The 72,089-nt window shown below is 38.7% G+C and overlaps 2 protein-coding genes across 2 annotated transcripts; both read left to right on the forward strand.

The window, feature by feature from the left end:
• The first annotated feature begins 4,456 nt into the window (after positions 1-4,456).
• LOC114915627 (protein PAT1 homolog) lies at positions 4,457-30,339 on the forward strand. The gene is made up of 3 exons (XM_029270502.2): positions 4,457-4,707; positions 6,901-6,989; positions 30,129-30,339. Exons 1-3 carry the CDS (start codon positions 4,641-4,643, stop codon positions 30,261-30,263), a joined length of 291 nt encoding a protein of 96 aa, XP_029126335.1. The 5' UTR covers positions 4,457-4,640; the 3' UTR covers positions 30,264-30,339.
• Positions 30,340-39,645: 9,306 nt separating this feature from the next.
• Positions 39,646-44,908, forward strand: LOC109794072 (protein PAT1 homolog). Its single transcript, XM_083062859.1, has 4 exons — positions 39,646-39,739; positions 40,307-40,370; positions 41,783-44,219; positions 44,643-44,908. The coding sequence occupies exon 3, from the start codon at positions 42,424-42,426 to the stop codon at positions 44,014-44,016; it is 1,593 nt and encodes a 530-aa protein (XP_082918985.1). The 5' UTR covers positions 39,646-39,739; positions 40,307-40,370; positions 41,783-42,423; the 3' UTR covers positions 44,017-44,219; positions 44,643-44,908.
• The last annotated feature ends 27,181 nt before the right edge of the window (positions 44,909-72,089 follow it).

The raw sequence follows: 72,089 nt of genomic DNA on the forward strand, positions 1-72,089 counted from the left end.
ACCTTCTTACATTCTTCTTTGTAAAGGTATGCTTCAGTGTCATAATTTAAGTATTGAACTTAGTTCTTTATCTCCTCAAGTTTCTCATTTATTAAAAGAATTTGATGATATATTCCCTAGTGAAGGTCCACAAGGCCTTCCTCCTTTTAGGGGTATAGAACATCAAATTGATTTTGTGCCTGGGGTTAGTCTACCCAATAGACCAGCCTATAGGACAAATCCTCAAGAAACTAAGGAGATCGAGAATCAAGTCCATGAATTATTGAATAAGGGTTGGGTACAAAAGAGTTTGAGTCCCTGTGTTGTGCCTGTATTGTTAGTGCCCAAAAAAGATGGAAAATGGAGAATGTGTTGTGATTGTAGGGCCATTAACAATATCACAATCAAGTACAGGCACCCAATCCCTAGACTTGATGATATGCTTGATGAGTTACATGGTGCTTCTATATTTTCTAAAATTGATCTTAAAAGTGGTTATCACCAAATAAGAATTAAAAAGGGTGATGAGTGGAAAACTGCTTTTAAAACCAAATTTGGATTATATGAGTGGTTAGTTATGCCTTTTGGTTTAACTAATGCACCAAGTACATTCATGAGGCTTATGAATCATGTCTTGAGAGAATGTATAGGAAAATTTGTGGTTGTTTATTTTGATGATATATTAATCTATAGTAGGTCTCAAGATGATCATTTAGGACATCTTAGAGAAGTTATGATGATCCTTAGGGAAAACCAATTATTTGCAAATCTTGAAAAATGTACTTTTTGTGTGGATCATGTGGTTTTCCTAGGGTTCATTGTAAGCAAAAATGGGGTTCAAGTGGATCCCGAGAAAATTAAAGCCATTCAAGAGTGGCCAAAGCCTAAAAATGTTAGTGAAGTTAGGAGTTTTCATGGTTTAGCAAGTTTTTATAGAAGATTTGTACCTAACTTCTCTAGCATTGCTTCACCCTTGAATGAGCTTGTCAAAAAAGATATTTTATTTGAATGGACTTCCAAGCATGACCAAGCATTTCAATTACTTAAAGATCAACTTACTAATGCACCCATTTTAGCTCTACCTAATTTTGAAAAGACTTTTGAGCTAGAATGTGATGCATCAGGAGTTGGTATAGGAGCTGTGTTATTGCAAGGAGGACACCCCATTGCATATTTTAGTGAAAAACTAAAAGGTGCCTCCCTCAATTACCCTACCTATGATAAGGAGTTGTATGCCTTGGTTAGAGCTTTACAAACTTGGGAACACTATCTTGTGTCCAAAGAGTTTGTCATCCATAGTGACCATGAGTCACTTAAATATTTAAGAGGTCAAGGTAAATTAAATAAGAGACATGCCAAATGGTTAGAGTTTCTTGAACAATTTCCATATATTATTAAATTCAAGAAAGGAAAATCCAATGTTGTAGCTGATGCTTTATCTAGGAGACATACTTTGCTTGTGTCCCTAGGAACTCAAATTCTTGGATTTGATAATATTAGGGAATTGTATGAAGAAGATCTTGAATTTGGTGTTAATTATAAAAAATGTCAACAAAAAGCTTTTGATGGTTTCTATATGGCTGAGGGGTATTTATACAAAGAAGGAAGATTGTGTATACCCCAAGGATCTATTAGGAAACTATTAATTAAAGAGAGTCATGAAGGTGGGCTTATGGGGCACTTTGGTGTTGATAAAACCCTTAGTTTGCTAAAAGAAAAATTTTATTGGCCCCATATGCGAAAAGATGTCCAAAGGCATTGTTTTAGATGTTTAGCTTGTTTACAAGCTAAGTCTAAAGTAATGCCTCATGGAACATACACACCTTTGCCTGTTGCTTCTTCTCCTTGGGTGGATATTAGCATGGATTTTGTGCTAGGTTTACCTAGAACCCAAAGGGGAATGGATTCTATTTTTGTGGTAGTGGACCGTTTTAGTAAAATGGCTCATTTTATTCCATGCCACAAAGTAGATGATGCAAGCAACATTGCAAAACTCTTCTTTAGAGATGTGGTTAAACTTCATGGACTTCCTAAAACTATAGTTTCAGATAGAGATACAAAGTTTCTAAGCCATTTTTGGCGTGTCTTATGGTCAAGACTAGGAACTAAACTCCTCTTTTCAACTACTTTTCATCCTCAAACAGATGGCCAAACTGAGGTAGTGAATAGATCTCTGTCTACTATGCTTAGGGCAGTCCTAAAGGGTAATCACAAATCTTGGGATGAGTTTTTACCTCATATTGAATTTGCCTACAATAGGGTAGTTCATAAAACTACCAATATTTCTCCTTTTGAGGTTGTTTATGGGTTTAATCCTTTAACTCCTTTGGACTTGATACCTCTCCCTAATGTTGAACATTTCATTCATAAGGAAGGGGCTTCAAGGGCTGATTTTGTTAAGAAACTTCATGAAAGGATTAAAATTCATATTCAAAATCAAAATGAGAAATATGCAAAACAAGGAAGTAAAGGCAAGAAGTCTATGATCTTCGAGGAAGGTGATTGGGTTTGGCTTCATTTAAGAAAAGAACGTTTTCCAAATCAAAGGAAGTCTAAACTCAGTCCTAGAGGAGATGGTCCCTTTCAGGTCTTACAGCGTATCAATGATAACGCCTATAGACTTGATTTACCCTCTGACTATGGAGTCAGCACCACTTTTAATGTCAGTGATCTTAAACCTTTTGTAGGTGCTAGTGATGATGAGGAAGAGTCTTCAGATTCGAGGACGAATCCTTCTCAAGAGGGAGGGAATGATGGAAGAGCATGGGCTAAAGGCCCAACCACTAGAGCTATGGCCAGGAGGTTACTTGAAGATTTGACTGCTTCAGAGCTTGGTGGGCCCGATGGGCTTGGTGGGCCTAGGGTGCTTCTTACTTGGGCTTAATTGATTATACACCATGTTTAATTGTACTTTCTTAGTTTAGGAATCTATTTTCATGTTGGTCTTGTATTTTGACCATAGATTAGGGTTTAGGCTAGTTGGGCCTAGTTTTGGGCTTCATGGGCCTTTGGGCTTTTGGTACCCAATATTGGGCTCATTATTTTTCTTGTAATATTTCCTATTGATTGTATTCATTAGACCATTGTATTTTGGTCATTAGAATAGGATTATATGAAGAAAACATTAATAGGAGAATTAGGTTTCATTTAGACATCATTTAGAAGTAATTTGAGTTGAATTTGAGTCACATGGTTTGCATGGGATGGATCCGGCCATGTGAGCTCCAAATTCACCTCAAATCACTTCTAAATGACTCCTAAATGAGGGTAGCATCTGAATTAGTCACGTTGGAAGCCAAAGTTTGAATTTCAAATTCAAACTTGAAATTCAAAACTAGGCGCCAATTTGGTTGATTTGAAATTGCCGCCCAAAGTTAACCTAATTGCTTCCTATAAGTGTATCTTTTCCCACCTTTTGTAAACACTTTTGAATATATGAGATATCTGAATTGAATTCAGCCATTCAAGAGTCACCGAAATTCCAAGAGAGAGAGCTTTAGAGAGTGCCTTCAAATTCCTTAGGAAAACCTAGTTTCCTTCCCTTTGAAGTGTGCAATCCCTTGTAGCTTGAGCTTGGATACTTCCTTCTATGGATTAGGTCTTCTAATCCGCAATTCCTCATCCATTTTGAGCTTCCATTCATTCGGTCTACATCTCCTTTGAAGAAGATCCGTGCCTAGAAGAAGCTTGGAGGAGTTCACATCTTCATTTCTCCTACTACTTCTATCAGTAATTAACCTATAGCTAAAAAAAAGTTTAAGCCTTCTACTTTCATCATGAGCCCATTCCTTTGCATCCTTCTTGACATTGCCTTTATAATAGGTCCTTTGAGAAACAATATATCATCTCTCCTCCCTCTTCAAGTATTTATTTAATGAATCATTTTTAATATTTTTTAAAATAAATTATCAATAAATAAAATAATCTTATGCTATAATATAAATTATTTTTCATAAATTTAAAATATAATTTCTATGTTTAAACTATTTATTCAAATTTTATATATACTTTATATATTTAAACATAATATTTATTTATATACATAATTTATTTTAAATTTTAGTAATATATAATGAACATTTAACATGTGTATTATACATAATAAAATACTAATTATATATAAAATATGAACGACTCGTTATTTAAATTAATTTTTATTTATTATAATTATTTATTAACTTCAATATATAAAACATAGAGGATTATCTTTTAATTTTATTTAATTATTATTTATTTTAATTATTTTTAATAAAATTTTATATTTTAAAATTAATTATCAATAAATAAAAATAATTTTATAAAATTATATAAATTATTTATTATAAATTTAAAATATAATTATATATTTAAAAATATTTATTTATTTAAAATTTAAATATAATTTATATATTTAATCATAATATTTATTTTAAATTATTTTGTTTTATATAAATATTTAACGTGAGAATTGCACGTGATAAAACACTAGTTAATAAAAAGTTACGCACGTAATCTCACTCATAGCGCACCACCTCTGTCACTCTAGTGTCAAGCCAAACCCATTCCATCTTAAAGTCTCTGCCATGACCTAATCCACTCACCTCTGGGCAATTCCACGCACACTCCTCCACAAAGCGTGTTCATTATCTCTTCTTTCATCGTTCACGCTTCTCTTTTCCGTAATGGATGGGTTAGGTGCCGCAGCTCCGAACGTCGAGGATCACAAACAACTTGAACACGCTTCAAAAGGTTCGTTTGCTTTTCATTATTATTATTTTTTGTTTCACTTTCGCTGCGTAATCACTACTTCTTTGTTCCGGGTTCTTTGGTTGCTGTAATCGCTTCTTCCTTGTTCCACGTTCTTTGGTTAGGCTTGTGTATATCCATATGGTCCTACTTAGGAGTTTGATCACGAAGAAAATTAAATTATTAGCTCTGTTTTTTTTTTTTTTTAGTTCACACCAACGCAAAGTTTGTTTGTTTGTTTTTTTTAGCTTGAGCTAGGGTTTAAAGTTTTGTTAATTTTGAAAAAAGTTTACTCTTCATTTTCTAAAGCTTGAATGGAAATTATTTTGTGAACTTTTATCATTATCTTTGGGTTAACGATGCTGTTGGTTGCTTTAGTAGGGAAGTGTGGCGTGTATTAACATTTTTAGACTAAATTGCGCTTTTTAGTCTATTTATTTTCATCTATCAACAATTCTAGTCTCTATTTTAAAACAGAGATTAAGTCCCAATAATTTAAAAAATATGGAATTTAACGTTAGTCGTGATATATAGTAATATGGCATTTAGAAATAGAAAATTAGAAAAAAATGCAAATAAATTTTTATGAATAAAATAAATATTAATTACTTGTAAAATAAAAATATACAAATAAAGATCTTTTGTATATTATTTTTTAATTTTTATTCATATATATGTCATGTTACTAAATATCATGTTATATAAATGATGATAGTTCACTAAATAAAGTTAAAATTTAACAATCAACTAATATCAAATTAGTTGTAGAACCAAAATTTCGTATTTTTAAAAATAAGAGACTAAATATCTCTATTTTAAAATAGAGAAACTAAAATTGTGAATCAATAAAAAATAGAGGGACAAAAAGTGCAATTTAACCTATTTTTTATTTGTATTACTGCTAAGAAGATTGCAAATATGCCTTCTCAATATATGTTTTCCATTCTAGAGCCTTATTTGTATTTATATCTACTCATGTTGATTACTTGTAGAGTTTTCTTATTTTTCAAGATATTACAATCGTTACACCATTTTTCTATGCTTATTGAAAACTTGCGACCTATCGTCATCAATTGTTTTGTTTTACTAGTATTTTAGTATACAGTCCACATTTTAAATGTTTATTATATATAATTAGTAGGTAAAAAGCGCTCTGTGTATTTCTTTGAATATATATACACGTTAGTGGAGGTAGTGGGCGGTTATCAATAGTCAAATAAAAAATTTATATATTAAAAGACTTTTCTGACATTTGTTAATCATTATTGTGCAACTTTTTAGGAATTGTGTCAAAAATATTGTGTACACGAAAGGAAGGAATTGTCTTTATATAAAAGTATATATTAAAATTTAGAATAAATTATGTATTTATACTTTTATACTATTAATAAAGATGATGCATTTTTTTGGTGTATATATTATGTTGACTATTTTATCTCTTAGCTTTCATAACATTCTTTCTCTGCCATAGTTTTTTTTATTTAGTTTTTATTTTCTTTATTTTTTCTCTACTTTTCAGTAATTTTTTTTTCAAACTTATCACACACTTTAAATAACTACTCGAAATTGCTCTCATCCTCTAATTTTTAACCACCCACATCTTTTAGTTAGCCATCCACAAAAAATATTGTAACTACTCAACTGCAAAGTAAATTAACTCTTTTACACATAAGTTTATATCATGAATTCTTTTTGTACACATTTTTATTATTTTTATTTTTCAGATAAGTATGTAAAGGCACGTAGTGCTCACTTCCTCTCTAGTATAAATAAATTTTATAATTGAATATATAAAATCATATATAAAATTTGAATAAATTGATATTTTTAATATATAAATTATATTTTAGTTTTATAATAAATAATTTATATTGTAACACAAGATTATTTTTATTTTGTTGATAATTTATTTTAAAAATATTAATAGTTAATTTATAAATAATTATGATATATAAAAACTAAATTAAGTATGAAATTAAAAGAATTCCTGAAAACCTTTCGTGAAAGAAAAACTCTTAAAAATGCTTTAGTGCAAGATATTTGTTTGTGTTTGGGGTTGATTATTTGGTGGTTAGTGCGGGCTTGACAGATGTGGATTCCCTCAAATGTGCAAAACTGCAAACTGTATTTGATATGTCAACATGATTATAAGAAGCCGCTGGATTGTGTCTGGTTTGATTTTCTTCTGTTATGCAGAGGGTGAAGTATTTGATGCATCGCAATATGCATTCTTTGGTAAAGATGTTGCTGAGGAAGTTAACTTGGCGGGGTTAGAAGATGAAGATGACTATGTTAGGGTTACACTACTATAAATTCTAAGATAAAAGAAGGAATTATAAAACTGAGAAAATATTCATTCATTCCTCTCCCTTACATCTCTTCTGTCTTTAAATACTTGTAATAACCCTAGAGCTAGGTTACAATATAATGGGCCGGTAGGAAAAAGGAAATATTTAGGGCCTCATATATAATCCTGAAACTTAAGTGGCTTTTGGGCCTTTCTAACGGGCCTCGCATTTGGAAGTGTATCAATGCCCATTCCATGAGAATTGTCTTGGTCCTCCAAGACACGTGAAGAATCTGGCAGGTTGGGGGTCTTAGTGGGGTTAGGTGCATTAATTGTTGTAGGTGGGAATTGAGATGGAACGAGTGGTGGAGATTGAGAGCTGAGACCATTGCCACGGATCAAGGGTGCATCGAAGGGTGGAGGATGAATTGTGTCATGTGAGTGGTTGCCAGCTGTGCCCACGTGTTGTGTGGAAGGCGAAGAGCTTGCATGTGAATTGTCAAGTGGCATTTCAAGATCGTTCAAAGCCAAAGCTTCATTTGGAGTCGCAGAAGCTTCTCTCGGAACAAAAGATGAAGGGGTTGTTGATGGGGGTACACCGTGGAAACGCCGAAGCAAGGACACATGGAACACAGGGTGGAGGCGAGCTTGCTCAGGAAGAGCGAGTTCGTAGGCCACCGCTCCGATACGGCGGATGACTTGGAACGGTCCATGATAACAGCGACCCAATTTGTGGGATACGGGCCTAGCTAAAGAGCGTTGGCGGTACGGATGCGTCTTTAAAAGGACCCAGTCACCCACTTCAAAGGTAACGTTGATACGACCCTTATTTGCTTGGTCCCTCATTCGTTGTTGGGTGCGACGCATTTGCTCTTTAATTATGCGCAGGTTCGTGGCGCGATCTTGGAGAAGGGACTCAACAGCCGTGTCTGTAGAAGATTCAAGAATGTAGTCCCGAACTGCCGGCGGAGGGCGACCGTAAAGGGCTTGAAAAGGAGTGGTGCCGATAGCGGAGTGGTACGAAGTATTGTACCAGAACTCCGCCAAATGAAGCACGAAATACCAACGACGGGGAAGAGCACCTGCAACACAACGTAGATAGGCAGAGAGGGAACGGTTCACGACCTCCGTTTGACCATCAGTTTCTGGATGGTAAGTTGTCGAAAACTTCAAGGTAGTGCCTTGGATCCGAAAGAACTCACGCCAAAACTGGCTGAGGAAGATGGAGTCTCTGTCGGACACTATGGAGCGAGGGGTGCCGTGAAGTCTATAAACGTCGGTGGCAAAACGATTTGCGAGCGCTGCTGCTGAGAACTTGGTAGGAAGCGCCAAGAAGTGCGCGTATTTGGACAAGCGGTCAACAACAACCCAGACCACGGTGTGACCGAAGGATGACGGAAGGTGAGTCACAAAATCCATATTGATGTCCTCCCACACCCGTCGAGGTTGAGGTAATGGCTGCAAGAGCCCAGCCTTTTTGTTATGGATTGATTTGTTATGTTGGCAGGATTGGCATTCGCGAATGAAGGTTTTGACATCATGAGACATAGACGGCCATGAGAAGGATCCTGCAAGACGAGCAAGGGTGGCTTTGGACCCTGAATGACCCGCTGAGGGGGTGGCATGAAATTCATGGAGCAACCGTCGACGAAGATGAAGCACATCCGGAACAAAAATACGGTTGCGGTGGAAGATTAGTCCTCGAGTGGCGTGGTAATCGGAATCAGATCCGGGTGAGATGGAGTGTTGCTGCCAACATGCAATACCGGTAGGATCAGATTGGTAAAAGTTCATGAGTTCCTCAATGATAGATGGAATTGGTGTGGAAATGTGGAGGAATAAAGCTTCCGATGCTGAAGGGACACGAGAGAGAGCATCTGCAACCCGGTTTGATCTTCCAGGTTTGTAATGAATCTCAAATGAAAACCCTTGTAATTTGAATGCCCATCTTTGTTGTTCAGGAGTTTGATAAACCTGTGTTAACATGTGCCTGAGGCTCTGTTGATCTGTAAAAATACGAAAATGATTGCCCAACAAATATTGACGCCATTTTTTTACAGCTTCAGTGATTGCGTACATCTCTCTAGCGTAGGCTGAGGCAAGCCGCATCTTGGCGCACAACTTCTTGCTAAAATATGCAAGGGGATGACCATTCTGCAGAAGAACGGCACCAATGGCTGTTGCGGAGGCATCGGTTTCAAGGTCAAAAGGCTTGGAGAAGTCTGGCAAGGCAAGCACCGACGACGTAGTTAGGGCCCCTTTTAATTTTGTAAATGCATCCTCTGTACTTGAATCCCAATGAAATGGAGTGGTACCACGGAGAAGATCAGTGAGGGGTGCGGCTAAAGTAGCATAGTGTCGAATAAAACGACGATAAAATCCAGTGAGGCCCAAAAACCCGCGGAGTGTGGTGAGGGAGTGCGGAGGAGGCCATTCGAAGATGGCTCTGATCTTGTCCGGATCAGGATGAACCCCTTCAGAAGAGATGATATGGCCTAGATAAGCAACACTAGGAACAGCAAAGGAGCACTTGACGAATTTAGCATAAAAACAATTAGTACTCAATAATTGTAAAACTGAATCTAAATGAACCAAATGGTCCGCATATGAGGAACTGAAAACCAATATGTCATCAAAAAAAACAAGAACAAAACGACGTAAAAAAGGTCGCAATAGATCATTCATAGCAGCTTGGAAGGTAGAAAGAGCATTGGTAAGCCCAAAAGGCATCACCAAAAACTCATAATGGCCATCATGAGTGCGAAAGGCAGTCTTATGTGTGTCTTCTGGTCGAACCCGGATTTGATGGTAACCGGAGCGTAAGTCAATCTTAGAAAATATAGTAGCGTGACCCAATTCATCTAGTAACTCATCAATGGTGGGAATGGGAAATCGGTCTTTGATTGTAATAGCATTTAAAGCACGGTAATCAACACAAAAACGCCAGGTATTATCTTTTTTTTGCACCAGTATAACCGGGGAAGAAAAAGGGCTATGGCTTGGGGTAATTAGGCCGTCAGAAAGTAAATCAGCCACAATTTGGGAGATAGTTTCTTTTTGAGTGTGTGGGTAACGGTAAGGGCGAACACGAACTGGGCTAGAGTTGGGTAATAATGGTATTGCATGGTGATGGAGGAGGCCCATGGGCTAAGGGCCCAACTACTAGAGCAATGGCAAGAAGGATGCATGAAGATTGGACCCAAGCCCAAGGAAAGCCCACTACTTTATTTTGTTGGGCTTTGTATCAAGTCCATTAGATTAGGGTTAGAATAGGATTAGGCCTTGGTGCCTTGTATTTTCTTTGGGCCTTGTATTTCCGGCCTTGTAGTGTAGGATTTACATTTAGAGGTCATGTGAATTTAGGGTGAATTAAGGTTACATGTGTAGTTACATTAGCATGTAATTAGGAGCACATTTGGTGTGCATTTCGGCCATGTGCAACACATGCACATGGTGTGATCCGAAATGCAACTCAAATGCCTCTCTAATCACATGCCAAATGAACTAATCACATGGAGGTTCCGGGTTTGGCTCCTAGAATTTGAATTTTGAATTCAAATTCTAGGCGCCTAAAGTTAAGTAACCATACCATGGTTTACTTAACCTTAGGCTAACCCAAGGTCTCACTTTAACCTAATTTTCCCTATATATTCAATATGGCCGAGACTTGTGATTACTTTTGGAATTATTGAATGAGTATTCTTCATTTGAATTCTCTCCCTCCGAAAGTCACCTTGCACCCTACTCTACCCTCCTTGAGTGCTTCCCTTTGTAGAGTTAGGTTGCCTTCCTTCTTTGGACCTTAGCTAGGAAGCAAGCTTCGGCCACCTTGAGTCTCTTTGGAGCATCCTTCCTTGATCATCCGTCTAAGGAACCATGGAGACTTGAAGAAATTCTATGTGCATCCAAGTGGAAGCACATCAAGTGGTATCAAGAGCATCCGGTTTTGTCTTCAAGAGATAAGTCTTGATCCTTATCTTTTGTTGTGTGATCCGTGGTGAATTGTTCATTTTTGTGTTCATCTTTTTGTTCATGTCATTTTAGAGTTGCTTCCTTCCTAGATCTATTTTCTTACCTTAAATTTGATGGATCTAGTTTCTTATGCTTGAATGATTCATATATGCTTTTATGTCAATATGCTTCCATGAATCATGCTCCATTAATTCTTTTACCTATTAGGAATTTTCTGCCTATGATCATTTTACTTTCCTTGAGTCATATTTGCAATTTTATTCGGTCAATTTGAATGGTTGAGTCATTTTATTTTTGAAATCCATGTTTAGTAGTCATGTGTAGTTCTTATGATGTTCATACTTCTTAGCTATGCTTAAGTGAACCGTTTGAATTTTGTTTAAGTGAATCTTGTTTCAATTTTCTGGATTTGGCCGAGATCTAATTTCCTATGGTATAAGCTCATCATTTTTGATTTTTTGAGTTCATAAACTACTATTAGATCATTAGTAGTTTTCTTAGAAATTTTTAGGTTTCCAAAAATTCTAAAATGTCTTCAAAATTTTTCTTAAATCCGTGAGGTTTGATCTTGTTTATTGAAAGGAGTGCTGGAAATTGTGTTTGTGTTTCAAATTTGAATTTGAATTTGTGGAGCCAAAACCGTGCATGTGCTACATAAACCAACCAAGCAACAAAAGCATGTCACATGTTCATTACATTTTGACCTAATTTGTGTGGCATTTGAATTTCAATTTGAACTCAGTTTTGGTGTTCCTAGAAAAGTGACCGAGACTTCTTGTGACACAATCACATTGAAAGAAAAAGGCAACTCCTATTTGATTAAAAAAAAAATTTAAGAAAGATCAAAAGAAAATTTAGAACAAAAGTGTTAAAAAAAAAAAATACTAAATCAAAATTTGAAAAGCAAAAGCCAAGTTAAGGAGTTTTTGATTTCTCATCTCTTGTTGCTTTATTTCTTCTCGGTTTCTAGTAGCTTTGAAGTCATTAATTTTCAGCTATCCTATTCTTGAGTGTTTTGGTTTTGAGCATCCATTCTAGAACCAATTTTTAGGTGCAATTCCTTCTTCATCTAGTCATCTACTTAATTGTCATCTACATTTGTCAATTCTAATCTACTCTTGTCTTTCCTCTTCTTTTCTATTCATGGTTTATACTATATTGGATTTAACTCAAAGTGTGGCCTAAGTTTGACCTAGTCTATCTTCCTAGAAGCTAGTTCTACAAGGGTCATCAAAGGAAGCCTAAGGAAAGGAGGAGAAAGGAAGCTAGTAGGCACTCGGAATTGGCTACTTAAACACCCAAAATACTACACATATTTTGCTGGAAATTTTTGTGCTTGCTGGACTGCACCAAACCGTGAAGACTTGGAAGAATTCATTTGATTTGTAATTGCAAAAATTTAAAAAAAAAAAAAAACAGAGGATTAGTGACGGATTTAGAGACCAAATTTTCATTACTAATTGATATTTTTGTTGCAAAATTGGTCACTAATTCATCACTAATTTTGGTGGCTGTTTTTGGTTACAATTTTAAGCCACTTTGTAGTTGTTGTTTAGTCTTTGTTACACTTGTATTTTTGGCCATTAAAGGAGTGTCTTGGGAGTGTCTTTGGTACACAACCATCTCTCCTTAGGGATAGAACTTTCGTTAGTACTTTGGTGGGAGTGGTCCTTGATTGATCTTTGGTATCTTTCAAGCTCTCACCCTAGGAACCGTTTAGATAGTTTAATTTGTGCTTAATACTTGTTTACTTGCTTTCACGACTAGTATGTTTTAGTTCATCAAACATCAACAAAACAATTTCATTGAAAAGAATTTGGTAGAGATTAACTACAAAGGGGATTAGTAATTTTTACTTGAAGAGGCTTGGTTTTTAAGTGGCTCTTAGTAGCTCACCTCCCTCCAAAGTTCAATTTGTATACATAATCCTCCTAGTACTTAGTCTTAACCTTGCACAAAAACAAAATTGCTTTTAAAAGTTCATTCATAAAAAAAGATCTTTCACCTATAATGGAAGAATTTTCTACTCCTCATAGTGATACTAATTCAAGTGACAACAAAAGTGTTTCTAGATTGTCACGTGAATTAAGATCATTAAAGTTATGGCAAGAGCAAGAATTACAAGCAAAACTTGAAAAAGAAGCTCAATTTGCTCTTTTAGAGGAAGAAATTCGTTTATTAAAGGAGAAAGACAAAAGAAAACACCATCATGGTCCACATAGTTCATACGCCCATAGTTCTACTTTAGGAGAGTCAGTGCATGATAGCCTAGCTTTAGGAGATCACTATCAACCACCTCCTAGGAGAACTCATAGAACCTCTAAGCCAAGGGAATCTAGGGTAGATCTCCCTTATTTTCATGGTAAGGATGATGTGGAGGGGTATCTAGACTGGGAAATGAAAGTGGAACAAATTTTCACTTGCCATCAAGTGAGTGAGGAAAGAAAAGTGCCCCTAGCTACCTTGAGTTTCCAAGGTCATGCCATGTATTGGTGGACCTCTCTTGTGAGAGATAGGCGCCTCCATAATGAACCTCCAATTCACTATTGGAACGAATTAAGGAGTGCCTTAAGAAGGAGACACATACCCTCTTATTATACTAGGGAGCTTATCAATAAGCTCCAACGACTCCAACAAAAAAATTTGACTGTTGAAGAATATAGACAAACAATGGAGTTGTATATCATGAGGGCGGGTATTAGGGAAGAAGAAAATCTTACCATTGCTAGATTTTTGAGTGGTTTATCTTTTGACATAAGAGATAAGGTTGAGCTACTCCCTTATAGGGATTTGGATGACTTGGTTCAACTTTGCATAAAGGTTGAACAACAAAATTTGAGAAAAGGTTATAAAGCAAGCTCATACTCATCTTTTTTGTCTAAGGATAGCTACAAGAGGGAGGGTAGGAAAAATAATTTTGAAAAGAAAGATACTTTTTCCTCCAAAAATCTAGATAAAGGTAAAGAAAAAGAGACAAAAACAAACACTAGCACCAAGTCTAGTGACATCAAATGCTTTAAGTGTCTTGGGAGAGGCCACATTGCTTCTCAATGCCCTAACAAAAAAGTAATGATTTTAAGGGGTCAAGACATTTATAGTAGCCAAGATGAAGCTACTTCTTCTTCATCTTCAAGTGAAAATGAAGAAGAAGCAAGTGAAGAAGAGTCATGTGAGGTTACTTACCCTTATAATGGGGAACTTCTTATGATGAGAAGGGTCCTCAACAACCAACCTAGTGATACACAATCCCAAAGAGAGAATATCTTTCATACAAGATGTAACATTTCAAGCAAAGCTTGTTCTCTCATTGTGGATAGTGGCTCTTGGTGCAACTGTTGTAGCACTAGGATGGTTGAGAAGTTAGGTTTGACTACCACACCATGTAGACCCCTAAAATTGTCCGGGGCGGAAATAAAGCTTGAAGACTCTCGAAGACTGAAGGAAGATCAGCCAGAAGGACTCCTGGAAGGCCCTAGGAGGGTTCTCTGTAGGTCTAGAGGTCTTAGAATAGCTTAAAATAAGGAAGTGGAGGGAATGAAGCCCAATACGGTCGTACTAAACTTAATACGGCCGTATTGAAGCTTCAATATGGCCGCAGTGAACTCAATACGGCGTATTGAAGTTTCTGAAACTTCAATACGGCCGTACTGAAATCAATACGGCCGTATTGAAGCTTCAATACAGCCGCAGTGAACTCAATACAGCCGTATTGAAATTTCTGAGCTTCAATACGGTCGTATTGAACTCAATACGGCCGTATTGAAGTTCAAAAATTTCAATACGGCCGTATTGATTCTGTAGCCCGTATTGGGCCTGTTCCCTATAAATATGACGTCAATTGGACGTCATTTGACACTTTTGAACATAGTTTTAACCCTCTCCTTGAGTATTCTGGGGTTTTTGAGTAGTGTTCTGCCCTAGAAATCACTCGGAGAGTTGATCCGACGAAGTTCTTGAGCCCCGAGCCATTTTGCTTGAGGATCGAACCTAGTCGAAGGGAAATCCTCCGGATTTCCATAGTTAAAATTTTATAGGAGGGAGCGAGCGGGCTTGTAGAGCGAGGGAACGCCAAAAAGCTTCCCAGTTTTACTCGAAATATATAAAAGCACGCTTCAAAGGTTTCTTCTTAAATCCTTCCTTTTACTGCTTTCTGTGTGTATATTAAACTGTCATCATGTAGATAGTTAATTTATAATTGCTTAGAATAAATAGGGGTAATTTAGTAATTTCACACTATTAATTTTAGAAATAATCTGTCATAGGGAACCCGAAAGGGGCCTTGTGGGGTGCTAACACCTTCCCCACGCGTAACCGACTCCCTTACCCAACTCTGGTTGTAATGGCCGAAGTTGATTTATAAAATCAATTGCCTTATCCCTTTTTCCAATGTTTTGAGTAAAACATTGGTGGCGACTCCACGAACCCTTCCTTTTTATGAAAACCACTAACCCATGGAGGGTCCCGCTTGGGATTAATATGGATTGGTGAGCCTTTTAACAAAATTGCTCGTTTGACGAGGTCTCAGTTTGAGAATAAGTCATTCTAGCAATCCATATTTTTAAACAAATAAAAGAGTCCAACCATCCTTCGCGAATGCCGAAAGCCCGTTTCGGGCCGGTGGCGACAGATGGCGACTCTGCTGGGGAAGCCTCGAGAGTCAGTCCCATTTAGTGACAGATTATTTTTAACAAATAATAGTTAAAATTACTTTATTACCCCTCACTTGTATGATAACATGTTTATCTATTTGGCTTTAATAACTGTTGTATTTTTAAATTTACGCAATTGTTTGAAATAAAAACTGCACACAAACCTTTGCACACAACAGTTCCCTCTATACCCGGGGGCATGAGTGATTAACCATAGGGAGTGGATGTTAGTACGGCCGGTTGTCGAATGGGTCTATAGGTGCCCGTAGACCGTTGTCGGAAAACATCACTCAAGGTGATAACCATGAACTTGAGTCCGACGGTGCGTTGGAGCTTTCCATCGACCTACGATGAGAGGAATTGGGTCCCTATAATGGGGGCACCTTGGGGGCCTTGGACTGGTGAGAACAGTTAGAACCTACCTTGAATATGCACCATTTCTGCAGGATACCCCTACCTCGTGATTCGCTCGTGACTGTTCGTGGATGAGTGAATTGTTTGTGTAAATGCTTATGTGCAATTGTTTGTGCATTAATAAATAACCTCGTGATAAGGTCTAAAGAATAATCCCCATGCATGAAAAAAACATGACATGAGAGGAAAAACCATGTGTGAAAATATAATAAAAGTAAGGAGCATAGGCATCATTATCAATAATACCTCATGCATCCTCATCATCATTTATAGGTTCACTAATACCCTCTCGATGTGAGTGAAAGAGACCCGTGACTATTGAGATTCTCCGTTGTGGAGAGATCATAGGCTAGGGAAGGTGATAAACTTTCATCTTAAAAAGGCAGCACCTTAAAGATGAAAGATTATCAAGCTCACATCGAGAGTATATTCATATCATAAATAAGCTAATTAGAATAAACATTCATTTTAGAAAGTGGCTGGTCATCTCTCTGTCCTCACACGCGCACAGAAAACCAAGAAGATGGAAGCGCTGGAGGACCAAAACAAGAAGCTTACAGCCGAGCTCTCACAGCTCAAAGAACAAATGGCGCAAATGATGGAGCTCATGCGTCATCACAATATACATGGATCACACCACAGTGACCATGAGTCCCATCATGGAGAGGAGGAAGAGCACGAGGAAGAGCCTCCACACGCTATACCTATAGGGGCTGAAATTGTAATCAAAGAGCCCGAGGTTTCAAAGGAACAATTCCATGCTCTTGAGGATCGGCTAAGGGCTATGGAGGGGCATGATTTTGACATCAAAGATGCCGCCGACATGTGTTTGGTGAGGGACATCCAATTCCCTCCCAAATTTAAAGTGCCAGATTTCCCAAAATATGTGGGATCGACTTGCCCCAAGAGTCATCTCACCATGTACTGCCGAAAGATGGCTGCATATACTACCAATGAAAAGCTCTTAATTCATTGCTTTCAAGAGAGCTTGGCTGAAACTGCACTCAATTGGTATATGCAGCTGGATGGAAATCAAGTGTGCACATGGAGGCAGTTGGCCGACGCCTTTCTCAAGCGCTATAAGTATAACATCGACCTAACACCCGATAGGTCCGATCTTCAAGCCTTGAGTAAAACAAATGATGAATCCTTCAAGGCGTACGCCCAACGATGGAGGGAGTTGGCGGCACAGATAGAGCCCCCGCTGTCGGATAAGGAGACGGTGTCCTTATTCATCAACTCGTTGACAGGTCCCTATTACGATAAAATGATAGGGAACACAACGACACTCTTCTCGGACATCATCACCATTGGGGAGAGGGTGGAACAAGGGCTGAAAAGTGGGAAGCTAGCTAAGCCCTCCCAATCATTCGAAGCTAAGAAGGCCTTTGGGAAGAAGAAAGAAGGAGGAGTCAACGCTGTAACCATTTCTCCATCTTCTTCCACTTCGAAGTCGGGAAAGTCGCAATACAAACCTGTGAGGAAGTTTGATAAACTTCCGACCACATATAGCGATCTCCTGCCGAAGCTAGTGGATGCGCGTCTTCTAGCTTATGTTCCACCGAGGAAATTTGATCCACCATATCCCGATTGGTACAAACCACAAGACAATTGTCTATACCATTCGGGGGCATCGGGGCATTCAACGGAGGACTGTAAAGTTCTCAAATATAAGGTCCAAGACCTTATTGATGCTGGGTGGGTCACTTTCGATTCGACAGCACCCGACGTGAGCAAGAATCCTCTACCAAAGCAGGAGTAGAGAATGGCAAGCCACAATAGGGCCCCTCCATATTTTTCTTTTCTCTTAGGGACTCGTGATCAGTACCCTAGATCATGAGGACCTTTTCATGTAAATAAGGGTTTTGTACAGTTTTACATACATATATCAATAAAGAGGCATTTTCACATTACTCTCTTTTTGTTCTTTTCTCTCTTTCCTCATTAATAATTCTAAACCTAAACAGAACCAATAAAATAATTATGTCTGTAATTGTTCGCTCTGACCGGGATCCGAAAGTTGAGGATAAATGGTTTGAGTTGGACAGTGATGAGGAGACCATCTCTCCGGATCTGCAAAGACTGCTAGATCAAGAAACTCGTCTACTCCAACCGTGTCAAGAGAAATTGGAGACTGTGAATTTGGGGCAGGGCCGAGAGATAAAAGAGGTCAATATTTGGACCCATATCAGTGATGAAATAAGGACACATGTTTCCGCTATGATTATAATAAAATCATTCTTTTTCATTGCTTCTTTTCTTGCTTATAATAAAATTCTAAACCACATTTTTTTTAACCCTGTTTGAATAAACATGAATGAGGTTAAAATCATCTTAATAATAATAAACCCACATCATCTTTATGTGGAAGTGTGTGTGACAACTTGGAGCACCTTCCCTTGGCCTCGACAAGTGCCATCATGGATAAAAATAAATCCTTCAAAAATAAAAGAAGCTCGGCAGGAAACCCAAAAAGGGGACTGCGCAAAAATAAGAGCAAAGAACCCGCTAGGAATCCCACGAAAGGGTGACCTAGGCAAAAGATAGGGTTACAAAATAAATAAAAACAAAGGTCCGCTAAAACGCCACAAAAGGGTGTTTTAGGCAAAAATAAGGACAATCAAAAAACAAAAATAAATCCATGATGGTACCACGAACCGAATTCAAAAAGAAAGGTTCAAGGGAATCTATCCAAGTTGTTGAATCACAACACGATTTTTTAACTTCATAAGTGTTTAATCAAACAAGCCTAAACACATAAGCCTACCTTGGCCATCCATTCTTACAAAAATCATTTTTGAAAAATAAATCCCCTCTAAAACACAAACTTCAGAACAAAAATATCTTTTCTTTCTCTTCTCTCTTGTCCCAAAAGATTTTAAAATAATCTAGTGGAAGCATGGAGAAATAAATCATCACTGATAATCTGAACAACAAAATGGTGGAAGAACTGTGCCAAGAATTCAAGATCCAACACCACAACTCTTCCCCATATCGGCCAAAGATGAATGGGGCAGTCGAGGCAACCAATAAGAACATTAAGAAAATAGGGCAAATGATGGTTGTCTCATTTAAAGACTGGCACGAGATGTTACCCTTCGCTCTTCATGGTTATAGGACTTCAGTACATACATCTACAGGAGCTACTCCATTCTCCCTCGTTTATGGGATGGAGGCAGTTCTACCCATCGAAGTCGAGATACCTTCTCTAAGGGTAATTATGGAAGCAAAACTTTTCGAAGAAGAATAGGTTCAAAGCCGGTATGACCAGTTGAACCTCATTGAAGAAAAACGGCTGAACGCCATATGCCATGGTCAAGCCTATCAGAGGAAGGCCAAAAAGGCTTTTGACAAGAAAAGTCCACCCTCGAGTCTACCATGAGGGAGAGTCGGTAATGAAGAAATTGCTACCAACTCAAAAGGACAAAACCGGAAAGTATGCCCCAAATCACGGAGGACCATACGTGGAAAAACGAGCCTCCTCAGGAGGAGCATTGATCCTCACAAACATGGATGGAGAAGAACTTTGATACCTAGTCAACACTGACGTGGTAAAGAAGTACTATGCTTGAAGACGTTGCTTGCATAGGCCCGCTAGGATGAAAACCCAAAAAAGGGCGTCCTAGGCAAAAGTTAGGGCAAAATAAAAAGCCTGCCAGTACAAGGGTACTAGGCAAAACAAAGGCAAAATTATCCCCGCTAGGATACGTCCTAGGCAAAAGTTAGGGGCAAAAGAATAAGATGTAAAAGCAAAGCAAGCAACGATTGCTTGAATCGAAAACCGAAAGGCGGTTCAAGTGATTATCTTCTAGAAGCAAGCGTCTTGCAGCATCTACACTCCTGGCTCAGGCCGAAGCAATTAGGGGAACGTAAAGAGCAACAATTACAGATATAATTGTTAAGCCCAATGTATATAGCCTACCCTGGCCAGCCATTCTTCATAAATTTCCCTTTGCAAATCTTTCTGTAAAAACATTTTTGAATATCAAATAAAATATCCATTTGTTTCTTTTCTCTCTTGACCATGTGATTATGCCTCTAAATTGATGTTTCAAAAATTGTACGAAACTCTCTTAATAATCGGTCAAATAAAGAAAAATTGGAGGGGTTCCTAAAATCCGTAATCTCCTGCATAAAAGGCTCACAAAAATATTCCCTCACGTCGATGACAGAAATTCCTCCAAGAAGAGGAGGATAGGGAGAGCCATTCATTTTTCTAAAAAGCGTTAATAAAATAATCAAACTTGCATTTGTGCATCACACACACATTAGTTGCACATTCAAAGACCTTATCATGAGGCAATTGCATAAAATAGAAAAAAATAGAAAATTGCTTGTGTATGACAGCAGTCAACAGAAAAGGCAAAAAATACAGAAAAAGTCAAAAGTCGACAAAAAAGACAAAAACTCCGCATCGTACAGAATAATTGAGCCTGGAGAGGCTTGCCGAAATAATACTCCCACAGAATAAACGAGCCTGGAGAGGCTCACCGAAATAATACTCTTTCAGAATAACTAAGCCTGGAGAGGCTTGTAGAAATAATACTCCCCAACTGTACAGAATAATTGAGCCTGGAGAGGCTCGCAGAAATAATACTCCCCAGAGAAACCTCAGCTCGCGCTCAGAACAAATCCCCAGCGAGAGCTATCAAAGCAAGATCGACAAAATTCCCAATGGAAGTACGATCTCCTAAGCAGAATATCCAAGTCAAAGGACTTAAACTTCCTCAGTGAAGATAGCTCTCCAACTCAAGTGTTGAGTGAGGCTAAGCCTGCAGAGGCTTCCTAAATAATACTCTGGGATACATAAGATCCCTCATTCCCCAATCGCCTACTCAGAGGCATCCCTGCAAAAAGAGAAAAATCAAAAATATCAATAAGTATTCCCCAAGCGGAATCTGGCACTCAGCCGAACACTGAACTTCAAATCCCCAGTCGCCTACACAAGAGGCACTCCTTCAAAAAGGAAAACCCAAAACAATCAATAACAATTCCCCAAGCGGAATTTGGCTTTTTAGCCAATCATTGAACGTCAAGCTGATACGCGTAACAGAAGAGGCTAATCAAAATCAACGACAGAATCCCCAGCGGATAACAGCCTACACAGAGGCGACAAAAATCAGAAAACCCAAAAGAGATACCTGAATAAAGATAACCGGGATACTCCACCAACGTCAAAGGACGTCAGCCAAACATAAGGCATCGCTCAATTCAAGAAGAGCATCTGTGTCTACACCCCAAGGAAACAGAAATTCCTCAATGGGTACCAACAATGCAATTCAAGTTGGGGCACAGGAACCTATGAATGACTGCACATCCCCTAGACGGATCCCTGCGTTATCCAGCCCTCAGCGGCACAAAATCAGAAAAACCGTCGAAGCAGCATCGTGGACTGTGGAGACAAAATCATCTCAAAGCCTGAGAGGCAATACTCAGCTACCCAGTTGTCGAGAGCACCGAGGTATGCACCAGCCTGGAGAGGCAATACTCTGCTACCCAGTTGTCGAGAGCACCGAGGTACGCACAAGCCTGGAGAGGCAATACTCTGCTACCCAGTTGTCGAGAGCACCGAGGTATGCACAAGCCTGAGAGGCAATACTCAGCTGCCCAGTTGTCGAGAGCACCGAGGTATGCACCAGCCTGGAGAGGCAATACTCTGCTACCCAGTTGTCGAGAGCACCGAGGTACGCACAAGCCTGGAGAGGCAATACTCAGCTGCCCAGTTGTCGAGAGCACCGAGGTATGCACCAGCCTGGAGAGGCAATACTCAGCTGCCCAGTTGTCGAGAGCACCGAGGTATGCACAAGCCTGAGAGGCAATACCCAACTACCCAGTTGTCGAGAGCACCGAGGTATACACAACCTGAGAGGCAATACTCTGCTACCCAGTTGTCGAGAGCACCGAGGTATGCACAAGCCTGAGAGGCAATACTCTGCTACCCAGTTGTCGAGAGCACCGAGGTATGCACAAGCCTGAGAGGCAATATTCAGCTACCCAGTTGTCGAGAGCACCGAGGTATGCACAAGCCTGGAGAGGCAATACTCAGCTGCCCAGTTGTCGAGAGCACCGAGGTATGCACAGGCCTGGAGAGGCAGTACTCAGCTACCCAGTTGTCGAGAGCACCGAGGTATGCATGAGCCTGGAGAGGCGACGACTAATACTCAACCTGGAGAGGCTACTCAACAATTTTCCACCGGAAGACATTACAAGTCAGAAGGTCGGCACATCACCCGGACAATTGGGTCAACTCCTTTACTTGTCAGCCGGTACACCAAAAGGCCGTCCGACTAAGTAAAGGGGGGGCAGCTGTAGACCCCTAAAATTGTCCGGGGCGGAAATAAAGCTTGAAGACTCTCGAAGACTGAAGGAAGATCAGCCAGAAGGACTCCTGGAAGGCCCTAGGAGGGTTCTCTGTAGGTCTAGAGGTCTTAGAATAGCTTAAAATAAGGAAGTGGAGGGAATGAAGCCCAATACGGCCGTACTAAACTTAATACGGCCGTATTGAAGCTTCAATATGGCCGCAGTGAACTCAATACGGCGTATTGAAGTTTCTGAAACTTCAATACGGCCGTACTGAAATCAATACGGCCGTATTGAAGCTTCAATACAGCCGCAGTGAACTCAATACGGCCGTATTGAAATTTCTGAGCTTCAATACGGTCGTATTGAACTCAATACGGCCGTATTGAAGTTCAAAAATTTCAATACGGCCGTATTGATTCTGTAGCCCGTATTGGGCCTGTTCCCTATAAATATGACGTCAATTGGACGTCATTTGACACTTTTGAACATAGTTTTAACCCTCTCCTTGAGTATTCTGGGGTTTTTGAGTAGTGTTCTGCCCTAGAAATCACTCGGAGAGTTGATCCGACGAAGTTCTTGAGCCCCGAGCCATTTTGCTTGAGGATCGAACCTAGTCGAAGGGAAATCCTCCGGATTTCCATAGTTAAAATTTTATAGGAGGGAGCGAGCGGGCTTGTAGAGCGAGGGAACGCCAAAAAGCTTCCCAGTTTTACTCGAAATATATAAAAGCACGCTTCAAAGGTTTCTTCTTAAATCCTTCCTTTTACTGCTTTCTGTGTGTATATTAAACTGTCATCATGTAGATAGTTAATTTATAATTGCTTAGAATAAATAGGGGTAATTTAGTAATTTCACACTATTAATTTTAGAAATAATCTGTCATAGGGAACCCGAAAGGGGCCTTGTGGGGTGCTAACACCTTCCCCACGCGTAACCGACTCCCTTACCCAACTCTGGTTGTAATGGCCGAAGTTGATTTATAAAATCAATTGCCTTATCCCTTTTTCCAATGTTTTGAGTAAAACATTGGTGGCGACTCCACGAACCCTTCCTTTTTATGAAAACCACTAACCCATGGAGGGTCCCGCTTGGGATTAATATGGATTGGTGAGCCTTTTAACAAAATTGCTCGTTTGACGAGGTCTCAGTTTGAGAATAAGTCATTCTAGCAATCCATATTTTTAAACAAATAAAAGAGTCCAACCATCCTTCGCGAATGCCGAAAGCCCGTTTCGGGCCGGTGGCGACACACCACATCCAAAACCTTATCAACTTCATTGGCTTAATGATGATGGGGATATGGTAGTCAATCAACAAGTGGAAGTTGAGTTTTCTATTGGGAACTATAAGGATAAAGTTCAATGTGATGTAGTTCCCATGGAAGCTTGTCATATTCTATTAGGAAGGCCATGGCAATTTGACAAACAAACACACCATGATGGCCTCACTAATAAAATTACTTTCACTCATAAGGGTAAAAAGTTTGTACTTCATCCTCTATCACCTTCACAAGTGAAGGAGGACCAAGTACAAATGAAAACCAAACGTGACCAAGAAAAAGAAAAACAAAAAAAAAAGGAAAAAAAAAAAATATTCTAAAAATTGATGAAAAAGAGGATCCTAGAGAGACTAGTGTTCCCTCTCTAGAGATAGTTCAAGAAGAGAATTTTGATGCAAAACCTTTACATAAAACTTCTCTCTTTATTGAACCATCTTCTCATATCCTCATGTGTAGAGGAACACTAACTTGCACTGCCACATCTTTGGAAACTTCTCTCCCTCTTGTGGTTAAAAACCTTTTACAAGAGTTTGATGATATATTTCCCAAGGAAGGCCCAATTGGACTTCCTCCTTTTAGGGGAATAGAACATCAAATAGATCTTGTGCCTGGGGCTAGTCTTCCAAATAAACCAGCCTATAGGACCAATCCACAAGAAACCAAAGAGATAGAGAAGCAAGTCCATGAGTTGTTGGAGAAGGGCTGGATTCAAAAGAGTCTAAGTCCTTGTGCTGTACCAGTCATCTTGGTGCCAAAAAAAGATGGAAAATGGAGGATGTGTTGTGACTGTAGAGCCATCAACAACATCACCATAAAATATAGGCACCCAATTCCTAGGCTTGATGACATGCTTGATGAATTGCATGGGTCATCCATATTTTCCAAAGTAGATCTTAAGAGTGGTTATCACCAAATTCGAATCAAAGAAGGTGATGAATGGAAAACCGCTTTTAAAACTAAATTTGGACTATATGAATGGTTAGTAATGCCTTTTGGGCTTACTAATGCACCTAGCACATTCATGAGGCTCATGAATCATGCCCTTAGGGATTGCATTGGTAGATTTGTAGTTGTTTATTTTGATGATATTTTAATCTATAGCAAAAGTCTAAGTGATCATGTTGATCACCTAAGACAAGTTTTCCTTGTCCTTAGGGACAATCACTTGTTTGCCAATGTGGACAAGTGCACTTTTTGTGTGGATAATGTTATATTCTTAGGGTTTGTGGTTAGCAAAAATGGGGTTCATGTGGATCCCGAAAAAATTAAAGCCATCCAAGAATGGCCTATTCCTACTAATGTTAGTGAAGTTAGGAGCTTCCATGGATTGGCAAGCTTTTATAGGAGATTTGTTCCTAACTTCTCTACATTAGCTTCACCTCTCAATGAGTTGGTAAAGAAGGATGTGGTCTTTGAATGGACGGATAAACATAATTTAGCTTTTCAAGAACTTAAGCAAAAACTTACTCAAGCGCCTGTTCTAGCTTTGCCTAATTTTTCTCAAACTTTTGAGCTAGAATGTGATGCTTCAGGTCTTGGCATAGGAGCTGTGTTGTTACAAGGTGGTCATCCCATAGCTTATTTCAGTGAAAAGCTTCATGGGGCTGCCTTGAACTACCCTACCTATGACAAGGAGTTATATGCTTTAGTTCGTGCCCTTCAAACTTGGGAACATTACCTTGTCACCAAGGAATTTGTTATCCATAGTGACCATGAGTCACTCAAATACTTGAAGGGTCAACATAAATTAAATAAGACGCATGCAAAATGGGTTGAGTATTTAGAACAATTTCCTTATGTCATCAAATATAAAAAAGGCTCTACAAATGTAGTAGCTGATGCTTTGTCTCGAAGACATGTGCTTTTGAACATCCTAGGTTCTCAAATACTAGGGTTTGATGACATCAAGGAGTTGTATGAGAAAGACCTTGATTTTGCTAACTTTTATTCCTTATGTATTCAAAAACCTTACCAAGGTTACTATATTTCTGAGGGGTTTCTTTTTAAAGAAAGTAAACTTTGCATACCCCAAGGATCTATTAGGAAACTCTTGGTTAAGGAGAGCCATGAGGGTGGGCTCATGGGGCATTTTGGAATTGAGAAGACTCTTTCTCTTTTGAAGGAGAAATTCTTTTGGCCTCATATGAAGAGAGATGTTCAAAGATTTTGTAGTAGTTGCATTGCTTGTTTACAAGCAAAGTCTACCACAAAACCTCATGGACTTTACACCCCCTTGCCTATATCCTCTTCTCCTTGGGTAGACATTTCCATGGATTTTATCCTTGGTTTGCCTCGAACCCAAAGAGGCAAGGATTCCATATTTGTGGTTGTGGACCGATTTAGCAAAATGGCACACTTTATTCCATGCCACAAAGTGGATGATGCAAGTAACATTGCTAAGTTATTCTTTCAAGAGATTGTGAGACTACATGGGTTACCCAAAACTATAGTCTCTGATAGAGATGTTAAGTTCTTAAGCCACTTTTGGAAAACTCTTTGGGCAAGGCTTGGAACTAAACTTCTATTTTCTACCACATGTCATCCTCAAACTGATGGACAGACTGAGGTAGTCAATAGGTCTCTAGGGACTATGTTGAGGGCAATCCTCAAGGGCAACAAAAAGTCATGGGATGACTACCTCCCTCATGTGGAGTTTGCCTATAATAGAGTGGTTCATAAGACCACCAACATGTCTCCTTTTGAGATTGTCTATGGCTTTAACCCTCTTACTCCTCTAGATTTATTACCTCTCCCGGATGTGGCTTCTTTTATCCATAAAGAAGGTACATCTAGAGCTGAATTTGTTAAGAAATTACATGAGAGGGTTCGAGTTCATATTCAATCCCAAACTGAAAAATACCAAAAATATAATAATAAGGGTAGAAAGGAAGTTATCTTCAAGGAAGGTGACTGGGTTTGGTTACACCTTAGGAAGGATAGATTTCCTTCCAAAAGAAAGTCCAAGCTTAGTCCTCGAGGAGATGGACCCTTCCAAATCCTTAGGAAAATCAATAACAATGCCTATGTTCTAGATCTCCCTTCTGAGTATGGTGTTAGTTCTAGTTTCAATGTTTCTGATCTATCTTTGTTTACAGGACTAGCTACCCTAGAGGAGGATGCTCTGGATTTGAGGTCAAATCCTCTTCAAGAGGGAGGGGATGATGGAGGAGGCCCATGGGCTAAGGGCCCAACTACTAGAGCAATGGCAAGAAGGATGCATGAAGATTGGACCCAAGCCCAAGGAAAGCCCACTACTTTATTTTGTTGGGCTTTGTATCAAGTCCATTAGATTAGGGTTAGAATAGGATTAGGCCTTGGTGCCTTGTATTTTCTTTAGGCCTTGTATTTCCGGCCTTGTAGTGTAGGATTTACATTTAGAGGTCATGTGAATTTAGGGTGAATTAAGGTTACATGTGTAGTTACATTAGCATGTAATTAGGAGCACATTTGGTGTGCATTTCGGCCATGTGCAACACATGCACATGGTGTGATCCGAAATGCAACTCAAATGCCTCTCTAATCACATGCCAAATGAACTAATCACATGGAGGTTCCGGGTTTGGCTCCTAGAATTTGAATTTTGAATTCAAATTCTAGGCGCCTAAAGTTAAGTAACCATACCATGGTTTACTTAACCTTAGGCTAACCCAAGGTCTCACTTTAACCTAATTTTCCCTATATATTCAATATGGCCGAGACTTGTGATTACTTTTGGAATTATTGAATGAGTATTCTTCATTTGAATTCTCTCCCTCCGAAAGTCACCTTGCACCCTACTCTACCCTCCTTGAGTGCTTCCCTTTGTAGAGTTAGGTTGCCTTCCTTCTTTGGACCTTAGCTAGGAAGCAAGCTTCGGCCACCTTGAGTCTCTTTGGAGCATCCTTCCTTGATCATCCGTCTAAGGAACCATGGAGACTTGAAGAAATTCTATGTGCATCCAAGTGGAAGCACATCACATGGTCATGGGGGCGAGGTGGGGGAAGGCCCTGGGGTGACTCAAAAACTTTGGAGTGAGTGTGTAATAGTTCCTTAATATCGGGAGACAGGGACTCAAGGGAAGGAGGCAGTGATGGAGTTGGGGTTATGGGATTAGAGGTGAGGATGTGAAGGGATGTAACGGAGTCATGGTGAAGGTAATGGCAAAATTGGTTGAAGGTGGAAGGCATTGGGGTGGAAGAAGTAGACCCGGTGAGGGTGATGGTTGAATCCTTATGGGTAAAGGACATGCACGGAACAGCAAAATCAGAAATGATGGGTCCGAGAGTGCTGAGCCAAGCCATGCCAAGGACCAGATCAGCCCCTTGTATAGGTAAAAGGTAAAAAGGAAGGGTAAAGGTGTGAGTTTGAAGGGTAAGGGGAACATTGGGGCAAAAACCATTGCAATAAATGAAGTCACCATTTCCAACCATGACTGGGAAGGTGGGAGTAGGGGAAGTGGGTAATCCAAGGTGAAGGGCCAGACGAGGTTGCATTATGTTATGTGAACTTCCGGTATCAATTAGAACGGTAACGGAATGGCCAGATATTGAACCGTGAAAGCGAAGAGTTTGAGGGGATTTGGAACCATTAAGGGCTTGTGGAGAAAGTTGGAGATGGATGAGAGGTGGATCTGTTGGGGAAGAAGGAAGGGGTATGGATGGTGCGGTAGGGGAAGAAAGAGGAAATGCGCAATCCTCCTCATCAACCAAAAGGAGATTAAACTGTTTGGGTTGACAACGGTGACCATTGTGGTATTTTTCATCACAATAATAGCATAAGCCAAGAGTGCGCCGCTCTTGTAGTTGGGAAGGGGTGACTTTCTTAACGGGTAAGGTTGTGGTGGAAGAGGAAAGGGATGGGGAGGGTGTGGTGGTAGGGTTAAGGGAAGGAGAGTGAACTTTGGAAAATGGTCTAGGGTTGGGCTTAGGTTTGGAATCTTTGAGTTTAGCCTCTACCAGTTTAGCAAGTCCCATGGCTTGAGACACATTAAGAGGCCGTAGAAGGGCTAGTTCAACCCGAATCTCTGGAATGAGACCGGAAATAAAGCTGTTAAGAAGAGCTTCAGGTGGCAACCCAAAAACCTTGTTGGAGAGGCGTTCAAAATTAAGTTGGTAATCAGCCAATGACCCTGTTTGGTGCAACTTGAAAAGAGCAGCCATATGATTTTCATAAGTAGAGGGTCCAAATCGTAATTCCAAGGCGCGGGTGAAAGAATCCCAATCATAAAGTTGATTATTCTGATGGAGCCATTTGTACCAAGAAAGGGCATCATCGGTCATATAAAAAGCAACCATGGAGAGACGTTGCTCAGAAGGTGTATGGTGAAATGCAAAAAATTGTTCCGCTTGAAAGAGCCAATCGAGAGGGGAGGAACCATCAAAGGGAAGTAAGTGGAGCTTGGGAAGACGTAAGGGAGGTGGGTGAGGTTGGGAGTGAAACGTAGGAGGTTGTGAATGGTGAAAAGGGTTGGCAGTGGAATGTGAAATATGGGGAGGTGGAAATGGGGTAAAGGCATGGGTAGGGGAAACAAAACCAGGAGGTGTGGAGTTATGGACAGTGCCAGAAGGTGATACCTGGAACACGGTAGGGGAAGCGAACCCCATAGAGCCCAAGGAATTAGCGGTTGTATTCTGTTGGGGTAGGGAGAGGGCGGCCACCTTATCCATCAACGAAGAAAGGACACCGGTAAGAGCATCATGACGAGTAGTCATGGAAGAATTAAGTTGATCCAATCGTTGCTCTTGCTGGTTTTGGTATTGAAGGAGGTTGTCAGCCATGGCTTGGATGGCCTCTTCCAGGTCTTTGGTGGTTTTAGGAGGCATGAGGGTAAATGAAAGCACCAGATTGTTAGGGTTACACTACTATAAATTCTAAGATAAAAGAAGGAATTATAAAACTGAGAAAATATTCATTCATTCATCTCCCTTACATCTCTTCTGTCTTTAAATACTTGTAATAACCCTAGAGCTAGGTTACAATATAATGGGCCGGTAGGAAAAAGGAAATATTTAGGGCCTCATATATAATCCTGAAACTTAAGTGGCTTTTGGGCCTTTCTAACGGGCCTCGCATTTGGAAGTGTATTCTGTTGGGGTAGGGAGAGGGCGGCCACCTTATCCATCAACGAAGAAAGGACACCGGTAAGAGCATCATGACGAGTAGTCATGGAAGAATTAAGTTGATCCAATCGTTGCTCTTGCTGGTTTTGGTATTGAAGGAGGTTGTCAGCCATGGCTTGGATGGCCTCTTCCAGGTCTTTGGTGGTTTTAGGAGGCATGAGGGTAAATGAAAGCACCAGATTGTTAGGGTTACACTACTATAAATTCTAAGATAAAAGAAGGAATTATAAAACTGAGAAAATATTCATTCATTCCTCTCCCTTACATCTCTTCTGTCTTTAAATACTTGTAATAACCCTAGAGCTAGGTTACAATATAATGGGCCGGTAGGAAAAAGGAAATATTTAGGGCCTCATATATAATCCTGAAACTTAAGTGGCTTTTGGGCCTTTCTAACGGGCCTCGCATTTGGAAGTGTATCAGACTATAAGGCTATGCTTGCCGTCGAGTTCAATGAGGAAGATTTCTGTCTCACTAAAGAAGAGGTTATTTTTCAGTCTTATGCCATTTCTTCTAAATTTCAAAATTTTTTGTGGCTACTATGTGTAAACGTATAAGCATTTCAATCTTATACATGTGGTTCAACTGCTCATGAGTTCACAATTTTATCATCAAGTGGTGCATTTCATTTCACTCATGCCATTGTGTGGTTAACCAAAAGAATTTTTTTTTTGTATGGTGTTTAGTTGCTAGCTTTTCCCCCTTTTGGTCTTAAATTTTTTATCTTTCTAAGTAGACTGTAGTGTTTCAATGGCATATATGTTTAATAGAATTAGAGAATACTGGAAAAAGGAAATAAAAAAGAATTTTATATGTCGTCAATCTATGTTTTTTTAAATAAATTTTGGTGATACTTGTTTCGTTTGGTGATGTTTTACTAAAGACATGGTATTGAAGATTGTTGAGAGGAGAGAAAAGATGCATATGCTGAACATCATATGGCTCAATTACTGCATTGATTTTATATTTATATAGTGAATATATTGAAAAACTGTTAAAGAGGGGAGGACAAAGACATTTGGGAAAAACCGTGTATTTGACTGGATGCAAATTTATATCAGCCTATTACATTAATTATAGATAAATAAATGATATTTGTTTCCTTTAAATCTGATATTGTGCCTATAAATTGCTATTATGAAAATAAATATAGATTATTATATTATGATTTTCACACTCCCATTGAAGTTGGAGCATATAAATCATTCGCACCAAACATGTTACATACATAGCCAATTCTAGGTCCTTTCTAGGATTTGGTGAAAACATCTGCCAATTGATCAGTAGAGTTGATGTGATAATGTCCGCTGACTCGATCTTCTCTATAATGAAAATGGCAGTCATGCTCAATATGTTTGGTCCTTTCATGAAAGACTAGATTAGAGGCAGTATCTAAATCTGCTTGATTATAATAAATGAGCTTCATTTGTGTTGTCTCTTCAAACTTGAGCTCTCTAAGTTGTTTCAGCCATATGAGTTTAAAAGTAACTAAAGCCATTGCCTTGTATATTACTTCGACACCTGATCTTGCTACAACATTTTACTTCTTACTTTTCCAAGATATCAAGTTTCCTCCAATCAACACACAATACCTAGGAGTGGATTGCTTATCACTTGGTGAACTCGCCCAGTCAACATATGAATAGCCAACTATTTGAGCATGTCCCCTGTCTTCATAAATGAGGTCTTTGCTTGGGACACTCTTAATGTATTTCAGTATCCGAGTTACTGCATTCCAATGGTCTTGGCTAGAAGAATTCAAGAATTGACTCCCCATACTACAAATGCTATATTTGGTTGAGTGACAATGAGATAATTCAACTTTCCAATTAACCTTCTATATATCCCAGTATCTGATAATGGCTCCTCCTAATTGGGTAACAATTTGACATTAGGATTCATAAGAGTGTCCACAGTCTTGGCATTCAATAGGCCAATGTCTTACAGGATGTGAAGAGCATATTTCCTCTAAGAAATTACCAAACCATCTTTGGATTGAGCAACTTCAATATCTAAGAAATACCAAAGCATGCCAAGGTATATAGTTTTGAACAAGTGTGAGAGATACTGTTTCAAGTTGAAAATACCATGATGGTCACTGCTTGTAATGACAATATCATCCACATAGACGATGAGATATATGCATCCTTGAGGTGAATTGCGATAGAAGATAGAGTGGTCAATTTTATTGTGAACCATACCAAATTGTTGCACAACAGTACGAAGTTAGCCAAACCAAGCTCGAAGGGATTGTTTAAGTCCATTGGGATCTGTGAAGTCGACAAACCAAAGTAGAGGAGTCCCCTTAAGCAACAAAACCTGGTGGTTTCTCCATGTAGGCTTCATTAAGATTGCCTAGTAGGAAAGCATTTTTAATATCAAGTTGTAAGAAAGGCCAATGTTGAATGGCAACCATGGGGAATAGTAATCTAAGAAAAGTCATTTTGGCTAATAGGGAGAAAGTATCAATGAAGTCTTGACCATACACTAAGATATATCATTTTGCCACCAGGTGGGCCTTGAAGTGATCTATAGTCTCATCAGGGCCAACTTTAAGGGTATACAACCAATGACACCCAACAAAAGTTTTGCTAGGAGGAAGAGGAGCCAAATCCTAGGTACTTCTACTTTGGGTTGTAGACATCTCATCAATAATTGCTTGTCTTCAATCTAGGTGAGATAATGCTTCACCTATAGTATTTGGTATCGACACAAAAGATAGAGAAGAGAGGCGAGTATAATCCAAAGAAGGAAGACGGTGATAACTAAGGTTAAAATAGTGTGAAGATGGGTTGTGAGTGGAGAAAATACCTTTCTGCAAAGCAATTGGCCAAACAATGTCAAGGGGAAGGTTCGAATTCAGTAAAGAAGATGGTGTTGGGGAGGAGTTTGTCATCGTCTTTACTATATCTTCTCAAGCTATCATGGAGGATGGTGTAGGCATGTTAGCGGTCCGTCGATGATGTTGATATATTTGAAGAGGTCGCACAACCTGGGGCTATGTTGTGGGGGCATCTTAGGTCACCATAGAGTCATCTCAAGTCATGGGCGGAAGAGGGACAAGAGCACGGGTACGTAGAGAGGAGGGAGCTAACTCAAAATAAGGGTCAAACTCAAAAAAAGTGACATTAGTTAAAATGAAATATCATTGAAGGGTAGGAGAGAAACAACAATAACCTCTCTATGAACGACGATAACCTAGGAAGAGACATATGGTGGACCATGTTGAGAGGTTGTCATGACCTTGAGTTAGATTGTGAACAAAGTAGGTGAAGTTGAAGACACGAGGTGAAATTATATAAAGTAGTGAGTGAGAAAATAGAACAAAATGAGGAACCTAATCATTTAGGATAGTGGATGGCATGCGATTGATGAGGTAGTAGGCATTGAGAATGACATCACCTAAAAAACGAAGAGGAATATTGCCATGGAGGAGAAGAGTTTGAGTGGTCTTAACAAGATGCCCGTTTTTGCATTCAACCACCTCGTTTTGTTGAGGGGTGTGGGGGAGAGATGTTTGATGAAGAATTCCCTTTGACACCAATAATTGTTGAAACGGATGAGATAAATATTCTTATCCATTATCATTGCGAAGAGAATGTATAGGGATGCCAATAGGTTTTTGATTGCATGATAAAATTTCTCAAACAGGGAAAACAATACATACTTGCTTTTCATTAAACATTGCTAATTACATCGTGAGAAATCATGAATAAATGTGACAAAATATTTAAAATCATACTAGGTAACATTACAAGAAGGACCTCAAACATCAAAGTGAACCAAGACAAATAGGGATGTTGCTCTTTTATTAACTCGATTAGGAAACAAATTATGAGTGTGTTTCCGTAATTGACATGACTCATAATGTAGAGTAGACAAGTTGGAGAGGTTGGGGATCAACTTTTGAAGCTTTGGTAGACTAGGATGTCTCAACTGGCATGTATTGTCAACAAAGACATAGTGGTTGAGCAAACTTGTGGTGTGGAGAGATAATATAGGCCGTGAGACTAACATCTGATGCCAATCATTCGTCTTGAAGTGCGTTCTTACAAGGTAACAAAATCTTTAGAAAATGTAATGACACAATCATGGGATTGGGTGAGACGATAAACAAAAATCAGGTTAAAAGGACACTCTAGTACATAAAGAAAAGAGTCAATGGTGAGTGATGGGAGAGAATGTGTGGTGCCAATACCTTAGGATTGGGTGTGAGAGTCATTAGCAGAAGTAAAAGTGGGTAAATAGCTGGATGTAGAAAGGGAAGAAAAAAGAGAACGATTATTAAAGATGTGGTTAGACGCACCAGAGTCAAGCACCCAAGGACCTAGCCAAGGAGATTGTGAGATGCATGCAATAGATTTATTATGTGTGCAACCAAACCAATTGCGTTAGGGCTTTGGCGGTTCTTAGACCATTGGTGAAAGTCTCGATAAGTAGCTAGAGTATCTAGAGACTGATTAGTGGGCAAAGTGGAGTCAATGTGTATGAGCTACATTAGTGGTTCAAGGAGGCATGGCATGCAGTTCCCAATAGTGATCAATGGTGTGCTCGAAGTGATGACAATGTTCACACTTGGGATGATTCTTCGAATGAGACTGTTAGGATATAAAATTATGGGAATTAGAGTAGCTGCTATTGGAAGGATATAGCCATCACATCCATGGTTGTCAATCTCTAGTGATAACTCGTAAACTCAAGAGTTTACGAGTTTAGGACAGCTTACCTGTACAACTCGAAGGTAAACTCGTTTTTGAGTAATCTCGGAGTAATCTCGGTATTCTTGGAGTAATCTCGGTAATCTCGGAGTAATCTCGGTAATCTCGCGAGATCACTTCCGATATTAAGAGATCACCTTTTTTTTTTTTTTCACTTACACAAAACGCATGTTTTGTGTTTTGTGTTTTGTGTGTTAGGGCACTTATTTAGCCTCGTCTCCTCTCCTCTTCGTTTCCTCTCCTAGTCGTCTCTTCCTCTGCGGCTCCTCCTCCGTGCGCCTCCTCTCCTCCGCGGCTCCTCCTCCGCGTTTCCTCGTCTCCTACGTGCGTGCCTCGCCTCCTATGTGCGCCTTGCTTCCTCTGCACGCCTCTCCTCCGCGCGTCTCTTTCTCCTCCGCGTCTCCGCCTCCGCTGTTCTTCTTCTCCGTGCGCGACTCACTTTTGTGCGAACCTGGTTAGGGTTTTTTAATTTTAATATTTTTTATTTGTCTATTTTTAAGAACTTGTGTTTTTTCATTTGTGGGAACTTTTGTTAAGAATTTGTGTTAAGAACATTTATTATTAATGTAATTTGCTATTTTACTATTTAATATAGAGTTAAAATATTCAATTATTATGTTATTTTTAATTAATTAATTATTTATTTATTATTAAGTAATCTCTTACGAGTTTACGAGACGAGTTTACGATACGAGTTTACGATACGAGTTTACGGAGCCTCCACGAGATTACGTAAACTCTCGAGATTGACAACCTTGATCACATCCATAAATAGGAGGGTACTAAGTAGAGGGGATGAGTTTTTGTTCATTTGTAAATTGAACATTAACTCTTTGTGAAAGGAGAAATCCTTTGTGAAGGAGAAACCCTTGGAAGAGAGTTACCTCTCCTATTTCCTTATTCTTTTGTGATCAAGAAATACAATCTTTCTTTTCTTTTCCATTTTAATTCTTGGTTCCTAACAGAGACACTCCATCTTGAGAGTGACCAACATTACTACTCAGGGAGGCAAGTGCTGAAGTATCGCCCAATGGAGGAGTAGAAACTTAAGTAGTTACTTTTGGAGTTATCCAAAGAAGGGCAGAAGATGTTGATGTCATATTGGGGATCGTGGTTGACCCAAGAATTTGGTCTTGGTTTGCAAAATATTTCATAGGCAAACCATTAAGGGCAAGGGTCATGAAGAAAAAACCTATGATTCTCAAGTTCTTTCTTGGCTTCAGTTGGGATAGAGGCAACATGGGGGAAAGTTCATTATAATCATGAAGGGTCGCTTGAACTCTTTCAAGATAGGCAATCATAGGTCCATCAATTCCCTGAAGCCGATAAAAGTCATTAAATCGTGACACGCTCCATATAAATGCTGAGTGTCATTAGTATAAAGGAGACACCACAATCCAAACCTACTCACAAGTGATATGAAGTTGGATAATTGGTTTTATAGAGGGGAAGAGGGTGTATGATCACACTACATAGTTGAGCATAAATTTTCTCCCACTTGGCACGATCAGCCACTTCCACTGAATCAATGATACTGGTGAGGTTGTCATGATACCCTTGGCCACTAATCCCAAGGTTAATATCAAAAGCCCATGTTGGGTAGTATAAACTGTCCATCTTCCTATTCAATGATGGCAAGTTTGTAAAAATAGTAGCATCGGCCTTAGAGGGGTTTGAAGAGCTAGAAGAAGACATATTCAATAAATAGAATACGAACTACAAAGGGAACAAGTACTTGAACAAATTGCTCTGTAGGACTTGTCGAACGAGGTCGAATTGTGAAGTAGGTTAGGGGTTAGGGTCATAGGAGAGGGGAAAAGCCAGCACTAGAAGGATCACCGACAACAAATTGGAAAGCATCGTCATGCACTTAGAAGGTCCGCTAGGAAAGGCTGTTTGGCGCATGAAAAACGACGCACATGTGTGCGCGTTGGGACAACTATTGACTTGCCATCTGTTGGGCTAAGTAGAATAGTGAATGGTAAGTCGTTCTATGGTGGTGGTGGCCAGAAAGGTTGTTGGCAACGATGATGATAGTGACTAGAAAGACGCCAGAAAAGTTATCAAAAAGGTGGCGATGATCATAGATGTTAACTGAGGCTGAAACAGTTCTCTAAAAATATTTGTCATCAGAGGTGGACCTATCAGAGATAAAACAATTATTGAGAACATCTCTGTCAAGCTCTGGATACAATGTTAAAGAGTGAAGAACAAAGACATTTGAGAAAAACTATGTATCTGAATACACAGTGAATGCAAGTTTGTAAAGACTAATTACATTAATTATTATACATAAATAGAGGATATTTTGTTTCCTCTAAATCTGATACTATGTGCCTATAAACTGCTATTATGACAATAAATACAGATTATTATATTTTGATTTCCAGCAAAAACAAATATACAGTTTTCCTATTTACTAGTATACTATATTTACCCGATACACTTACTGTATTTTTCAATTTTATCAAATAACTACTATGGCACCGCCATAAAGGTATAACGTGGCGTTTTTTAACCCCTCCGCCATTCGCTATTTGTTATTTCTCGTTATATAGCGACGTCCGCCATATCTGCCATGGAACCCGCCATATTCGCCATGGCGCCCACCATATCCGCGCTCATGGCGGAAGTCCTCCTCATCCTCTGTTTTTTTTTTTTTTTTCCTCTTCTTTTCTCTTGTGAAGCTCCTAAATTAAGAACAAACAACTATGGTGAGCCTTCTTAGGCCACTAGCCTTGCTGGGGACCTAAACCATAGCGGCCTGAGCTCTTTTTCCGGCCAACAAATCCGATGACGCATAAGAGTTCTTTTTGTTTTTTGTTTGTTTTTTCTTCTTCCTTCCATTTCTTTCTTTTTCTTTGTTTTTTCATCTATTTTTCATTTCTTCAGATGTTCATCATCTCTTTCTCTCTCTCTCCTCTCTCTCATTTTTGTGTGACTGTTCTTGTTCTTCATCTATTCAATGTTTTTGTTCTCGGTTTTTCAAAATTTTGGAATTTAGTTATGTGTATTTTAGATTTTTATTATCATGTTCTGTTATGTCGTTTTTTATATCAAGCATTATTTTTGTCCGCCATGGCGTCCACCATAAGCCGCCACGCCATCTGTCATATGTTTATGGCGGATTTTTGGCTTACCCATCCGCCATATGTTTATGGCAGATTTTTGGCTTACCGTCATAGACCGTTATCTGTTATTGATAACCTTGGTATTTGTGGGCTTGATGATAGATGTTACAAATATTCCCCCTCAAGTTAGGGACATATATGTCATGTTTGTCTAGCTTATTACTAAGATAACTTATCCAAGACTTATAATTCAGTGAAAATATCTATTAGTTATTGTGCGTTTGGATTTCAGTTAAACCTAGGTTCATCCTGAATCCCTGATCCTCCCATTGACTTGGAATGTGTGCAAACCACAAAAAGCAACAAAACAAACACAATCATTTGACTCGACAAAACTAATAATGATGTCTGCATATTGAATGTTTTCTCTAATAAATGACAGCATCTTAATGTAATTGGTAGTTTGGTACTCTGGCTCTCATTGAAAGCAAGATTAGAAGTGTAATCCAATGCAGCGTGGTTACTACAAACAAGTCTCGTTTGCGTGATCTCCCCAAACAGAATCTTCTTGAGTAGTTGTTTTAGTCAAATACACGAATGAGATAGTGGTGGATGCCACGACTTGATACTTCACTTCAGCACTTGATGTTTGCAACTATACTTTGTTTAGTAACTGAAATCCTCCATTCATGACCATTTTTTCCAAATGTTGAATTGTGTCAGAATTTTTAGTTGTGGTACCACTTGTTCATTGCTAAAACATTATATTTGAATTTGATCTAGTTAATCCCAATTTCTCGTATCAGTGAATTCTTAGAATTGATTGAGAAGCACGTGTTGTCTGCTCTGGTGATTGACTGATTCTGCTTTCTTTGCATGATTGCATCCATTCAAAAGGAACAAAATGGATAGCTTACTTTATATTAAAAATTGACTGTAGTTGTTGTAGCACATCTTTACCACAATTTATATTATATTATGCTTAACTCAAACCCCAAAAGCTAGCTCAAGGGGGGAGTCTTCCCAAGTTTTATACAGGTATTTTGGCCATATTCCTAATCAATATGGGACATCATAACAAATTAATATTGCAGATATGGTGCTAGAAGTTCATCGAACTAACTGTTATTTTCACATTGCAGGCGGAAGATCTAAGATCTCCTTCAGATATTGATGATCTCACAACCACATTTTTAAAGGTAAGACTGTGAAACTGACATATCATGCTTTCTCTGGATGGTGAAGATTTTTAGATAGATAGAGTTTGATGGCTAAGCTGTCCAATCATTGGAGCAACACTATAGATGGATGAATGTATTATTAATACTGAAAAGTAAAGAAACCATAAACCAGTATTATCAATCCTTACTAGTGTGGCATGCAGTGGAAGACCCCAAATGTGCTACAGTAGGATAGTAGATATCAGGTTGCTATTCTGGAAAATTTTAAACAATTTATATATATATATACTATATATTCCTCTATTCTATATTATGAGCAAAAAAACACATTTTTTGTTTTTAAATATAAACAAATTTCGACTATTTTTGTCTCATTTAATAACACTTCCAAAAATATCTCTCTTTAATGCACGACCTTTCAATTGCACTACTTCTTTTGCCATTTATAGTATGGATAGTCTAGGAAGAATATCGTGAGATTAGTAAAATTTAATGCTGATTTCCTTAATATGCGTAAAATCAGTTTCTTTTGTTTATAATAGAAAACAAAGAGAGTATATTCTGAAAATTGATAAAAAAAAAACTAAATTTTGGCATCACAATAAATCCTATTTATAATTTCTTGGCAGATCAAAAAAGAATTTGGTAGAAGTAATATGTAGATCAGTGTCTTTATATAAATCATGCTATTTCAAGTTCTCTAGAATTGATATGCTGTGGAAGTTTCCTTCCATTGGTATGTTTTCTTAATTGCATGTGAAGGTGAAAATTTTGTGGCATATCTCACACTTGTTATTCTTTATCGGGTATGTAGTGGTTGCTTTGCTTATCTGTGTTTCTCTATTGGGTGTGTGTGGTGGACCAGTAATAATACTGGTTACCAACAAATACAGTACCAATCATTAGGCTGGGTTATAAACTAAATTCTCAAATATATTATTCACTCTCAGATTCCTTTTAATAATTTCCTTTCCTCCAATGTCTTGGTCTCCCTCTACCCTATTTCACAGAGCTAAAATCCACGCGATCTACTTTCCTCATTGATGTCTCTGCTGGATCTGGGGTAAGATATAGGGACGCTACTCTTGGGAACTTGGGTTCTTGAGATTGTTATGGCTGAAAGGTATTTTTGATCCTTCACCACGGGGGCCTCTTGTTGCCACAAATAAAATAACATCTTTTGAATATAATATTGTATTTCCATTGTTTTTGTAGTGTGCAACTGTGCATGTTTCTGTTTCTCCCCTCCCCTCATTTTTGACCTTTCTAGTATTTTATCTCCTTTGGTTTGTGAGTCCAGTCATTTTGACAATCATACTGTCATGTCATTTATGAAATAAAACTAAATAAAAGAAGGAAAAGTAGATGAATGAGTTGAAAGGAAAGGTTAATCTGATTAACATACTTTATTTGACATTTCTGATTTACATGAATGTATTGACAACTAACAAATTTTGTCTAAAATTCATTATTTAGTTTTTTAATCTTTTTTATGCAGTCTGCATGATTTCAATCAGTGATTGATTTTATGATTCCGTTTTTTTGTATTGAAAAAAATTTCCGTTCTCCTTTAATGGTCACATATTCTGCTCTATGCAAATGGATATTAAGCTTTTTTGATTTATTTCAGTTGAACAAGGTTGTTAGTGGACCAAGAAGCCCTGGAGTTATTGGTGAACGGGGATCAAGAGAAAGTAAGCAATTGCAATTCAGCTAACTGGTGTTACTTATCCTCATTTATAATTTTGTTAAATTGTATGTTCTTTAACACTTGAAGTTCTTAGGATTGAATTTCAATATATGAAAAATTGCCATTATTATCTATTTGGGGCTTAAAATTGTGATAGAAAGTACTAATCATGTGGCATCAAAGTAAACAAATGTGTTACTCTGAACCATTATTTTCCAATTGGCAGATAATAATTTGTGTTCTTAGCAAAGTAAAAGTAGAAAGTTTTTATCGGAAAAGAAAGTATTTATTATACCAAAACACAAACTCCATTTAATACATTTTTTAGTATTTGGAAGCATTTGTTGGTTTATTAAATGCTCCTTAACTAGTGCCTTAATCAATGCCTTAGAACACTTGTTAGTGAGATCCTTCCTAATAATTTCCTTGAAAGTTTGTCTTAGTTCTTGATGTCAATACTGCTTGACACAACAAAGGAGGAAGAAGGAAATTGACAGCAACACATAAAGAACCTACTCAGAAGTACTGAAATAATTTTAAGACGGGGTTCATCAACTGGAAATGTATATAGCAAAAGTATATGTAAAATAGTCTTATTTTTTATGTTTGTAACTTGGAAGTTTTCTGTCTTCTCTTTATGGGAGACACACAACCCTGGTTACAAAGTTGAAACATGTTAGAAGTGTTTGAATGAGTGGTAAATCGAAAGCAATTTGGGTTATAGTGATGATACCAATTACCTGATGTTTGAGAGCATGATGTTCTAAATAATTTATAAATATTTTGTAGTAGTTTTTTCTTTTCTTTCTGCTGTTACATATCAAAGAGTATTTTTTTCTCTGGGTGCTTGTGCCGTATACTTTTCTTAGCTCTATACAACTCCACCTTGTAAACATGCATATACATTTATAAATATTAAGTTGTATACATGCAATGATTTATTACTATGTAAATGTGTTGGCTTCTGCTACAAGCTTATTACTAATTTGATGTCTTTTAAGTGGAGAAAGTTCCACCCACCAAAGGGGCCTGTGAAATGTTCGGTCAGTAATTGCTGAGTGGGTTGAGATTCAACTAGTGTTTTCTTGGCTTATGTAGTAACCACACTAATGATAGGGGAAGGTCACAAAGTGTTCCAATATATATTTGTAAGGTTTTGCCTTGGTTTTCTGATTATTTAGAAGGTCTCTAGTGTGTTTAAAATTCATTTGCTTTTTAAGAATGATGGTGTAGGCAATGCCAGTCAGGTTCATGGAAATTAATTTGATAGATAGCATTATGATGTTTGGACTTCTATGAGTTGATGCATATCTAGTGTGCAAAGTATAATATGTATTTTGGCTCTATGGCTGCACTATTTCTCTCCATGCATTGTTTTCATTGAGTGAATTATTTCTAATTCTATATTTTATACAGATTCCTCTGCTTCTGAATGGTCACAAAGGGATGATCACTGGTTTGATCAGCATGCTTATGACAGTGAAGGGCAGTGCTCTCAGGATGGCAAAAGATGGTCATCACATCCCCATTCTTCTCTAACTCAGCTACATGACTCAAGGCCCTTGTACAGAACATCCTCATATCCTGAGCAGCAACGACAACTACAATACCAACTCCAACATTGCTCTAGTGAACCTGTTCCTAACTGGTTTGATCAGCATTTTTATGACAGTGAAACTACTGAGGATGGAAAGAGATGGTCATCACAGCCACATTCCTCCATTGCCCTCTTACAAGAATCAAAACCCTTGTATAGAACATCATCTTATCCTGACAAGCGACAAGAACTTACTCGGTTTTCTAGTGAACCAATTTTTTTACCAAAATCTTCATTTACTTATCCTCCGCCTGGTGGTAGGTCCCAACAATCTTCTCCAAATCACGGTACAGGTCACTCGAACATTCCTTTTCATGCTAGTGGAGCTCATATTGCTTTGCCGTCACAAAATCATTCTCATTTGTTCAATTCTGCACTAAAGTTTAGTGGATCGAAACATGAGCCACATTTTAGTGGAAATGTGTGCCAATTTACAACTGGCTCCCCTCTTAATTTTCAAATGCAAAATCCCTGGGTCAATCAATCAGGGTTGTATTCTGGGGATTATCCAAACCTCCTCAGTAATATGTTGCAGCAACAGCATAGACTGCATCATCCCATTCAGCAATCCAGAGGCTACATGTTCCAATCCCATTTACTTAGTCCTCAGGTTTCTTCTGGATCATCCATAGTTAGCAAATATGAACATATGCTTGGTCTTGCTGATGTTGGAGAACACAGACCAAAATCAACGCATAAGGGTAAACAGAGTCATCGTTTCTCACAACATGGATCTGATGCCAGTAGCCTGAAGAATGGAAGTGGCTCATTAAAGTTTAGGTCCAAGTATATGACCAGTGATGAAATAGAGAGTATTCTTAGAATGCAGCTGGCTGTGACTCATTGTAATGATCCCTACGATGATGACTATTATCACCAAGCTTGTCTTGCTAAGAAATCTGGGGCTAAGTTGAAACATTCATTTTGCCCAATACAAATAAAGGAACTTCCTCCAAGTGCTCGTGCCAATACTGAGTCCCATGGTTTTCTTCAGGTCGATGCTTTAGGGAGGGTTTCATTCTTGGCTATTCGCCGGCCTCACGCTCTTCTTGAAGTTGATCTGTCAAATTCTTCTATTAGTGGTAGCACTGAGCGAAATATTTCAGAGAAACCCCTTGAACAGGAGCCTCTGTTTGCAGCCAGAGTCACAATTGAGGATGGTCTATGTCTTCTTCTTGATGTAGAGGATATTGATCGTTTTCAGCAATGTAATCAGCTTCAAGATGGTGGAGCTCAATTAAGACGAAGACGGAAGGTTCTTTTGGAAGGACTAGCAACATCACTCCAACTTGTTGACCCACTGGGAAAGAATGGACACAATGTTGGGCTCGGTGCTAAGGATGATGTTGTTTTCTTACGATTAGTATCTATACCCAAAGGGCGTAAACTCCTAGCTAAGTATCTTCAGTTACTTGTTCCTGGTAGTGAGCTTATGCGTATAGTCTGCATGGCCATTTTTCGTCATTTGAGATTCTTATTTGGTGTTCTCCCCTCTGATCTGGCTGCTGCAGAGACTACAAGCGACCTTTCTAAGGTTGTTTGTCAGTGTGTCCAAGGAATGGATTTTGGTGCCCTAGGTGCTTGTCTTGCAGCAGTGGTTTGTTCCTCAGAGCAGCCTCCTCTACGTCCTCTTGGAAGCACTGTTGGAGATTGTGCCTCCCGTATTTTAGTATCTGTTCTTGAGAGGGCCGCTGAACTTCTTGCTGATCCCCATGGTGCTTGCAGCTATATAGGTAATAGGTCGTTTTGGCAGGCCTCATTTGATGAATTTTTTGGCCTTCTCACAATGTATTGCATGAATAAATACCAAAGTATCATGCCATCACTGCTCATACAAGGTAAACCAAATGTGGCTGTAATTGGATCAGATGCTGCTAAAGCAATTAGCAAGGAAATGCCTGTTGAACTCTTACGAGCAAGTCTTCCTCACACCAATGATCAGCAGAGGAAATTATTACTAGATTTTGCTCAGCGCTCTGTGCCTGTAATTGTATTTAACAGCTATACAGGGAGCAGTGGTGGTCATGTGAACTCAGAGACTGTGCTAAGTTGATAGATGATTGGAGAGAAGTTCTCCTAGTTATAATGGTTTTGTGTTGGTCTCATCAACTGTACAACCTTGCATATTTGAGTATATCTGGAGCAATCTGAAGTGCAAGTTGATTGCAGAGGTTTCTGCCCCATCTGTATATTTATCATAATGCCATTATGTGTAGCATCGTGATATATTTGCTATCAGGCTCTCCACGTTTTATGGTATACTCAACTTGATCTGTTCCCTCGTCTTTTTCTTTTTCTCATGACAGGGGAGCTTATTTTGTTACTGTGTGACTGGTATAAACTTAGTGGTTAGCCTGTACAGATTTAGGCACGTATTTGATTCCCATGTTTCCTTGTGATAGGTCACCATTCTACTTGTGATAGGTCACCATTCTACTGGAAGTGGCACTGGGTGCCATAAACTTTACTGGAAAACATGTTGACAAGTTGGCGGTGCTGAAATACATAGGAACTGGTGAAGAATGAAGTTGATGCATAATTTTATCGCATTCATGTTACTAAGATACATTTAAGGAAAATGTGCGATTTAATTATGCTGATTCTGTTTTTATAGCATGATTAAAAATAGTAAACCTTTCAATTCAGTGAATTGCAATAAAGATTTTGCTACCTTTTCAGATGTGCTGTTTCTCAGCTCAGGATAGCAAACTCAATATGAATACTTGGATTTGCTCGTGAAAGTCACGGAGATAAATGAACACTAGACTCATGAATGACAATTTTATTTCTGGATTCAATGGAATCGATTCTCTTGATGTGAATGAATTTTATGGTAATACGAGCTGCTATAATTGTAAATTTAAAAATGACCATGTGCCAAAAACATTCTGTGGAATTATGTCTCTTTTTACAACGTAAATAGTAAATACACATTTTCACTGGTCTGCGTACACTTGTGTTTATGTAGCTTACTACACTTGTTAAAGAGTGTGCTCACTTTTTTAACCACACCTCTTGAAGATTTGTATTTTAAAGTACTGGAGGGGCTAAAAGCCAGAAAACAGACAAAAACTAGGACAAGACTAATCTAGGAGACAAATCCTCCTCTGGCAAGGTAACAGCAAACTCGGGAGTAAAATTCAATTCCCGGATCCCATGTTAGACCCATTTTAGCAAAAGCGTCAGCAACGATATTTCCTTCCCCAAGAACATGGTGAAAAGTAACTTGCATATGATGCGAGAAAGTATCATGAATAGCAGCCACAATGTGCTGGTAATGGTACTGGTACTGATGATCATTGTTGCAACCTTCATAGATCAATTTAATAGTTTCAAGATGTTAATCAAAATGTATACTATGATTGATTTTCATTTCACTCGGATTTGTTTCCACTTTATTGTGTATAAATTAGGGTTTAATTTCTTATATTTATTGTATTTATTCCCTGATTTAAGGAGATAAAATTATGAATTAGAATATTTGTAAACATGCTTCTCTATTTAAGAAAAACTGAGAATGCAAGCAAGCCATGTAAGTCAATTTTTTTAACATGGTATCAAAACTTAGAGTCAATCTTCATAGTTTTCTTATTATGATAGATATCCTTGGTTTGACAAACATATATGGAGGGGGGTTGGAGAGGGTATTGGGAAGTTCTATATCGTCTGCCTCATTTCTCTTGGTGCGATTTATATGTATTTGTTAGGCAATTTCACTTAAAATCAATCGATTTTAAGATAAAATTTGTACGAGTCTTCTACCTTTTTTTGACGTATGCTTGGTTAGTGACAAAATCATTTGTCACTCTTGGTTATAGGTGTGGTCGTTGTTCTTGGTTGGGTCCTTTTAATCACATGACTATAGAGAATTTGTGTTCGATTTACGGAAAAAAAAAAACTATTTGCCTTGGGGATTTTAATTTTAGATGTTTCTGAAAGGGCTTTGGATGTGGGGTCATGTTGATGGGACCACTCCCACTTTAGAGGCCAAAGATGCTTTGGCTGCTTAGGAAACTAAAGATGCTTGAATTATTTCTTGGATTTTAGGATCATTGAGCCCTAAATGGCTAACAATTTGCGTTCCTTTTCAACTTCCAAGGAGATGTGGATTCCTGAGGCATATTTATAATCAAGATAACACATGAGCATTTTCAGCATGAGCTTGAAATTGTCAATCACAAATAAGGTGATTTGTCTGTTCAAGACTATTATTTTGCCTTCTTGAACTTGTGGAGTAAGTATTCTGCCATCTTACATTCTGATGTCCCTAAAGCTTCCCTTGATGCCATCCAAACAGTCTACTAGATTAGTCAATGAGACCAAGTTCAAATGAAACTTCGCCTGGAGTTTGAGATTTCACATGCTGCCTTGCTAAATCGGAGTCATGTTCCTTCTTTAGATGTTTGTGTTGGTGAATTACTTAAAGAAGAGTAGTGTCTACTTACCTAAGGATCCATGTGCTATCATGACTTGGTCTCGAAGCCCATTATGGTTGTCTATGCTGCTCAAAGTAAAGGCAAAGGTCACAATATGAAACAAGTTCTCTGTTTTATTTGCACGAAATTTAGTCATATTGCTTGTAATTGCAACATGAAAATTTTCAAATATTGTAAACATGGTGACCTTATTATTAAGTGTCCCACTTAACCACAAAAGCATCCAGTGCAAGCTTTTCATGCCACTACGAATTCAACTGATCCAACTTCCAATCCTACAAACTCTAGCAGTGGTAAATTGAATCATGATATAGTGTAACAAATGGTACTCTGAGTACTTTTTGCTTTCGACATCCAAGGTAAGTCCTTCGATGTCTCCCAACCATGGTTTGTTGATTTTTGGGGGCCTCTAATCACATGATTGGTTCCGATGAGTATTTGCACAATGTTGATACTTACAAAGACAATCAAAATGTTCAAATTGATGGTGGTAATACCCTAACTATTACTAACGTTGGAGACTTTAAATCTTACTTTTGAGATGTGTTTGTGTCCCAGATGAATTGATATGCTCTCTAAAAATTAGTTCTTTTAAAAAAATCTATCACTTAGAAGTTATTGTTTTTGAGTGTTGGTGTTGATTATATCTTCTAAAGACAACTTTAGAAGTTGATGCTTTTGAGTATTGAACTTAAAGTATTTTTTTGAAAATGGTTTTCAAACTTAGTTATTTGCAAAACTGATTACACAGTAGTATGACAGTGAACGCAGTAGCATTAAATAAACATGTTTCGTTGGAAAAGATTTATTCTTTATAAAAATATGTTGCTTAGAAGTTGCTATTTTTGGGTGTTCAAATATTTAGTTTTAATGAATCTTTTTTCTAAGCATCTCTCATGAATATTTCTTCTAAGTAGTTTAAAGTAACAACAAATTATGCAACAAATATATATAAAACATTAAAGTAACTACAACAAGTAAACAAATAGAGTTAGAGAGATTGCACATTGAGATTTTATATTGGTTCACCTCAACCTGGGTTACATCTAGTCCTTACACACTACGGGATTTCTCACTAAATCAGCAACAACTATTTTGATTATACCACTAGTCACCTATTAGATTTCCCCTCTACAAATCAACCACCTATTGTTTGTGTAGTACTCTTAGCCACTTGCTAAGTTCTTCCTCAACACTTGTTGAGATTACACCACCAACCACTTGCTAGATTTCCTTCCCACAACATAGCACTTGTTGTTTATGTTTTACATTTAGCCACTTGCTAATTTTCCTTACTCAACAACCTACTGAGATTTTAACCTTCACACAACCACTTGCTATGAGCTCTCTCAATCAACTGGTTGACACGTTTTTTCTCCTTCCTACACCTCTACATACCAAATCTGGGTAAAGAAGATTTTTACAAGTAAAGGGTTTGTGTATTTGATGGCAAAGCTAGGTGAAGTGAATGGATGTTCTTCCCTCGACTTTGCTCCAGCCTTGTGCTCTTTTCCTTGAGTCAATTTTGGATTTCAAATTCCAGAATTAGAGTGAAGAATTTGCGGAAGTAGATGAAAAAGGAAGCACCAAAGCTAAAGGAACAATGGATTGCTCACAAAGGTGCTAATCCTAGAAGCTTTCTAGGAACCTAAAGCTAGGCGTGAAAAGTGACTTTGAAGGAGAGAATTTGCTGAAGCAAATGATCACACTTAAATAGGCCCGGATGCTAGCTCCCTTGGCGCCAATTCATAAGCCATACAATTGGTACCTAAATTTGAATTTCAAATGAAATTTGAATTCAAATTTTCAGCCACCATGCACATGTTCGTGAATTTAGGGACCAAGATGCATCTAAATGTCATTTAGTAAGCATTTGTGGTTGATTTGGGCGTGCACATGTTCAGCCACCCTTGGCTTAAAACATATGACCCAAATTCAACTCAAATGACTTCTAAACGAAACTTAGATTTAGCCACACTTGCCTATTTTAGTATTCTTTCAAAATTCCTTCTCTAAGGGCCTAAATACATTGGCCAATCAAATACAAATAATAGGAAATAATAAAAGAAGCAAAATGAGCCCAATGTTGGATACTAAAATACCCAAGGCCCATTAAGCCTGAAAATAGGCCCAATAAGCCTATGGCCTAAAAACCCTAATTTATGTGGTCCAAAATACAAAACCAAAATATATGAAACCTATACTAATATTTTATATACAAATAAAGGGAAAAAATGGAGATCTCAGGGTGTGGCTCATGTGATGAGCAACTTGGGCCCACCAAGCCCACCGGACCCATCGGGCTCTAAACTAGTCCAAATTTTCATGTCTATCCCATTCTTCTGGGGTCCTTCAAGGTGTCACCTTTTGACCACCTTGGCATGATTCCATTAGTATCCTAATAATTGCTAATATTACAACAATCCCTCTTAAACTAGGAGCTTCCACTAAGGAAGTTTCACACTTCACTTTCCCATTACTGTAAGATTAAAAAGAAGCTTAAAATATCAAGAGAACAATCTAGAATCCCTTGAGACGATTTGAGTTTTGATGATCACAGACATCTCTAAAAAGCTTAAAGTGTTTCTAAAATGCCTTTTTATAAACAATAAGAACGTTGCTTTAAGTTTTTCAAAAGAAAGCATTATAGATGAAGCAATAACACATTTCGTCTATAAGACGAAGCACATCAGACGAAACACATGATCTGGTGTTAATGTTATATTTTTTTTGTTACATTGTGATGGAGGACCATCCTTGAAGACACATGTGAGCCCCATCACTAGGTCCATGGCTAGGAGAGTTGAAGAAGAGGAGGGAGTTCACACACCAAGGGACACTCTCCTCATGATCATAGAGTATTAGTTTCTCTCCTAAGCCTCATTAGTATAGGATTATTTTATTTTCCAATTTTACCCTTGTATTTTGGGGTATTATAGTCATAGGATTTATTTTCTTTGTATTTCTCATTTTACCCTTGTATTATGGGGTGCTTTAGATGATTAGGTTTTTAATTTGGGCTAGGGTATTTCATTAGAGGGTGACACATTTTTTTGGTGTCATTGGATCTATTTTTGGTGTTAGAAAGGCTTAGGCCCAAGTGGAGGGCAAAGGTTGCATGGTCTTATCATGCACCTAGAGATAGCCAATCTAAACCCATAGATTCCATCCTTGGGCACCAAGTTGCATCTAGGGTTTATTTGCATTTCATTTGGAGTGCATTAGCCATATGAATTTCGGCCAAGCACATCCCAAATGAAACCCTAGATGCCTCCCTTCCTATAAATACCCCACACCCCACCACTTGTAAATACTTTGGATTATATAGATTTTGAGTGAGCATTTCATGCCTCAACATCTTCTCCTTAGTCACTAGGTTACTTTGGCTAACCTTCTCCTATCTCCCCCATTGGAGAGTGAGAACCCTAGGGTGGCCTCCATTCACTTTTGGAGTGAGCCAACCTTGTGAGCACCAAACACCATTCCATAAACACTTTCGCACAACATCTCCTTTTCACGCCTATCCTCCTTTTTCACCATAAACCTACCTTTGTCTACCCTTTTGGTGAGCCTAGATCAAGGGCAAAGCCTTCCCCTTCATACTCTACGTCAATCATGGAAGGAGGAAGCCATCACATTGTCAAATTATCCGTAAGAAAGTATTAATAATTTATTCCTTAACAGGTTGAATAAGGAACGATCCTCGAAGAGAACAAAAGATTTGAAAAAGGAAACATCAAATCATTGTGTTAGGATAGAAAGAGAAAATCCCAAATATCTTAGAAAATACACTGAAAAAGACTACTATGCACCAACTACTCTACGCTAATGCTGCCACACTCAAGATAGTTGCCTAAGATCAGATAAGGAACACATGAATCTCTGATCAACATTTAATGCTTGCATTAAATGCATCTATAGTACCCTTTAAAGAATAAACAAATGAAGCAACTCAATGAAATTTGAACGTTTAAATTTGAACATTGTTATAACGATTATATTTCCAAAAGCTACTATATAAGGGTAAAATTCTCAAGAAAATATGACGGAACCCATATAGAAAAGAAAGTGGTGAGAACAATAAAGATGAGTACAATGTAAACTATGAAGTAAGAGAAATGTGAAGAAAAAGAAAAGAAAGCACTAAGAACAAAGAGAAACTCACACAGAGCAAACTCATACAGTGAGAAATAAAAAGCTAATACTCTAAAAAGAAGATCTTTATAGCAAATCTTGTATCTAGCTCGTTTTTGTTCATTTTTTGATTTATTTTGTTAGCATCACATCTAGAAGAGATGAAGCTATATTAGAAAATCTTATCAAACTTATTTGTAAAGGTTACGCCTGGAGAGGCTTATGCTAAAGAATACTTAGTAGTTGAGCCTAAAGAGGCTTGTGATAAAAAATACTTGGGTTTAAGCCTGGAGAGGCTTGTTGAAAAAATACTTGGGTGTTAGCTAGAAGTGACTTGTAAAGAATACTTGTATCTTACATAAGATAGTGAAACTCAATTTGGCTGGATTGAGAATTGGACATAGTTGTCGTAACCCAAAAAATTCTGATCTCACGACCAATGGTTTAAACTACCTTTTTGAAAAATCTCATCAATTAGGAAATGACCGAAGACTAGACTAATCCTTAATTAATTGTTTTTTTAAAAAAAATGAGTTCATGGAGTCGCCACCAATGTTTTACTCAAAATATTGGAAAAAGAAAAGGTTTTCAAAAAAATCGAATAATGGCCTTAACAACCAAAACTGGATTCAGGGATCAGTTACGTGTAAGGAAGGTATTAGCACCCTTGCAGCGCCCTAAATTGGTACCTTTATGATGAAATTAACATAATAATAAATAAAATTTTAAATATTTTATCCCTTTTTATTATTTAATATTATTTAATGACAAAAAAAATACTTATTATCTACATGATTATTTATTTTATATAAGAATTATAAATAAAATAAATAAAAGAAATAAAATAATAAATAATAAATAAAATAATAAATAATAAATAAAATAATAAATAGAATAAATAAAAGAATAAATAAAAGAGAAGAATTTAAAACCTGTGAAGCAAGCTTTTTATAAAAGAATCTTTCCAAATGTGCGGGGGTTGCGTTTTGGCAACCCTTCGCTCTACAAAAGTCTCACTATCACTCAAAGGTTTACAAAGAGAAGTGGGGGGGGGGGAAGCTATGCAGCTCCTTTTTTTGATCCCTTGGCTAGAGGATTTCTTATATAGCCAACTAGGAGACAGAAGCATAAGAGAGCTATTTGATGTGGAACTAATTTCTATAAAAATACATCCTTTTTCTAGGCACCATGCGAGACCTCTAGAGAACTAGTTAACCATAAGATCATGCTCGAATTTTTATAGTATTCTCACAATATATTGATATTCAATTCCAACGGTTGGATTGTTGAAATTAGGACTGTAGTGAGAGATACTATCATAACAAAAACGTTGTCTGGTGTAGGACACACTTTCCAGCTACAATGCGAAGCCTCTAGAGAAAGAATTAACCGTTGGATCATCCTCAAATTTTGATGATATCTTATTAATACATTGATCTCTAACTTCAACTGTCAGATTGTGAAAATTAGGTCTTTAGAGAGAGATATCATAAGAACAAAAACGCTGACCTATACAAAGTTTTTCTGAAAAGGGGAACAGGTCATTCTACATTGGGAATGGCCCGTTCCAATTTGGGAATGGCCGTTCTGTACCCTAGATTAGTTTTCTTGAGTTTTTTGGGCCTTTTGGAGCCATCTTGGCCCGTTTAGGTGCTTTATTGGGCCCATAGAATCATACGTGCTATTTTTTTTTCAGTTGCAATGCGAGGCTTCTAAAGAGTTTGTTAATCGTTGGATCGTGTTGGAATTTTGATGATATCTTATCAATGCATGGATATTTAATCTCAATGGTTGGATTGTCAAAATTAGTTCTATAACGAGATATATTATTATAACAAAACTGTTTTCCAACATTTTGGGCCCTCAAGGTTTGTTTGTCTTGCTCTAGTAGACCTTTGTTTTTGGTTTGGGTACGTCGGACAAAATTGGGTGTATACAATAGTGGTGGAAGAGCATGGGCTAAAGGCCCAACCACTAGAGCTATGGCCAGGAGATTACTTGAAGATTTGACTGCTTTAGAGCTTAGTGGGCCCAATGGGCTTGGTGGGCCCAATGGGCTTGGTGGGCCTAGGGTGCTTCTCACATGGACCTTACTTGATTAAACACCATGTTTTATTGCATTTTATTAGTATAGGAAATTACTTTGCTTTTGGTCTTGTATTTTGACCATAGATTAGGGTTTATGCTCTTGGGCTTGTAATTGGGCTTCTTAGGCTTTGGGCTTTTGATACCCAATATTAGGCTCATTCTTCTTCTTATAATTTTTCCTTTTCATTGTATTTCATGGACCATTGTATTTTGGTCATTAGTTTAGGATTTAAGGAGGAATTATTAAATGTAAGGATTAGGCAACATTAGGTTAAATTTAACTTGCATTTAAGTTGAATTTGGAGTCAACTTACTAATGCACCCATTTTAGCTCTACCAAATTTTGAAAAGACTTTTGAGCTAGAATGTGATGCATCAGGAGTTGGCATAGGAGCTGTGTTATTGCAAGGAAGACACCCCATTGCATATTTTAGTGAAAAACTAAAAGGTGCCTCCCTCAATTACCCAACCTATGACAAGGAGTTGTATGCATTGGTTAGAGCCTTACAAACTTGGGAACACTACCTTGTGTCCAAAGAGTTTGTCATTCATAGTGACCATGAGTCACTTAAGTATTTAAGAGGTCAAGGTAAGTTAAATAAGAGGCATGCCAAATGGTTAGAAATCCTTGAACAATTTCCATATATCATTAAATTCAAAAAAGGAAAATCAAATGTTGTAGCTGATGCTTTATCTAGAAGACATACTTTGCTTGTGTCTCTAGGTACTCAAATTATTGGATTTGATAATATTAGGGAGTTGTATGAGGAAGATCTTGAGTTTGGTGATAATTATAAAAAATGCCAACAAAAAGCTTTTGATGGTTTCTATATGGTTGAGGGGTATTTGTACAAAGAAGGAAGGTTATGTATAAGGATCCATTAGGAAACTATTAATTAAAGAGAGTCATGAAGGTGGGCTTATGGGGCACTTTGGTGTTGATAAAACCCTTAGTTTGCTAAAAGAAAAATTTTATTGGCCCCATATGCGAAAGGATGTCCAAAGGCATTGTTTTAGATGTTTGACTTGTTTACAAGCTAAGTCTAAAGTAATGCCTCATGGAACATACACACCTTTGCCTGTTGCTTCTTCCCCTTGGGTAGATATTAGCATGGATTTTGTGTTAGGTTTACCTAGAACCCAAAGGGGAATGGATTCTATCTTTGTGGTAGTGGACCGTTTCAGTAAAATGGCTCATTTCATTCCATGCCACAAAGTAGATGATGCAAGCAACATTGCAAAACTCTTCTTTAGAGATGTGGTTAAACTTCATGGGCTTCCTAGGACTATAGTTTCAGATAGAGATACAAAGTTCCTAAGCCACGTTTGGCGTGTCTTATGGTCAAGACTAGGAACCCAACTCCTCTTTTCAACTACTTGTCATCCTCAAACAGATGGCCAAACTGAGGTAGTGAATAGATCTCTGTCTACTATGCTTAGGGCAGTCCTAAAGGGCAATCACAAATCTTGGGATGAGTTTTTACCTCACATTGAATTTGCCTACAATAGGGTAGTTCACAAAACTACCAATATTTCTCCTTTTGAGGCTGTGTATGGGTTTAATCCTTTAACTCCTTTAGACTTGATACCTCTTCCTAATGTTGAACACTTCATTCATAAAGAAGGGGCTTCAAGGGCTGATTTTGTTAAGAAACTTCGTGAAAGGATTAAAACTCATATTCAAAATCAAAATGAGAAGTATGCCAAACAAGGAAATAAAGGAAAGAAACCTATGATCTTCGAGGAAGGTGATTGGGTTTGGCTTCACTTAAGAAAAGAACGTTTTCCAAATCAAAGGAAGTCCAAACTCAGTTCTAGAGGAGATGGTCCCTTTCAGGTCTTACAGCGTATCAATGATAACGCTTATAGACTTGATTTACCCTCTGAATATGGAGTTAGCACTACTTTTAATGTTAGTGATCTTAAACATTTTGTAGGTGCCAGTGATGATGAGGAGGAGTCTTCAGATTCGAGGACGAATCCTTCTCAAGAGGGAGGGAATGATGGAAGAGCATGGGCTAAAGGCCCAACCACTAGAGCTATGGCTAGGAGATTACTTGAAGATTTGACTGCTTCAGAGCTTAGTGGGCCCAATGGGCTTGGTGGGCCTAGGGTGCTTCTCACATGGACCTTACTTGATTAAACACCATGTTTTATTGCATTTTATTAGTATAGGAAATTACTTTGCTTTTGGTGTTGTATTTTGACCATAGATTAGGGTTTATGCTCTTGGGCTTGTAATTGGGCTTCTTAGGCTTTGGGCTTTTGATACCCAATATTAGGCTCATTTTTCTTCTTATATTTTTTCCTTTTCATTGTATTTCATGGACCATTGTATTTTGGTCATTAGTTTAGGATTTAAGGAGGAATTATTAAATGTAAGGATTAGGCAACATTAGGTTAAATTTAACTTGCATTTAAGTTGAATTTGGAGTCACATTGTTTGCGCCACCTTGGCTGAACAAGTGTGACACAAATTCAACCCTAAATGCCAATTAAATTCAACCCAAATGTGCACTTAACACAATGTGACCGGTCCTTGAAAGTGTGAGTTGAGTTTTTGAATTCAAATTCAAATTTGAATTCAAAAACTTGGCGCCACTTGAGGTTAGCACATTGGCGCCAAGTGTGAGCCAATCCGGATGCTATATATGCTTCCTCCTCTCCTATTTTGTACACTTTTGAACATATATGAAATTTGTGAGCCTTGAGCCGAGTTTCCTCTCAAAAGTCTCCAAGAATTCACACCTCATAAACCCTAGGAGAGTTCCTTCTTTCCTTCTCTTTGAAGTGAGAATCCATTGATCCTTTAGCTTGGATGCTTCCTTCCTAGTCTTAGGTTGAGTTCATCCGTGAGTTCTATAGCTTTCAAGTGTTCTTAAATTGTGGAATCAAGTCTCCTTTGAAGAAGATCCGGCCTAAGCAAATCCGTGGAGAAGAACCTCCTTCACTTCTCCTAGCTTTGCTATCAAATAGTCTTTCGGTTGGAGATGAACCAGTATAAAAATACTTGAGCCATTTCGTCTACTTCATTACTTTGTTTGACTACTCTCTAGTACTTTGTCTATTTGTTTTTTTCACTACCTCATTACAAAAAACACGAGTTTTTGAGATACATTTTTGAACCCCCTTCTAGTGTGTATATTTTTCTCCAACAATTGGTATTAGAGCTCAACCTTTGATGGGGTTGAACATCTAATAGTGCCAAAGGAAAAGATCTAGAATGGGAAGAAATGAAGGATTGTATCTACCATAAGGAGCTTTTCTTACAAGGTTTCCAACCTTTGATGGAGATGACTATCCTTACTAGAAGGATAGGATGGAGATGTTCATGAAGTCTACCCAGTACCAGCTCTAGAGGATCATCACACAAGGAGATGTAGAAGTCACTAAGCCTTAAAGTCAATATACTCAAGAAGACTACATCATCTTGCAACTAAATGCAAAAACAAGATATATACTTGCTTCCTCCTTATCCATAACGGAGTACAACAAGTTTTATAGTTATTCTACTATAAAGAAATGTGGGAAGTTATCAGGATAACTCATGAGGGCACTAAAGATGTCAAATTCATGTCCAAAAAGTTTAAGAACATGTTGAAGAAGAAAACAAGGATGAAGGTTTTTCACTTGAAGAAAGAGAGATCCAAAAAGCCTGGATCCCTTAAGAATAAGGACATCACATGTTATGAATGCAACAATCTTGGTCACGTGAAGATAGACTGTCTCTCTCTCAAGAAGGAAAAATTAGATAAAAGCAAGAAGATTAAAAAAAGTCTGGTGACTACCTGGGAGGATCTTAAAAGTAACTACAGTATAGATGAAGAAAAAGCTAACATCTGTCTTATGACAAATAATGAGTTAGACACTACTATTATGAAGGTAAAATCTTACTCAAGTTGTTATTCATATGATTCTAATAATGATGAGATGTATTTTGAGACTCTCCTAGCAAATTCTCACATGATTTCTCTAGAGTACAAGAAGCTTAAAGAAAAATACAAAACCTTAGAAAAGAAAAATATTAAACTCAAGAGAAAGATGTTAGACGATGTGAAGAAGACATTATATCTCAAAAGTAAAATCACTAGCTCTATTCCACGTTAGTTAGACATTTTGAAAAATGAAAATACTCAACTCAGGAAGGAGTTAACCAAATTTGTAGATGGATCTTCCAAGTTAAATATGTTTTTAAAATATAAAAAGATTACCATCTAACAAAAGTGGTCTTGGTTTGGTTTAACTCAAAGACCTTCTCAAATAAGCCTAAGTCTATCTTCTATGCTCCTAGAAGATAAAAGGGACAAATTAAGGCTAATGGGACTAACTTTAAAGGACCCAAGAAAATCTATGTACCAAAATAAAGAATTATTCCCATTTCAGATCTTCTCAAGAGAAAGAAGGAAAGACTTAATCTAACATCTGAATAGTGGCTGCTCACAATACAAGATGGAAGGAAGGTCTGTGTTCTTAGACTTCCAAAAAGGTCTGCTTCTTCTAGATAAAACAAAAGTATAGGTAAAAGAAGATCAAGCATAAAGGTCATCAAAAGACAAATCAAACCGTGTAAGATCTGACCTTTTAATTTTTGTATTAAGAGCACTCTTCATCTGTCATTATTTTATCTAAAGCTTATATTAAATTTAATTATGGATTATCTGTATTTGATTAATCTGTGACACTTGGCCATAAGTTTGAGAAAGGTACATGTGCAATAAAGGGCATTAAATGCCAACAATCATGTGCATTGAAGAAAGGAAAAGAAACATGTAGAGACGTGAAAAGATAGTTACATGTTACATCACGCCCAATCTCACCTGCCCATCTACCACATTTGCCTTGTTTCTCTCTTGCATGTTCTCTAAGTGCAATAACAAACAAATACGCTGCCAAAAATGTTTTGCATTTCATTATTCACTCGTCTTCCTCATTCACTTTCAAACTCCCAAACATTCTTAGAAACCTTAAAGACTTCAAAGCTCACAACCATGACCCCAAGAAAACTATGTCTGGAAAGAAAGTTCCAATGGATGCTTACCTAGAATTCATCTTCCTCCTTGGAAAGACCATTACTATTTAGAGGATGAAAGATGAAGGTTTTTTGGTGAATCACTTTCTAGACTATGCCGAATGGACTCCCTTTGTAAAGATGTGTCAGAACCCAAAACATTCTGACCTTACCAACAGATGGTTTGGACCTCCGTTTGAAAATCTCATTAGCTTCGGATTGCCTAAAGACTAGACTAATCCTTAGTTTGATGGTTTTGAAAATGGTTCAAAGGAGTCGCCTATGATATTTTACACAAAACATCAAAAAAGGAAAATAGTTTTTGCAAATTTGACTTTGGCCTTCACAACTAGAGTCGGGTTTGGGGGTCAGTTACGTGTGGGGAAGGTGTTAGGCACCCCATAATGCCTGAATTTGGTACCCTATGATAATTTTAGTATTATAACAGCGTAATTAAGCTTTTACTCTTTTATTTATTAAGCATACACTACAATTTATTTGTACATTATTCCTAATCTACTTCATATTATCTTATTGTGTACATGATGTCTAGCCTAAGCATACAATTAAAGTAATAAATAAAGAGAAAGAGACTGAAACCTTTGAAACAAGCTTTATATATTTCTTTTTTTGTAAAGTCGTACAGGGGCACTTTTGGGTAACCTCCTCACTTTACAAGATCTCTATTACTCAAGAAAAATTTTTAACTAGGAACTTTGAAATCTTTGCCAAAAGGACTAGATATCTCTTAATCAGGCACTATAATGAGTCTAATTTACTTAGAGTTACCTGAATAGAGTTAGAGGGGGAGAGAGAATAAGGTGTGTGGAGAGTGGACCCCTTGGCACGCTTTTATAGGCATCTAGGGGCAGGGAACGATTGTTCCCAATTTTGGAACGATCGTTCTACGCCAACAAAATGCACTACTTTGTGCAATTTGGTGCTGGCGCTTCTGTGTTGTTTCCCTTGAATAGGTGTATTTGCTCATATCCTCGCCCTTTAGAGTAGTTGAGTGTTGGTTGCGTACTCTATTGGGTAACAAGGCTGACAAACTGGTGGAAATATGCCAAGGCCAAGGAATCCAAGAGGTGATACTTTAAAAGAACCAAGAGGAATGGGATGATGTTGAATAACTTTTCATATGTTGTAGATAAACTTGTACATAGTTTCCTTGTGTGGGCTTACTTTTGCCTTTGTATTTGTGAGGTACTTTATTTAATTTTATTAATCATTGTATATTATTTCTAAGGTAGGTTACTTGGAGACTTTGACTCCATTTAACCTAATTTTGAAGTACGCTCATTTTCTATTTTTTCAGTAGTAGAAGTGGGGTGGCATTTAACAATGCTTGAGGGTGTGACTAGCAATTGGGCCAGAATTTGGCCTAGGAAAAATTTTACATATTGGACTCATTTTGCTCCTAATCTTTAATAGGTTTGATCTAGCTAGGTCTCATCATTTTTGGATGGACCTAACTAGACCAAACCAAACATTTTTGAAATTAATTCAAGGAGCCAAAATGTGCCAAATCCGCCTAGCTAGCCTTGTTCCTCCTTGGCCGAAAATTGCTTGTCTTCCTACAAGCTTGGGAAGCTTGTGCTACAAGCTTCTCTTTAGCTTGCTTCCCAAGCAAGCTAAGTGAGAAGCTTGCTCCATAAGCCTCCTAACTAGCTTGGACGGTCAAGCCAACCAAACTTTGTTCACTTGAACCATGGTTAAGGTTAGCTTGCTCCATAAGCTACCTCCTTCTATATATTTGTAACTTCAACCTTTTCCTTCACTTTTGATGAATGAATTTCAGAATTTTAACAAAATTATCTCTTCTCAAAGTCACCTCAAAACCGTGGAGAACATTCTCCCTAGGTTTCTCTCAAAGGCTCTCCAACCTTTGAACTTGGTTCATCACTCTTTTCCATCTTCAAGGAGTGGCTGAACCTCCTTAGTGCTTCTTCACCATTGAAGCTTCTTCAAAGGTGCTTCCGCCATTACTAAGAGTCTCAACCTCAAGGAGCAAGGTCTTGGATGGTGGATTTCTTGAAGAACACCAATCTTCTTCAAGAGAGTTCCATCACAAACTATACACCTGATCTCCAGTCTTCAGGTAGATGCTCCATTGTTTCTCTTGTGATAATGCGTTCTTTTATTCATAGCTTGTTAAAGAGGGAGTATTATTATCCCGGCCTCTCTAGGCCAGTTGCCGATGGTGAGTATTATTATGTTGGCCTCTCCAAGCTAACCGCTGATTGGTGAGTATTGTTATGCCGACCTCTCCAGGCTGGCTGTTGATGGTGAGTATTATTATGTTGGCTCTCCAGGCTGCCTATTGATGGTGACTATTATTATGCCTGGCCTCTCCAGGCTGGCTGCTGATGATGAGTATTATTATGTCGACCTCTCCAAGCTAGTTGCTGATGATGATTTGATTGCCCCTTTTTCTTTGGCGAGGACATCTGATGAAGATGACGATTGCTGGTAGGTGGTGCCCTTGTGCTGGTGGGCAAAGGAGTAAATGGGTGACAAGGATTCTGGTGCTGCCCCTGCCATGTGAGTATTGTGATGCCTCTCCAGGCGTCTGTTACGGAGTCCTTTCGGTTTGTTGATGATTGATTGTTTGATTCTTGAAACCCATAGTTTGGGCTAGTTTTGCCTCTTGTTGGGATGATGTCAATCGAAACTTGTGTTTCCCTTTTTGGCTTTTCTTGTTGAGATGCAAAAAGATGTTGAATGCTTATTTATGCATGATGGTAGTTTTTTGCATATTTTGAATAATCCCCCTTTGATAAAGAAAGTTTTCTAAGTGCGTGAAATGCTTTTGGATGCGTGCAATGCATGTTTTCATTTTTTTTTTATTTTTTATTTTAAAAGGTGACTCTCCTTTTCTCCTTCTCACGAATAGATTGCTTTGATTGATGCACAACTTTAGTTGTATTGGCCATTTGATGTATTGAGCTATCTTGGGGGTTCTCCCTTTTTCTTTTTGTTTTTTTAGAAACCCTAACTTTTGCCTAGGATGTATCCTAGCGGGTATTTTTACTCTTTTCTTTTGCCCTAGCTTTTGCCTAGGATTCCCTTTGCGAGTTTTCATCCCAGCGGGTCATTATCATTTCCCCCCCTTTTTTTTGGACATGTTCAATTTTGACAACCATCAACAATATACGTCATTAGGAGTAGATAAGACAGAAAGGAAAGGAGAGGATGATTTAGAATGAATGGACGGTTGAGGTAGGTTAGTGTTTAAGTTTTTAAACAAACATTTCCTTGGATAATTATTATAATCATTCTTCTAATTATCTTAGATTACATGTCTGAGTCTTGGCCAGAATCTTCGTAGAATTTTGGCCTCTTGTAGAAGTATTAAAGCCGCCTTTTGGTTTTCAACTACGAGGATCATCACTGTCGCCACCCGCCCTGAACGGACGTCGGCATTCGCGACGATGGTCGGACTCTCTTTTTAGTTTTGAAAAATGATGGATTGTTAGAACGACTTATTCTCAAACTGAGACCTCGTCGAAATAACAATTTTATTAAATGATTCACCAATCCATGTTAATCCCAAGCGGGACCCTCCATGGATTAGTGGTTTTCGTAAAAGGGTTCTTGGAGTCGCCACCAATGTTTTACTCAAAACATTGGAAAAAGAGTTAAGGCAATTGATTTCACAAATCAACTTTGGCCATTACAACCAGAGTCGGGTAAGGGAGTCGGTTACGTGCGGGGAAGGTGTTAGCACCCCACAACGCCCCTTTCGGGTTCCCTATGACAGATTATTTCATAAATAATAGTGTAAAATTATTAAATTACCCCTATTTATTAGAACGATTAACGATAAATTATCTACATGATGAAAGCATTAAACGTGCAATGCAGCAATCAAAAACGATAAAAGAAAGCAATAAAAGAAGGGATTTGGAAAGAAACCTCCGCAGCGGGCTTTTATATAATCAAGAAGAATTAGGAAGCTTTTTGGCGTTCCTTCCCTCTACACGCTCGCTCGCTCTTCCCCTAAAATAAAATTTTTACTATGGAAATCAAAGAGATTTCCCTTCGACTCGTTCGAATCTCAAGCAAATGGCTCGTGACTCAAGAACTTCGTCGGATCGGCTTTCAGAGAGGTTTCTAGGGCAGAGAATAGCTCTAAAACCCAAGAATACTCAGCCAGGGGGTCCAAAATGCTTGGAAAAGTGTGGAATGACGTCCAAATGACGTCCTATATATAGGAGTGAGGCGCAGTACGGCCTCTGACATCAATACGGCCCGTACTGAAGTTTTGAACTACAGTACGGCCGTATTGAATTTGGTACGGCCGTACTGAAGTTCAAAAACTTCAGTACGGCCGTATTGATTTCACTACGGCCCGTACTGAAGTTTTTTGAACTACAGTACGGCCGTATTGAATTTGGTACGGCCGTACTGAAGTTCAAAAACTTCAGTACGGCCGTATTGAGTTCACTACGGCCGTATTGCAGTTGAAATGGTTCAGTACGGCCGTACTAAACTTCTAGGAGGCCGTATTGAGCTCCAATCCTCCCACATCCTTATTTTAAGCTACTCTAAGACTTCTAAACCTATGAAGAATCATCCTAGGGTCTTTCAGGGTCTTCCAGGAGTCCTTTCGGCTGACTTTCCTTCGGTCTTCGAGAGTCTTCGAGTCTTATTTCCGACCCGGACAATTTTAGGGGTCTACAGCTGCCCCCCCTTTACTTAGTCGAACGGCTTTTTAGTGTACCGGTTGACAAGTAAAGGAGTTGACCCAATTGTCCGGGGAATAAGCCATCCTTCCGACTTGTAGTGTCTTCCGGTAGAAAATTGTTGAGTAGCCTCTCCAGGTTGAGTATTAGTCGTCGCCTCTCCAGGCTCGTGCATACCTCGGTGTTTCTGACAACCTCGGTAGCTGAGTACCGCCTCTCCAGGCTCTGCCTCCGTGTTTCTGACGACGTTAGCAGTTGCACACCTCCGTGTTTCTGACGATGTTGGTGGCTGAGTACCGCCTCTCCAGGCTCTGCCTCTGTGTTTCTGACGACATTGGCAGTTGCATACCTCCGTTGTTTCTGACGACGGGGTAGCTGAGTACTGCCTCTCCAGGCTCTGTCTCGGTGTTTCTGACAACCTTGACAGTTGCATACCTCCGTTGTTTCTGACGACGGGGTAGCTGAGTATTAGTCGTCGCCTCTCCAGGCTCGTGCATACCTCGGTGTTTCTGACAACCTCGGTAGCGTGAGTTTGCCCTCTCCAGGGTCTGCGGTTTGCCCTCCCCAGGGTTGCATACCTCCGTGTTTCTGACGACGGGGTAGCTGAGTACCGCCTCTCCAGGCTCTGTCTCGGTGTTTCTGACAACCTTGACAGCTGAGTTTGCCCTCTCCAGGGTCTGCAGTTTGCCCTCCCTAGGGTTGCGTACCTCCGTGCTTCTGGTCACTTTGGTAGCGTGAGTTTTCCCTCTCCAGGGTTGCATACCTCCGCGCTTCTGGTCACTTCGGTAGCATGAGTTTGCCCTCTCCAGGGTCTGCGGTTTGCCCTCCCCAGGGTGAGTATTAGTCGTCGCCTCTCCAGGCTCGTGCATACCTCGGTGTTTCTGACAACCTCGGTAGCTGAGTACCGCCTCTCCAGGCTCTACCTCCGTGTTTCTGACGACGTTAGCAGTTGCACACCTCCGTGTTTCTGACGACGTTGGTGGCTGAGTACCGCCTCTCCAGGCTCTGCCTCTGTGTTTCTGACAACATTGGCAGTTGCATACCTCCGTTGTTTCTAACGACGGGGTAGCTGAGTACCGCCTCTCCAGGCTCTGTCTCGGTGTTTCTGACAACCTTGACAGTTGCATACCTCCGTTATTTCTGACGATGGGGTAGCTGAGTATTAGTCGTCGCCTCTCCAGGCTCGTGCATACCTCGGTGTTTCTGACAACCTCGGTAGCGTGAGTTTGCCCTCTCCAGGGTCTGCGGTTTGCCCTCCCCAGGGTTGCATACCTCCGTGCTTCTGGTCACTTTGGTAGCGTGAGTTTGCCCTCTCCAGGGTTCTGTGATGGTTTTGTCTCCACAGTCCACGATGCTGCTTCGACGGTTGTTTTTGATTTTGGTGCCGCTGAGGGCTGGATAACGCAGGGATCCGTCTAGGGGATGTGCAGTTACTCATAGGTTCTTGTGTCCCAACTTTCCATTGCGTAGTTGGTGCCCACTGGGGAAATTCTGATTCCTTGGGGATGTAGACACAAAGATGCTCCTTTTGAGGTGAGCGATGCCGTATGATTAGCTGACGTCCTTTCGACGTTGGTGGAGTATCCCGGTTATCCTTATTCGGGTGACTCTTTTGATTTTTCTGTTTTTTGTTGCCTCTGCGTAGGCTGTCATCCGCTGGGGGGATTCTGTCGTATTGATTTTGATTGGCCTCTTCTGTTAGGCAGATTATCTTGACGTTCGGTGTTTGGCTGTATGCCGAATTCCGCTTGGGGAATGATTGTTGATGTTTTTTGGATTTTCTCTTTTTTAAGGAGTGCCTCTGAGTAGGCGAATGAGGATTGAGGATCTTATGTATCCCAGAGTATTATTTAGAAAGCCTCTTCAGGCTTAGCTTCACTCGTCGCTTGAGTTGGAAAGCTATCTTCTACTGAGGAAGTCTAAGTCCTTTGACTCGGATATTCTGTTTGGATGATCATGCTTCCATTGGGGAATCTTGCTGATCTTGCTCTGATAGCTTCCACTGGGAGTTCGGCCCAAGAGTACAAGCTGAGATTTCTCTGAGGAGTATTATTTCGGCAAGCCTCTCCAGGCTCAGTTATTCTGTAAAATTGGGGAGTATTATTTTGGCAAGCCTCTCCAGGCTTAGTTATTCTGTATGATTGTTGGTTTTCTGAACTTTTGCCTTTTTTTGTCGATTTTCGGCTTTTTCTGTCGACTGCTGTCATACACAAGCAATTTTTCCTATTTTTCTATTTTATGTAATTGCCTCATGATAAGGTCTTTGAATGTGCAACTAATGTGTGTGTGATGCACAAATGCAAGTTTAATCATTTTATTAATATTTTTAGAAAAAATGAATGGCTCTCCCTATCCTCCTCTTCTTGGAGGAATTTCTGTCATCGACGCAAGGGAGGATTTCTGTGAGCCTTTTAAGCAGGAGATTACGGATTTTATAGGAACCCCTCCAACTTTCTTTATTGACCGATTATTAAAGGAATTTCGTACAATTTTTAAGAAACACCAATTTAGAGGCATAATCACATGGTCAAGAGAGAAGAGAAATGAATAGATACTTTATTGATATTCACAAATGTTTTTACAGAATGATATACAAAAGGAATTTCTGAAGAATGGCTGGCCAGGGTAGGCTATATACATCAGGCTTAACAATTATATCTGTAATTGTCGCTCTTACGTTCCCCTAATTGCTTCGGGTGAGATGCCTGAGCCAGGAGTGTAGATGCTGCAAGACGCTTGCTTCTAGAAGATAACCACTTGAACCGCCTTTCGGTTTTCGCTTCAAGTGATCGTTTCTTGCTTTGTTTTTGTGTCTTATTCTTTTGCCCCTAATTTTTGCCTAGGACGTATCCTAGCGGGGATAAATTTGCCTTTATTTTGCCTAGTATCCTTGTACTGGCGGGCTTTTTATTTTGCCCTAACTTTTTCCTGGGACGCCCTTTTCAGGTTTTCATCCTAGCGGGCCTATGCAAGCAACGTCTTCAAGCATAATACTTCTTTACCACGTCAGCGTTGACTGGGTATCGAAGTTCTTCTCCATCCATGTCTGTGAGGATCAATGCTCCTCCTGAGAAGGCTCGCTTCACCACGTATGGTCCTTCGTGATTCGGGGCCCACTTTCCGATTTTGTCCTTTTGAGCTGGTAGCAACTTCTTCATTACCAGCTCTCCCTCATGGTAGACTCGAGGGTGGACTTTCTTGTCAAAAGCCTTTTTGATCTTCCTCTGATAGGCTTGACCGTGGCATATGGCGTTCAGCCGTTTCTCTTCGATAAGATTCAACTGGTCGTATCGGCTTTGAACCCATTCTGCCTCGGAAAGTTTTGCTTCCATGATTACCCTTAAAGAAGGTATCTCGACTTCGACAGGTAGAACTGCCTCCATCCCATAGACGAGGGAGAATGGAGTAGTTCCAGTAGATGTGCGTACTGAAGTCTTATAACCATGAAGAGCGAAGGGTAACATCTCATGCCAGTCTTTAAATGAGACAACCATCTTTTGCACAATTTTCTTGATGTTTTTATTGGCTGCCTCGACTGCTCCATTCATCTTTGGCCGATATGGGGAAGAGTTGTGGTGTTGGATCTTGAACTCTTGGCACAGTTCTTCCACCATTTTGTTATTCACATTAGATCCATTATCAGTGATGATTTTATCAAGATTAAGAAAGTCTCATTATTGACGTTGTGATTCGACAACTTAGATAGCTTCCCTTGAACCTTTCTTTTTGAATTCAGCTCATGGTACCATCATGGATTTCTTTTGCTTTTTTGATCGTCCTTATTTTTGCCTGAAATACCCCTTTGTGGTGTTTCAGCGGACCTTTGTTTTTGTTCATTTTTGCAACCCTAATTTTTGCCTAGGTCACCCTTTTGTGGGATTCCTAGCGGGTTCTTTGCTCTTATTTTTGCGCAGCCCCCTTTTTTGGGTTTCCTGCCGAGCTTTTGTTTTTAGGATCTTGTCCTTAAAGGATTTCTTTTTTATCCATGATGGCACTTGTCGAGGCCAAGGAAAGGTGCTCCAAGTTGTCACACACACTTCCACATAAAGATGATGCGAGTTTATTATTATTAAGACGATTTTAACCTCGCCCTTATTTCATCACTGATATGGGTCCCAATGTTGAACTCTTTTATCTCTTGGCCCTGCCCCAAATTCACGGTCTCCAATTTATCTTGATACGGTTGGAGTAGACGAGCTTCTTGATTTAGCAGTCTTTGCAGATCCGGAGAGATGGTCTCCTCATCACTGTCCAACTCAACCCATTCACCCTCAACTTTCGGATTCCGGTCGGAGCGAACAATCACAGACATAATTGTTTTATTGGTTCTGTTTTTGGTTTAGAATTATTAATGTTAATGAGAGAAAGAGAGAAAAGAACAAATGAGAGAATGATGTGTGAAAAATGCCTCTTTATTAATATGTATAAAAACTGTACAAAAGACCCTTATTTACATAAAAAGGATCTCATGATCTCGGGTACTGATCATGAGTCCCAAAAAGAAAAATGTGGAGGGGCCCTATCGTGGCTTGCTCTTCTCTCTACTCCTGCTTCGGCAGAGGATTCGTGTTCACGTCGGGCGCTGTCGAATCAAAAGTGACCCACCCAGCATCGATAATGATGGAGTCCCTCCTTCCATGGTTGATGATGGCGTGTGAAGGGAGACACCTTGCCCTTGATCTAGGCTCACCAAAGGGTAGACAAAAGGAAGTGTATGGTGGAAAAGGGTGATAGGCGTGAAAAGGAGGTGTTTGGGCGGAAGCACTTAGGGGTGTGGTGATTGGGTGCTCTCAAGGTTGGCTCACTCCAAGTGAGATGGAGGCCACTCTAGGTTTCACTCTCCAAGGGTGGAGAATGAAGGGGCTAGCCAAAGCTAACCTAGGGACTAAGGATAGGATTTGAGGCAAAAAATGCTCTCTCAAATTCATATAATCCAAAGTATTTACAAGGTGTGGTGCATTGGGTATTTATAGGAGGGGAGGCATCTAGGGTTGCATTTGGAGTAGGCAAATGCATTCCAAATGAAATGAAAATGAACCCAAGATGCAACTTGGTGGCCAAGGATGGAATCTTTGGGTTTAGATTGGCTATATCTAGGTGCATGATAAGACCATGCAACCTTTGCCCTCCACTTGGGCCTAAGCCTTTCTAACACCAAAAATAGACCCAATAGGCACCAAAAATATGTGTCACCCTCTAATTAACACCCTAGCCCAAAATTAAAAACCCTAATCATCTAAAGCACCCCATAATACAAGGGTAAAATGGGAAATACAAAGAAAATAAATTCTAAGTCCTAAATACCCCAAAATACAAGGGTAAAATTGGAAATACAAGTAAAATAAATTCTATGACTAAAATACCCCAAAATACAAGGGTAAAAATGGAAAACAAAGACAAATGTCATAAAAACCTAGCTAAGGCCCAAAAGTGGGCTTATTCCTCTTTATGGTTTTTCATCACTAACCCATTCCTCTTGCCTCCTTCAATATGTCACCTCTTGGTTTTCTTGGTCTTAGTATTATTCCATCATCCCCTCCCTCTTGAAAAGGATTTGACCTCAAATCAAGAGGTTCTTCATGGTGGGCTTCTTGACCAACAAAAACATAAAAATAGGAATTAAAGGTGACAGTATATGGTAGAAATGGAAAGTGCATCCTAAGAGGAGTGTTACTAAACATGCTAAAAAGATTGTCTAAGCTAAAAGAACTAGACTCCCTAATGCTAAGGATAGGGTCCTCCCCATGAGGAAGTCTAGGTGTATGACTAAAGCCTAAAAAGTTAAAAAGACTAACACTATAGCATACTAAAGCACTAGTCCTAAAAACTAGAATATCTTGCCTAAAGTACCCTATGTGGTAACCTAGGCATGTCCTAGAAAACAAAGGAAATACAACTAAAAAATTTCCTAAGCAATTTTGGATTATATTATTTGTTGGATAGTTATGAAAAGAATTTGTCACAAGGAACCTTGAAGGTTCATATGTTATATCCAACAAATAATATATTCCATAAATTGGGTGCATTATTGACACAACTAAGGTAGGAAAAGTCCTACACAAAGGAAGGCTATCTACTTTGGGCACCACCAAGGAAGTAGCACAAGAAGTGGAACTAAGTGAAGTCCATTTCTTCTTCACTAAATCTTGAAGTTGAGATTCTTTTTCTTTAAAAAGGGTTTGTTTTTGAATCTCTACTTCATGACTAGTGGCAACGTGGGAGAAAGAGTTAAGGTCTTGATGAATGAAGAAAGTCTTTGTTAAATCATTTTCAATGGGAAAGTGACTCTCTTCAAGCATAAGCCCTTTGGAAGAAAAATTATCCTCCTTACTCCTCTCTAAGAGTGTTGGTTGTTTTTCGTTTGCTAACCACTCTTGAACTTTTTCTATACTTTTCTTTATTTTTTCTTTCTTTTCTATTTTCTTTTCTTGATTTCGATACCTAGTTGAGACAACCCTAGTTTTGGACCCACTAGTTTCTCTCCTCTCAACTAAGTTTGCAAGTAAATTTCTTATTTCCTCATTATTCTTTTCAAACTCTTTTTCTTTTTGTCTTAATTCTTCCTCTTTTTTTATATTTTTTCTTAGGCACTCTTTCAATTCCCTAAGTTCATCCCTAACACTAGACCTAGTACTACGAGAATTATGACCATGTGCACTAAAATGATCACTCATCTTTGATCAAAAAAAGGTTTTCACAAATTTGTTTTCAAAGGTTGGTAAAAAAAGTTTTCACAAAGAGTGAGTGATAAAAATGGTTTTCACAAAAGGTTTTCAAAGTGCAAGATAGGTAGGAAAAGGCCTAAGTGTACAAAGTGAACTTTCAAAGGGAGGTGGACTACAAAGAATCACTTAAAAACCAAGCCTTCTCAAGTAAAAATCACTAAGCCTTTTTCCACTTTTCTTACAAAAATAAGTTGACACAATCAATATGGTGAGTGTGTGCACGTTACCCCTAGTAGGCAAGAGCCTTCTAAACGCAAATTGGAGCAAAGTTAAAATTCCTAACAATTATACTACCAAAAGCTATAAAGCATGCAAAGAAAAGCACTTAAAACATGTTCTAGTCGAGGTCCTAGGTGAAGGTTTTCAAATCACCCTCAACTACACGAACTAAAACCAAATTGAAGAGGTTTAGAAATGGCCAAATTACAAACCAAAAGAATGAAACCAAAGGCCCAAAAAACACACTAGGCCGAAAGCAAAGAAAAACAAGCAAAATTATGAAAAACAAAAAAAATTAGGTCTTCAAACTCCTCCACTTGGGTTCCTTCACAAAGAGCAAACTTGTTAGTCCTCTCCAAGTGTTTGATCACTCCTTTTGGTGTGGTGTAAATCCCTCCAAAGAATAGGTTTGGATTCGGTTCACCCCTCCACTCAAATCCACCAAAGGTGTGAAAGTTGGCTAGAGTGGTTCTTCACCTACAAACAAAATGAATCCAACCCAAGAGCAAGAGTCCAAGAAAATAAAACTGAAAAAGCACAATTAGGAAGGCTAAACTCAGAGGGAATTGATGAAGACAAAACAAAAGAGGTCAAAGAAAAGACAAACTAAAAATTAAGACTCAATCACAAAAGGAAGCACACAAAAGATTAATCCTAGAAAGGCACTAGAATGGATTAGTGTTTAAGCTCACTTGATTAAGTCTTTTAGTGATTCGGTCCAGCCAATATTAAGGTCCCAAAATAAGTCCAAAAATGTCACAAGTCCAACTCCAAATGCTTAGGTAAAGGTCCAAGTCCACAAGTCTAGCAACAAGTCCTTTTTGGTCCAAAATTTTTTTGTTCTTTTCTTTTCTTTCTTTTCTTTTCACGTCAATTTTTCTTGAGATTCCTTGGGTCCAATTTTTTTTTAAAAGTTCAGCCCATTTGTTGCTTAGGTTTTGCACTTGTGGGTGGTAAAATTAGGTCAAATTTTTGGAGAGAGAGATGAAGACAAGTGGCAAGTTTTTAGAGGTGTTTTAGGGAATCTTTTGAGTGGAAATTGATTTGTACTATTTAGTACAAGTTGTTTGCACAATTTTCCAGCCACCTCTTAGATTCTTTTAGGGTTTCTTTAGGCATACAAAATTGACCAAATCAAGTGAGAATGCAAGGGAGAGTGGGCGGTTATGCATGTGCAAGAAAATGTTTACACATGGAAATCACAAAATCACATAGAACATGCTAGGACTAAGTAGCATGCATGAATGACTCCTAGATGGCTCCTATATGTCACGCCCACTTAGAATGCAATATGGTATATATTTTTGTTCATGTAATCATGCAAAGTGTTTGGCACATACATGGAAATTTTTTTGACAAAATATAGGAAACATAAAATGACAAAACTTTAGGTGGATTCAAAAATCAAAAAGCATGTTCATATGATACTCAACCTAAAATATAGAAAAGCATGGGAAAGACCTAAAAATGGAAACCTAAGATGTTCAAGGAAGGTTCACAAGATACAAAATATGAACCAAAAAAGCATTCGGCCACACACAAAGAAAGACAAAGACCGAATGGAAGATACAAAGCTAGAGGTTACCCTTTATGAACCTTGGCTCTAGATACCACATGATGGAGTCCCTCCTTCCATGGTTGATGATGGCGTGTGAAGGGAGACACCTTGCCCTTGATCTAGGCTCACCAAAGGGTAGACAAAAGGAAGTGTATGGTGGAAAAGGGTGATAGGCGTGAAAAGGAGGTGTTTGGGCGGAAGCACTTAGGGGTGTGGTGATTGGGTGCTCTCAAGGTTGGCTCACTCCAAGTGAGATGGAGGCCACTCTAGGTTTCACTCTCCAAGGGTGGAGAATGAAGGGGCTAGCCGAAGCTAACCTAGGGACTAAGGATAGGATTTGAGGCAAAAAATGCTCTCTCAAATTCATATAATCCAAAGTATTTACAAGGTGTGGTGCATTGGGTATTTATAGGAGGGGAGGCATCTAGGGTTGCATTTGGAGTAGGCAAATGCATTCCAAATGAAATGCAAATGAACCCTAGATGCAACTTGGTGGCCAAGGATGGAATCTTTGGGTTTAGATTGGCTATATCTAGGTGCATGATAAGACCATGCAACCTTTGCCCTCCACTTGGGCCTAAGCCTTTCTAACACCAAAAATAGACCCAATAGGCACCAAAAATATGTGTCACCCTCTAATTAACACCCTAGCCCAAAATTAAAAACCCTAATCATCTAAAGCACCCCATAATACAAGGGTAAAATGGGAAATACAAAGAAAATAAATTCTAAGTCCTAAATACCCCAAAATACAAGGGTAAAATTGGAAATACAAGTAAAATAAATTCTATGACTAAAATACCCCAAAATACAAGGGTAAAAATGGAAAACAAAGACAAATGTCATAAAAACCTAGCTAAGGCCCAAAAGTGGGCTTATTCCTCTTTATGGTTTTTCATCACTAACCCATTCCTCTTGCCTCCTTCAATATGTCACCTCTTGGTTTTCTTGGTCTTAGTATTATTCCATCAGATAAGGTCTTGGACCTTATATTTGAGAGTTCTACAGTTCTCCGTTGAATGCCCCGGTGCCCCCGAATCGTATAGACATTTGTCTTGCGGTTTGTACCAATCGGGGTAAGGTGGATCAATTTTCCTTGGTGGAATGTAAGCTAGAAGATGAGCTTCCACTAGCTTCGGCAAGAGGTCGCTATATGTGGTCGGAAGTTTATCAAACTTCTTCACAGGGTTGTACTGTGACTTTCCCAACTTCGAAGCGGAAGAAGATGAAGAAATAGTTACGGCGTTGACTCCTCCTTCCTTCTTCTTCC

The sequence above is a fragment of the Cajanus cajan genome, chromosome 8, assembly GCF_000230855.2.
Source record: "Cajanus cajan strain Asha chromosome 8, NIPB_CcT2T_4, whole genome shotgun sequence".
Lineage (NCBI taxonomy): Eukaryota > Viridiplantae > Streptophyta > Magnoliopsida > Fabales > Fabaceae > Cajanus > Cajanus cajan.

Excerpts from the sequence above, each read along its gene's own strand:
- LOC114915627 (XM_029270502.2), top strand. The coding sequence starts at position 4,641 with ATGGATGGGTTAGGTGCCGCAGCTCCGAACGTCGAGGATCACAAACAA. Across the intron at positions 4,708-6,900 it reads ACTTGAACACGCTTCAAAAG|AGGGTGAAGTATTTGATGCA; the intron begins GTTCGTTTGCTT and ends TCTGTTATGCAG. Across the intron at positions 6,990-30,128 it reads CGGGGTTAGAAGATGAAGAT|GACTATAAGGCTATGCTTGC; the intron begins GACTATGTTAGG and ends GGAAGTGTATCA.
- LOC109794072 (XM_083062859.1), top strand. The coding sequence starts at position 42,424 with ATGCAAAATCCCTGGGTCAATCAATCAGGGTTGTATTCTGGGGATTAT.